Below are 72,089 nucleotides of genomic sequence, written 5' to 3' on the forward strand. Positions count from 1 at the left end.
AGAGTGAGATATGAAGTAAGATGGGAAGATGGAAGACGTGGACGGAGGGGAAGATTAGGCGAAGATAGGAAGGAGAGGATAAGGAGTAAATGAAGCGAAGGGAGGAAAGAAGACAAGGAACGAGGTGAGGAGGGAGGTGAAGGGGATTGGAGAGATGGAGGGGGAGAGAAAGAGAGATGGGAAGGGAGGGAATAAGGGAACTGAGAGGAGAAAGGGTGGGGGGAGGGCGAAAGAGTAACGAAAGGAGAGGGAAAAGTTGAAGGAAGATGGAGCAGGAAGGAGAGATGGTTGGCTGAGAGGAAGGAAGTAAGAGTAAGAGAGAGGAAAGGGGATGGGAAAGGATGGGGAGATGAGGAAGGACAGCATAGATATGGAAAGAGATAAGGGTGGGGGGAAAAGGAGAAAGGGAGGAAAAAATGAAAATTTTTGATAAGTGGTGGTGGAGAAGAGAGAGGGCAATGTGGAAACATGAATGGGGATGGTATAGGCATGAATGAGAAGGGGGAAAGGGGAGAGGAGGGGGACGGAAGGTAGGTGAGAGGAGGTAAAGTGAGGGGAAGGGGGAGGTTAGCGTGGAGACTGCTGGCCTGGTCTGACATTCATCCTATGGGTAAGAGAGAGGAAATGGGATGGGAAAGGAGGGGGAGATGGGGAAGGGGAGAACAGATGTGGAAAGAGATAAGGGTGGGGGGAAAAGGAGAAAGGGAGGGAGAAATGAAAATTTTTGATACAGTAAGTGGGGGTGGGAAGGGAGAGGGGAAGGTGGAAACATGAATGGGGGAGGTATAGGCATGAATGAGAAAGGGAAAGGGGAGAGAAGGGGGAAGGAAGGTAGGTGGGAAGAGGTAAAGTGAGGGGAAGTTGGGGGTCGGCGTGGGAGACAGCTGGCCTGGTTTGACATTCACCCTTTTAGAGCGCCGAGAAAACACCTCGTCTTCGACTCTCCCTCTCTTTCTTGACTCTTTTCCTTCTTCTTCTTCTTCTTCTTCTTCTTCTTCTTGACTCCTCTTCCTTCTCCTCCTCCTCCTCCTTCTTCTTCTTCCTCTTCTTCACTCGTCTTCCTTTTTTCTTCCTCTTCTTGACCCGCTTTCTTCCCCATCTTCTTCTTTACTCTTCCTCTGTTCATCCTTCTTTATTCATTCTGCCTCTTTTCTTTTCTTTTCTTCACTCCTCCCTTCATCCTCCCTTTTTCTTGACTCCTCCTGTCTTTCTCTTCCTCTTCTTGATCGTTCCTTCCTTCCTATTCCTCTACTTGAATTAGCGATCATCCTCTTATTATTTTACTCTTCTTCAGTTCCTCTTTATTTTCTCTCTCTCTCTCTCTCTCTCTCTCTCTCTCTCTCTCTCTCTCTCTCTCTCTCTTCTAAATAGACAAACAGGTTGACAGAGACAGAGACATACAGATACAGATATGCAGATAAAATGAGTTACACAGACAAATAGATACAGAAAGACAGAATGACAGACAGAAATACATACAGGTACATACAGACAGACAGAATCAATTTCCCCTTTCATCTTTCCTCTCTTCTCACTTTCCATCCCCTTTCTCTTTCTTCCTCCTCTGTTTCATCTCCGTCTCTGTGTCTTCATTCCCCCCCCCCCTTTCATTTTTCCCTCCCGATTATTTTTCTTGTCTGTTATTCGCCCCTCCCCATTTTCTTTCCTTCCTCATTTCATATTTTACCCCAAACTTTTTTATGCCGTCCCATTTAATTTCCTCTTTTTTTTTTTTTTTCTCAGTATTTCTCCCTCCTTCCCCTTGCTTCTTCCTCTTCCCTTAATTCTCTTTATTTCTCATTACTTATCTCTTCTTCACGGCCTCCTTTTCATCTTCCACCTCTCTCTCTCTCTCTCTCTCTCGATGACTTGCGCTTCCCTTATGTACTCTCAATTTTCAGTCTCTTCTCTCTTTTCAAGTCATTTTCCAAGACAATTAAAAAATCGAAAAAAGGAGAAAAAAAGGAGAAGGTGAAGAGATATGGTGGATGAGTGCGTGAGGAAGAGAGGTTTGGAAGTCGGTGAGGCTAGGAAACTGACAAGAGATCGAGCTGGCTGGATGAATGTTGTGAGGAGAAGTGCATGATCAGGGATTTGGCACCCTTTTTTACGTGGCAGCGTCCGTATTGGCTATATCGGATACGTTTATGTGAAGCTGCAGAGCGTGGTGAATGTTTGTGGCGTATCCGATAGAGCCAGGATTCCGGGGGCTTCAATAATGAGTGAATGGATGCATGGTCCATTGGATTGGGCAAATTTGGGCTGTCTGGACATTGCTACTCCTCACCCTGCCGTAGAGTGGGAAAGGAGGTCCGGATGATGATAAATGATGATGAATAAAATAGAATAAAAAAAGAATGTAAAGGAAAAAAGGAGACAGGAGACAATAAAGATAAGAGATAATGAGCGCGATAAGGGAGTTGGTGAGGAATATCTTGGAAGGAATGGAGAAGACAGGAAAGGAAAGAAGAAGATAGTAAGACAGGAAAGGAAAGAAGAAGATAGTAAGACAGGAAAGAAGATAATGAGAAATGAAGGAAGGATTACTGGTATCATTATCTTTATTATTATCACCGTTCATAATCATCACTGGCATCAGCAGTATCGTTATCTTTATCATTATCATTTTGTTATTACAATCATCACCATCGTTATTATCTACATTACTTATCATAGGGGCATTTGTCTTCTTAGTATAATAGGAAAAGTGTATGGTAGGATTCATATTGACAGAGTTAGAGAAAGAACAGAGAAATTAGTTGGAGAAGAACAGGGAGGCTTTAGGAAGGGAAGAGGTTGTGTAGATCAGATATTCATTCTTAGATCTTTAGTGGAAAAGTTTCTAAAGAAGGGAGAGAAGTTGTATGCGGCTTTCATGGATTTGGAGAAAGTATATGACAGGAAGGATAGACAAGGATTGTGGAAAGTGTTAAGAATATATGGAGTAGATGGGAAGTTGTTGAATGCTGTGAAGAGTATGTACGATGGTGCGAAGGCTGCAGTGCGTGTGGATGGTGAACTAAGTGAATTTTTCTCTTTGAAAGTTGGGTTGAAGAAGGGATGTATCATGTCTCCATGGTTGTTCAATCTGTACATGGATGGGGTAATAAAAGAGGTACAAGGTAGGATAGTGGATGTTGGAGTGGCCCTGGTGAGAGAGGATAGTGTTTGGAAACTCCCTGTACTGTTGTTTGTAGATGATACTGTGTTGTTGAGTGAAGACGAAGGGGATCTGCAAGGCTTCGTGGATGAGTTTGGGAGAGTGTGTAAGAAACGGAATCTATAGGTGAATGTAGGTAAGAGTAAAGTGATGGTCTTTGAGAGAGGTGAAGTCACTGAATGTATAGCGAGGTTGGATGGTGAGGAATTGGAAAATGTGAGTACGTTTAAATACTTGGGTAATGTGATGAGTAAGGATGGAGGTTTTGAGGGTGAAGTGCTTGAAAGGGTACAGCAGGGAAGAAAGGTTGCTGGTTCTTTGAAAGCAGTGATAAGAAACAGGGAAGTGAGCATGGAAGTGAAAAAGTTACTACATGACAGTATTGTGATACCAGCTCTAACGTACGGAAGTGAAGCTTGGACGTTGTTGGAAGGACACAAGTCAAGAGTGAGAGCAGTGGAAATGAGTTATTTAAGAGGAGCCTGTGGAGTCACATGGAGAGACAGGCTGACGAATGAGGATATAAAGGAGAGTTGTGGTGTGGATGTGGATGTGATAGGAAGCGTTATGAGGAACACACTGAGGTGGTTTGGCCATGTGGAGAGGATGGAGGGTGAAAGACTGACGAAGAGAGTGTATGTGAGTGAGGTGGAGGGGGGAAGAGGAAGGGGGAGGCCGAGGATGAGATGGAGGGATGGGGCAGAGAGGTATATGAGAGAGAGGGGTGTGAGTTGGGAGCAGGGCATTGAAATGACGGGGGACAGGGCGACTTGGAGGCGATTTGTTTGTGGCCACCCCAAACGGGATTGAGGCGTCTGGCAATAGATAGATAGATAGAGAGACTTATCATAATTTTTACTGTTACTGTCTTCGTTCTCGACATCATTCTTATAATCAGAGCTATCATCATTTATAGTTATTTATAATCTATATCATCATCATCATCGTCATCATCATCATAACTGTCATCATTATCACCATCATTATTGTCATCATCATCATCTTCACTATTGTCACCATCGTCATCACCGACAAGAACTACATTCATCACCATCATCAATCATTATCATCAATCACTGCCATAATACACTGTAGATAAGGTGATAAGAGCTAGTTCATTTCTTCCAAGGCAAGAATTTGAGGGGAAATGAAGTATCAGACACATCCCCCCCCCCCTCCACCAGCCCCGTCTCCACCTCAGTATAATGGCTACGACACTGTTTGCAAAGTTGAGCTACTTAGACGTCACACACACACACACACACACACACACACACACACACACACACACACACACACACACTGCGTTGACAAAATGTGTGGAAAAGAGAAAAGAAAGCAAAGATAAAGTCCGGAGAACAAAAGAGAAATAAAGAAAGAAAACGGTGAAACAAAGATGATCTCGGAAAAAAAAAAAAAAAAAAAAAGGTCGGAATTAGGCAAGGGGAAAAAAAAAGAAAAAGAAAAATAGAAAAAAATTAAGTCCGACTAATGCTGACTCACTGGTATCTCACCTTAGCCCCTGATCATTTCCTTACAATTACGTGTATCTTATTCATGCTACCGCTAGGAGAGAGAGAGAGAGAGTGAGAGAGAGAAGGAGGGGGAAGGAGACCCCATAACTATTTACTGAGCTAACAGTAGTCTAATAAACACACTGTACATTTTATTCTTGCTACTACTAGTCGACTTTCTTAACCTGGGACAACTCTTCGTACTTAAAAGACAAGTAATGTCAGTTTAGTTCTCTAAGATGACGTCTTCTAAATTACACTCTTGCTGCTGTCTGACAATTTTCTTAAGCTTGGGTGAGAGGTAGTGTATTGCAAGAGCTATAAATCTTGGGTGTTGTACTGTATCCCCCTTTCTTCCATTCCCCCTCTATAAATACCCTCACGTTTCCCCTCTTCAGCTCCCTCCCACCTTTAGAATCTCCATCTCCCTCCCTTACACATTCTACCCGACCCTCCCCCCCAGCCACTTCTTTCCCATCTTCGAACTACTCTTCACTCCCATCTTTTCGCATCCCCACTCCTCCCTCACCCTGTCACAACCTCACCCCATGCTCTCCTTTCATCTCTCTCATCACCATCCCACCTTATCCCTCATATTTCCTGGTCTCATAACCCTCTATCACCTCTCTCACATCCCCACCCTACATTCTTCTCTCACACCTCTCAAATCCTCACCTCAATTCCCATCACCTCTCAAGCTCCTACCCCCTCTTTCCCCGCTCTCATTACTCTCACTTTCTTACAACCTATGAAGTAGCCCCTTGATCCAAATAGCCCTGTAGCCTTCACGTCAGGCACAGTCACGTTCTTTGTACAGCCTCGAGCCTATTTACACCAACACTCAACCCGCCTTATTATCTGCACCATTGTAAAGCTGTCAAAACACCTGCAATTCGGGGTCTCGCTTCGCTGGTTTGGTGGTTACAAGGAGTGGTTCGTGGCTGAACAGATCTCCTTCTAAGTAATGCTCTCGTTTATTTTCCATATTATATAGATGTAAACTTTTTATTTACATTTAACCTAATACTGGCTTACAGGATGTTGCGCCACATACTTTCATCTACCAGGTTAGTATTAGTAGTGAGAGTTTTATATATTATTCCGGCAGATGTCAAACTGTTTCACTACAATGTTTAACGCCAACGGAGTTTATACAACTTTTCTTCTTCTTCTTCTTCTTCTTCTTCTCTCTCTCTCTCTCTCTCTCTCTCTCTCTCTCTCTCTCACACACACACACACACACACACACACACACACACACACACACACACACACACACACACTCCAACAATGAGGACAGATGTAGCAGTTATTTTATTTCATATCTGCTATGCAATGTGTATTATTTACCACATTACATTTCTTCACTACACATTATAAACCATTGTTACCATAAAACCGACGCTGCCTCTGCAATTATTCTGTCTTATGCTTTAAAACATAGTTTCAATTTTGTTTTCAACTCGATTTTCTTCACAGGTTACGTTTACTTTGGTCAGATAGATGAAACAGATTCCTACTTTATTTATTTTTTTTTTACGCGGTTTTGCTCCAGTCGTCCTTTCATGTGCCAACCCATCGACCAAGGCTACATTTTTTTTTCCTTTTCAGTGGTACTCGCTCTTTCTGTAATCCCGTCTCACCAAGTCTCATCGCCAGTGCATCATACTTTGGAAGAATTTTGAAGTGAGATTTTTTAGTGTCTGTTCAAACGCACCCACTTATTCTATATCCCCGTCTTACTATCATTTCAGTCAGTCGCATTCTAAGTCAGTATGAACTGAGAATAGACTTTGCTAGATTCATATTTAATCACTCTTTAAAGGTAGTCTCTTAAATTATGTCTCCGTCTCACTATCATTCCACAAAGTCGCATTGCAAGGCTGCTGAACTGCAAAGAGATTAACCAGAAGCATTCACTCCCATGAAACGCAATACCGAGATTCAGGATGGCTTCTAGGGAGAGCCAATAAGAGCCAAGACATTTGTGGGTTTTAATATATAGAGTGAAAATGATGCCGAGTTCATAGATTAATTTTTTCAACCACCAATCATTGGACATGTCTGCTTTACCATCCCATCACCCCAATTTACAGGGGGCATTATCGGTTCATATCTAATTGTCTGGTTATTAATTATCCTGCCAATCTCCAAATAGATGGCAAAAAAGTTGTGCAGATATCGGCGTTAAGGCTGATGGAGGTGACGGGTTATTGCTGTAATTTAGGCTAATTATTTACAGGTGGGATGACAGGAGGATGAGAAAACTGTGAAAGGAAGAAGAGGAAAGATGGGGAGAGGAAATGGAGCTCGAGAGGGGGAGATGGTGGTGGAGAAAGGGAGGGGTAAGAGGAGAATAGGGAGAGTAAGGAAATGAAGAGATGGGGACCGGGAAAGGGAGGAGAGAGAAGGAAAGAGGGAAGGAGGAGGGAGGAGAGAGGGAAGGGGATGGAGAAGAGGGAGGGAGGTAGAAAGAAGGGTGGGAGAGATAGAAGAGAAAGGAGTAATTGGGGTGAGGGAAGTGAAGAGAGATGGAGGGAAACTGACTGAATAAGGACGGAGTGGGTGGGAGGAGAGAAGGAGGGGCGAGAGACAGAGAAGAAGAGGGAGGGAAGGAGATGAAAGAAGCAGTAGGAAAGAGAAAGGGATGACTGGGTGTGAGGAAGAAGGAGAGGAGAGGAGAGGGAAAGGAAGTCTGTCGAAGGAGAGAGAGAGAGAGAGTAGTTCCCATATTTAGAACATCTGCAAGTCACACCTATTGCCACAACTAATGACCCGCCCATCACCCTGCCAGTCTACCTCATAACTCCCATAACAAGACCTGCCCTGGGATCCGCAAATTAACTTACGGTAATTATTTCACCCTCCTAAGTAACATTTGGTTTCGCATGAAGAGCAAACAGACATGGCGAGATCCTTGACTCTCATTTCCCCCTCGTTCTTCTAACAAATTCATCATAGTAAAGACAGGGAATTGCTGTATAATCTGAACATTTTCCTCTTGCAACATAAGATCTGGTTTTGCAATATGAGGAAGTGACATAGGACGATCTTGTATTCTTTCTCTTGTCCTTCCAGCTAAACACACTCTTAGTTACAAAGGACTACAAAGGAAAACAAGCATAAGCAGACCTGTTGACCCTCTTGATGTTTGTGCTATTTTTTTTTCTTTTTTAATGCTAGGAAGAAGGAACCAAAGGCTGGAAGCACACAAGACCGTTCCCTCCACGTAAAAATAAAACCAAGATAACAGAGAGCCAAATTCAAGATCTGTTCATTTCGAGATGCTTAGGCACACTGCGTTTTAAATCAATTAACTGCTCTACGGGCAAAACACAAGGGCAGTGCTGCAGGGAAATGCTATTACGTTTGTATGTGGCTAACTGGACTGCAAGAACGAAATATGGAAGTCTTCGGGCTGAAGGTGTTAAAACTAAAGATATATAATATCACGTCAAGTATTAACAGTAAAGAGTTTGATAAGCTATAAGGGATTTTTTTTTGTTACAATCATGTGTGTATAATTTAAAATCTATATCGAGGAATCTTAGCTCGAAATATCCGGTATGGTCTTCAAAAACCAATAGCCGTGTTTATAAACTCTCCTAAGCTTCAGTAGCGTATGAGATTGTTTGTGAATACGCTTGTCTTCACTCATACAGCAACCAAAACTTCACAGTCAGAACAGAGTGAATATTAGTGAAAAAAAAGAAAAGAAAAACAAAACGATGCATTTTAACAGCTTAACCCCATTAGTCCGGTGACGTGTTTCATTTATTATTTACTTATTTGACCGTTACACTAGAGGGGATAAATAAAAGGTGTATCCACTATCTTATGTCATAAATGTCTCTCCTTAACTGAATTAAATCGTCTGAAGGTAGCAAGATGTTGGTGAAAACGAGATCATCAGATTCAAGAGTAAGATGTAATGGAAACTCGTTTATCCTGCAAATAAAGCGACCCAAGATTTCATACACATGGAGTTAGTTATCAGTCAGAGTCCTTTCAGTGAACCGGCCTATCCAGTAATCACGTAATCGGTAGCGTGCAATTGGTACCTTTGCACATTCTAGGATATAAACTCAGTCGCGGGAAAAATATAAATAGCAAAAGATGACATCGTAGTAGTTTAAGGAAGACTATTGGTGATATTCTTAATTATTTCCTTCCCTTGTAGAAGCCTGGAAAGGAAATCATTAGCGAAATTGGTATTTTTAAAATATTCTTTTTCTGCGTGAACTCCAACTCTTTCCTTTGAGCAGCCGAAATTACTGCAACTTGAAGGAATTACTTGATTTATCTCATCTGCACTCCTAAGCCTCTCACCCTCCTCTCTCCTCACACTTCTTTCGGTACATCACGAGATATAAAGACATTTACAGATGTAGCGCTCTCATTTTCCCTGTCATGCCTTAAAGTTAGTCTTGTGGAATACCATGACATTTACTGTTTTATCGATCTTTTTCCTTTTCATACACTAGGGTTAATCTTATGTGTTGCTGCTGTTGGTGACGTTGATGCTGTAATAGGGGTGGTGGTGGTGGTGGTGGTTTTTGTTGTTGGCTGGCGGTAGATATGGTGGTGATGATGATATTGGTGATCGTGGTGGTGGTGGTGGTGGTTTTTGATGCAGGTTGGTGATGGTGGCTATGGTGATGATAGTGATAACGGTGACGTAGAAGTGCTTGTTGTTATTTTTGTGTTGTTGATGGTAATGGTGATGATGATCATGTTGGTGATGGTGGTGGTAGTGGTTTCTGTTGTAGGTTGGTAGTGGTGGTGGTGGTGGTGGTTATGGTGATGATTCTGGTGGTGGTGGTGGTGGTGGATTGGAGGCTGGTGGGGTGATGGTGTTGCTGGTGATTGTGCTGATGATGGTGGTGTTGGTGATCATGATGTTGATGGTAGTGGTGGTGGAAGTGATGGTGTCGGTAGTGATGATGGTGACAGTGGTGGTTGATACAGGTATGGCGTCCTCGTAGTGAAAGGGTTAACAAGACCGAGAGAGCCTAGATTTAAACGTAGAGAAAAGCAGAAGAAAAGGGCAAGATACAAGAGCTGATAATTCCCTGCTAGTCACCGGTGTAGCTGGTTTCAGTAACAAATTAACCTGTTTCATCAGGTGATTTGTTTGCCCTTGATGACGACACACAAACACACCCATGCAAGCTTATTCATACTTACATACATACATACATACCCACTCTCTCTCTCTCTCTCTCTCTCTCTCTCTCTCTCTCTCTCTCACACACACACACACACACACACACACACACACACACACACACACACACACCTCCGCCCCTGTGTATGTAAACAAATATGCCTTCATTAGCGTCTTTGGGACTATAATTATACAGAAGAAATTGGCTTGCTTTGGCCTTCTAATTTCCATCCACCATTTTTTGTCTGGCAATTGGGATGTCGGAAGCTCTAACTCCCTGTCGCTGCTATTCAGTTGCCTTGTTTATTTCCTTATTTATTTACTTATTTATTTCGTATTGCCACCAGACCGATTTTGTTCATCTGATCGAAATGCTAGCTAACATGAAGCGGTGCCGGGCACAGCAAACCCGTCCCCGGCAGCCATTTTAGTGCTGACGTAAACACACAACAGGATATCTAGTCAAAGATGCCACATATCAAATTTGAAGTAAATCTGGCGAAAATTGAAGATTTTATGCCCATTTGAAATTTTTGGCCCGACCCACCTGACATTGACCTCCCCTACAACTAGCTGGGGTTGACCCCCCTGATGTATTGAGGCATGTTATAGGATGCACATTTGATAGATGCACCTTTAGGCTTTGGTTCATGCCGGTATGACGAATTTGAAAGGAGTTATGGCGAAAAAACGATTTTTACATTTTACATTTTGGGGCCTACATCCTGGCCTTGGCCCAATTTGACCCAAAATTTAATCAGGTGATCAAAAGGTCATAGCCCATCATCCCTGTAATTTTGGTGAAAATCGCACCAGTAGTTTTTGTGTAAAGTTGTTAACAGACAGACAGACAAACAAACAAACAGACAAACAGTGTGAAAAGAACACCCGTCGCAGAGCCTCTCCGGGGCGGGGACGGGTAATAAAGGGATAAAAACTCTATTGAGTAATAATGAAGGCATTTGGTCCTTCACATACAAGTCGGCTACACAGCTGGTCGACTCTGGATCTGCTTTCGCCAGTCTGTCTTTCCTTCCGTTTAGTCTTTTCAGTGGTATGTGTCCAAGGACCTCAGTAGGTCAAAGGAGCTGACTGTAGCACCTGTCGAGCAGGGCGGTATTCCCAAGGTGGATGGAAAGCCGATGACAGGGAGAGCTGGAGCTCCCATTTCATCAGCCCCCGGGACTAGGTCTTGACCATACCCCATTGCTGAAGTTTTTCAGTGTTTCAGTAACACAAGAGTACGGCAGCATGCTCTCTAATACAGGTTCTCTAACTGTCAACACCAAATTAAATGCACTTTACACACTTCACTTCGTATTCAAAATCTTACAATAAATGATCTAGCACCAAGCCTTGGAGTCCCAGGAGGTGGGATAGGGTACCATCAGAGTCCCCAACATTGGTCCCTCTCCTGGTGATGACCAAGCGAGATGCCTGGAAAAACTTTCTGACTCACTTCATTTCTAACATTCGTGGCCTTTCTTCTAACTTTCTATCTGTTGGACACTACCTCTCCTTCTCTAAACCTCACTTTCCCTTCCTCACTGAGACTCAGTTGTCCAAGGTGACTGGTAGCAAACCTTTCTCTGTAGCCTTCTAGTTTCTCTATGCTCATTTTAAAGCTAAAGGATACTGTTGTATATATGTACACAACAACATTTTCTTGCTCTAGTGTTCCTAAACTTGAATCTTCAGAACTCTCTACTCTCATGCTTCAGCTATCCTGTCATTCTCTGACTAAATATATCTGTGCTGTGTACTTATCCCCTATTTTTACTGATTATGAAAAATTCTTCGACTATCTTACTTCCAAGATGGAACACATCCTATCAGTTTCTCCTTTCTATGAACTCTCCATTCTAAGTGATTTCAATGTTCACCACCATCTTTGGCTCTCCATTCCTTCCACTGATCCACCTGGTGAACAATCCTGTATCTTTTCTATCCTTAATGACCTAGAGCAGCTTGTAGAGCACCCTACCCATATCCCCGACCACCCTGGAAAGAGTTCCAACATTCTGATGTCTTCCTTTAGTCTAATCCTTCTGCTTGCGGCATCACTCTTTTCTCTCTGATGGGCTCCTCTGATCACAACCTTATCATCTTAACCTGTCCTATCACCCCAGTACGGACTGTGGACCCTTCCAGGAAGTAGCGGCTGCAGTACTTTGGTGCTGATGAGTGTGAGGCCCTCAGGCAGCTCTTCTTTGATTTTCCCTGAATAGGTTATTGCTTCCATGTCCGAAAGCAATCTGAGTGTGTCTTGTGCATTACCAAGGTTATTCTCTCAAGCATGGAAAGCATAAATTCCTTTCTCTTGTCCTGTGACTAATGCAAAATAACCAATCACGCTTGTTTTACTGCTGTCAAGAACAAGGAGAAGACCAACAAAACGTACCAGAGCCAGCCAACCCCTGAATCTCATCTCTGTCATGTTTCGGCCCCTAATCATGCTAAGTCTGTTCTTAGCTCTGCTGAAAACAATTTTATTCATACTAAATGCTCTGAGCTCACCATCTCAAATTCTTCCCGATCCTTCTGGCACCTTGTCAAAAATCTTTCTCAATTTTACCTCATCATCCTTCCCTTCTCTTCTCTACTTTGATGGCTCTGTAGCTATTTCTTCTACTGATAAAGCAGAACACTTCGCTCAAACTTTCTCTAATTCCACCTTATACGATTCCTGTGCTGTTCCTCCATCACTTCCCCTCTGTGACTTGCTCATCGCCAATATTATTACTTCTTCAATTGATGTTTTTTCTGCCATCACTGGCCTCATTACTAACAAGACTTATGGGCCTGATGGAGTCCCTCCTGTTGTCCACAAAGGTTGTGCTTCTGTACTTACATCCTGCCTAGGAAAACACTTTCGGCTGTCTTTCAACTTGGACCTTTTCACCTTGTTGGAAGTTTGCTCTCATTCAGCCTGTCCCAAAGAAGGATGACCAATTCTAGCCCTCGAACTATCACCCATTGCTTTAACATCCTGTATTTCAAAAGTTTTTGAGTCTATTCCTAACAAAAAAAATAAAGCACCTTTCCTATAACAACCTTCCTTCAGATCTTAAATATGAATTCTGCCAGGCACGCTCCACTGGGGATCTTCTAATCCAGCTCTCACCTACCTGTCAGACTCCTGGTCATCCTCTTCTCGGGACTCTGGTGAAAATTTTGGCATTGTGCTTGACATCTCAAAAGCTTGGAATCGAGTCTGGCATAAATCTTTAACTTTCAAACTGCCCCCTTACAGTTTCTATCCTTCTATCTGAGCCATCATTTCTAGCTTCCTTTCTGGTCGTTCTATAGTTGCTGTTGTAGACACCCACCGTTCTTCTCGTAGATCTATCAATAGTGGCGTTCCTCAGGGCTGTCCAATCACCAGCTCTCTTCCTTCTATTTATCAATGACCTTCTAACCTGTTCATCTAACCCTATCCACTTATCCGCTGATGACTCCACCCTTCACCTTTCCATTCGTTTCCTGGATTGTCCATCTCAGCAGTTACTTCAACAAACAAGGGATGAGGCTATGGCATACCTAATGACTGACTTGGCTTATATCTCTGATTTGGGGAAAAGTAATCTCGTTGTTGCATCAAAACCTCAGTTCTTATATCTTTCAAACCGACAAATCTTCCTCAGGAATATTCTTTAATATTTTTCAATATCCAACTCAATCCTGCATCATCTTTAAACATATTTCATTCTCTCGAGATTTATCTTGGATAGATAATATTACCTCTCTTATACAATCTGCTTTCAAGAGATTAGCTGTGCGTAGCAGAGTTCGTGCCTTCTGTACTCCTGCACAGTGGTTGATTTTATGCTGTACACGGGTTTTATTCTCCCCTGTGTAGAGTACAATCTCAGTGTGGGGAGGCTCCCCACATACAGCTCCTCTCAACAAGATGGAGTCCAAGGCTTTTCGTCTCATTAACTCTCCTCCTATTACTGGCACACTTCAACCTCTGTCTCTTGGCCGCAATGTTGTATCATTATCGCTTTTCTATTGCTACTTTATTGGTCATTGCTCTTCTGAACTGTTTGTTTAATCCCACCACCACTACGGCGGGCGCGTAGCACCTGTCTAGCAGCAGACTCTCATCCTTTTTCTGTCCAATCTCTAAGGCAAGAGTTAACCGTTACTCCTAGTCCTTCATGTATGCAACAGGTCAACTCTGGAATTGTTTTCCATTATCTCTATTTCCTACTGCTTTTGATCTCCAATAGTTCAAACGCAGTGTGTCCAGGCATCTCAAAATGACCAGATCTTGAATTTGACTTTCTGTTATCTTGCTTTTTTCATTTTGTTGGAGCGGACAGTCTTGTGGGCTCCTGGCCTTTGGTTTCTTCATTCTTGGATACAAACAAACAAACAAAAACAGGAACGAATATTAAAAACTTGGCTTTCATTTAATTTTATTTTATTTAGAAGAGACAAATTCTTCAGGTTCCAAAGCGTTGTTTTTTTTTTTCTATTTGCATTGTTTAAAAAATATATACTAGGCTTTTTCTTACAACCTGAATCAGACAAATTAAGTCGTCCTAATAATTCGCCATCTAACCATGTATCCATCATTCATCCAGGACAGCCTAATCAGATGCATAAGGACCTGAGGCTAGGTTATTCAAATATTCAAAGAAGGAGTGACTAAACTTTTATCCCTGAACAACATAACTTGCCTAACAAACCCAACCCCTTGGAGTAAAATCTTTTGGTTGCATCTAGTCAGGGGGCCTCACCCCACTGAACCAGAAGGCGTTCATCAAGAGGCAGAGGCACAAATACATCTCCATTAACCTCCTGCCAGTCTTGCACACACTTGCGTAGTTGACACAGGCCACTCCAGACTGGCTGTGTTTAGTGCCTGGCAGTCATGGGCTAAATAGTGTTTGGGTGGTGAGGAGCAACATTTGTCTGGTATGTGTGTGTGTGTGTGTGTGTGTGTGTGTGTGTGTGTGTGTGTGTGTGTGTGTGCTTATCCCTTACCTTCTCTCCATCTTATTCTCTTTCCTCTTCTCCCTCATCCAACTCAACCCTCTTCCCACCCCACACAACCTCCACCCTGCCACATCACCTCCGCGCCCCACCCCACAATCAATCTCCACTAAGACCAGAAGCATCCTTGACCAAATAGAAAGTACGTGTGTCTAAGAATATCTCACTAAGATATAACGATAATTAATAAGTTGATAATGGCCTCATATATTTCCCACACTACAAGATAACGATAATAAATAGCAAGATAATACCCCTCACATATTTCTTATGATACCTAGGGCTCTCAATATCCGTAGAATGAAAACCGTAATTTAAGTCTTAGGCGTAATAATGTTAGATTCTCGTGTGCTGTTTACATAACATCTTCGGACGCCGTATTGACTAAACTGTATGTAATATTCTTAGATACACAGAGGCTCAAAGCAGGGGACACACACACACACACACACACACACACACACACACACACACACACACACACACACACACACACACACACACACACACACACACACACACACACACACACACACACACACACACACACACACACACACACACACACACACACAGCCCCTCAGATACAGAAACGCCTCTAAACCAAAACCTTAAATGAAGTACAACTGTGTCGTGCCTTGTGTCGACCCCGTTGTCATTTTAAACATTCAATATAAAATAACTGCAACATGTAGACGTAAGCAAATGTGCGATTCAACAGCAGTGTCACTAATAGACAGCCTTGTATGATCTGCATTTGCTGAAGACTTAATGAGGCGGGATTAAAAGCTGAGATTATAATCGTCTAAGCAATTTATTTTTCTGTTTTTATTGCTGGAGTTTTCTCTTTTCTCTCACGTCAAATACTGTATTATTTGCCTTCGTTACCAGTGTCCTAACAATCAGTCTATCAATCTATCGATCTATCTATAAACCTGTATTATTTGCCTTCGTTACGAGTGTCCTAACAATCTATCTATATCTCTATATAAATCAGAGAGAGAGAGAGAGAGAGAGAGAGAGAGAGAGAGAGAGATTCATTTAAAAAAAAAAAAAAAACTTGTCGAAAAAAAAGGAATAAGTGTTAAAGTGGCTATTAGAGAGTGATAGTGGTGGTGACGTTGGCCGTGGTAGAGGTGTTGATGATGATGATGATCATGATGGTGATGGGGATGGCAATGGTGGTGGTGATGCAGTGCATGGAAGGGGGTGATGGTAATACTGATGGCGATGGTGATGATGGTGCAAGACTGAAGATGTTGGAGATGGTGGTGGTTATGGTGGCGGTGCACGGATTGGGAGGGGTGATGGTGTTGATAATGATAGTGATAGTAAGTTATTGGTGGTGATAGTGATGTTGATGTTGCTGCTAGTGAGGGTGTAAGTTGTGAAAGAGGTAGTCAGAGTGATGATTGTGATAGTAAAGGCGGCAGTGATCATTGCGACAGCGGTAGTGGTGTTTGTGGTGGTGACGATAAGTGATGCAAATGCTACTACTAGTAATTGTTGTGGAGGTGGCGATGATGGTACAAGAGGTGAAAGAGGAGGGCAAGAGTATTTGTGATGGTGCAAGATATGGAAGAGGGAAGCAAGCGTGGTGGTGATGATGGTGCAAGACGTGGAATAGGGAAGTAAGAGAAAAGGGAGGAATGAGCGGTGGTTATGGTACAAGACGTGGAAGAGGGAAACAAGAGTGATGGTGATGGTGCAAGGCGTGGACGAGGTTGGTATGAGTGAGTGATGGTTCAGACTCCAGATATGCGGCCAGCCAGCTACCAATTTGTTCCAATTATTCAGCAAACGGGTTATGAAAATCGTCCTGGGTACTTGATTTTTGACGTGATTGATGCCGGTGGGGGAGGGGGTGGGGAGAAGGAAGGAGAGAGGGAGGGAGAGGGGAGAGACTGAGGAGAGAAGGGGAGATGGTGATGTGGACTGGGTGAGAGATGGAGAGAGGGAAGGAGACGGGAGACTCAAAAGAGGGGAGGGGAGTGGGGAGATGTAGAGAGGGTAAAGGATGGAAAGAGATAGGGAGAGGGAGGGGGGAAAGGGATGGAGAAGGTGGGGGAAATTAGGGGGAGACTGGAAATGCTGGGGGAGGCGAAGAAAGAGAGGGTGTGAGCTTTGAGGAGGAGGAGGGGGGGGGTTGGAGATTCGGAAGAGGACGAAGGATTGTAGAGAGAAAGGGAGAATTGGGTGTAGAAGAGTGAATGTAAAATTCTCTCTCTCTCTCTCTCTCTCTCTCTCTCTCTCTCTCTCTCTCTCTCTCTCTCTCTCTCTCTCCCTATCTCTTTCTCTCTCTCTCTCTCTCTCTCTCTCCCTAACCATCATCTGCTTGTCCAAAACACTTCTTTCTTTAATGTATCTGAAGGGCCTTTTTATCTATGTGCCCGAAGTTTTTATCGCCTTACCAGCCGGTTCCAGTCATCACCTACTTTCCTTTCCCAGGTCTCTATCGATCGATGGAACAACCACTCCTTATCTATCACTTGGATCTACCCTTTACACCCTATCACCAGGATTTCGTTTATCTATTTAACTGTCTGGGAGTAGGTTTTCCTATCAGTTATCCGTCTCTCTGTATCTGCCTCTCTGTTTGTCTGTGTGTATGTTTTCTTATCAGTTATGTCTCTCTTTGTCTATCTCTGTGTCTAGTTATCTGTTCATCTCTCTCCCCATATATAATTCCTATTTATCTATGCATCTATCTATCCATCTGTGTCTATTTATCGATTTATCAAATTTAATATCTTACCATCTAGTTATCATACTTTTTTTATTTTAATTTATCGGTCATACATACCACCACTCAGTATGTCAATCGGATTTCTCGTGTGAAGGAGTAGGGATAGGAATAAAAAAAAAAATAATGAAATGATAATAATGATGATGATGATGATGATGATGGCGTGGAGGAGGATGATGATGAGGAGGAGAGATAGCCCAAGATCTAGATGTTGGCGTGTATGAGGGAGGGTGATATGTGGTGGCAGTTATCATCAGCCTATCTATTAACCAATCCTCTATTTTTATCCATCATCTTAAGTTCTTATCTCTTCATAGAATTGTCTGTCGGATCATCTCGTAATTCTGTCAATCGATCTTGTGTATACTTTTTAAGCATTTCATCAGAGCGAGAGAACTGGAGTAGATTTTAATTTGCAGTGCTTGTTGTTGATTTATTTATTGATTGCGGAAAGTATTCAGAATATATGGAGTAAATAGGGTGTTGCTGAATGCCGTGAGGAGTATCTATGAGGGTACTAAGCTGCAGTGCATGTGGATAGTGAACTGAGTGAATTTTTCTATTTGAAGGTTGGACTGAAACAGGGATGTGTCATGTCTCCATGGTTGTTCAGTCTGTATATGGATGGGGTTATAAAAGAGATACGAGGTAGGGCAGTGGATGTTGAAGCATCCCTAATGAGAGAGGGAAGTGTGTGGAGACACCCTGTACTCTTGTTTGCAGATGGTACTGTGTTGTTAAGTGAAGACGAGGGCGAGCTGCAAGGTTTGGTGAATGAGTTTCGGAGAGTGTGTAAGAAGTGGAATCTAAAGGTGATTATAGGGAAGAGTAAAGTTGTGGTTTTCGAGTGAAATGAAGTCAATGAATGTACAGTGAGGTTGGATAGGGAGGAAATGGAAAATGTGAGTACGTTTTAGTACTTGAGTAGTGTGATGAGTAAAGATGAAAGTTTAGAGGGTAAAGTGCTTGAAAGGGTAGAACAAGGAAGAAAGGTTGCTGGCTCTTTGAAAGCAGTGATAAGAAACAGGGAAGAGAGCATGGAAGTGAAAAAGTTACTGCATGACAGTATTGTAATACCAACGCTAACGTATGGAAGTGAAGCTTGGACATAGATGGAAGGACACAAGTCCAGAGTGAGGCCAGTGGAAATGAGTTATTTGAGAGGAGCATGTAGCGTCACATGGAGAGACAGACTGTCAAATGAGGAAGCGAAGGAGCGTTGTGGTGTGGATATGGATATGATAGGAAGCGTTAGGAGAATCACACTGGGGTGGTTTGGCCATGTGGAAAGGATGGAGAGTGAGAGACTGACGAGGAGAGTGTATGTGAGTGAAATGGGGGAGGGGAGAGAGAAGGGGAGGCCAAGGATGAGATGGAGGGATGGGGTGGAGAGGTATATGAGAGAAGGGGTGTGTGAGCTGGGAGCAGGGCAGTGAAATGGCTGGGGACAGGGCGACATGGAGGCGACTTGTTTGTGGCCACCCCTTGCGGGATTAAGGTCTCTGACAATAGATAGATATATGGATAGATTTATATAGATGTTACTTTACCGTTATCTCTCATCTCTCGAAGGAGCTATGAGTATGAGAGTTTGGGAAATATCAGTATTATGATTATTATTTTGGTTTCTTTTTTCTTCCAATTATCATTATTATTGTTAACATTATTATTATTATAATAATTATTATTATTATTATTATTATATGTGGTAGGTGGGGGCGCTCACCAGTCATTCACTCGACGTAGTGCTGCTTTGGGTGTCTGCCGTTCTTCTCTTCCTTCCTTCCTCTTCTGTCTTTTTTTTCCTTTATTCTTTCCTCCTCCATCGGCCCATGGATGACTGTGTACACTGAGTGACAAGCCAAATGGTTTCCTGTACACTAGGAACCATTCACTACGCTGGGTGGTAACCATATAACCAAATTATGGCACCTGGTGGTTTAATGGGTAATTAAGGCGTTCCAATCGGACTGAGCCTGTGGGGGTTTATATCCAAGGGATGGTTGTGTTTATTGCCCATGTAATGTCACTCAGGGATGAGTGAGGCTGGTCACTCTCATCTGAAATGTCGGGACCAACTTGCCTAGCCCTGGACTCCTACGCTCTTTATAGGGCAACATAGGATTGGATGATGAATGAATGAATGAAATTATTATTATTATTATTATTATTATTATTATTATTATTATTATCATCATCATCATCATCATCATCATCATCATTATCAATTTATTATTTCCTTCATTCTCATTACCATTCTCAATTCTTTCACCAATGGAAGTACACAGAAGCCTGCTTCATGTCAACACCAGCCTGTTTTCTCAGGCTCAGAGATACCCCAGCAGCACATATAACCATCTTCATTAAAAATGTAATATCTTGAATGTACTTGTCTTCTTCATTCTGGTCAATACCTGAGGGGTTTTTTCAGTGATGGCTGCCATGATCCCATGAACCTGACTTATGAGCTCGACCTGTGATTTCTATCTGCTAAGCAGTAAATAAATAAAAAAAGTAAATAAAAGGTTACCCAGCTTTGCTCCTTATTCACCGAAATATGCCGTAGATAACACATTATCTGAGACAGTGTTATCATTACCAAACTGAAAATTTCTGACAGTCACTTTTGAAACACTTTTGGCCTCTGGAACGACGTAGGGAAGCCAAATACACTTTTTGCTTTTGTGTTGGTGCTGGAGAGGGACGCCTACATCTGATGGCATTGACTAGTTATATAAACAACTGGTTATACAAACGTCCCTCAACTATTTCTCCATCCACAACAAATAGGATGGTAGACTGTAGAAGCGCAATTTAAGCCTGCAGTTAACTGGGTTCACATTTCAAATGAACCTGGCGCTACAACAACAACAGCTCCTCCTCCTCCTACTACTACTACTATTATTACTACTACTACTACTATTACTACTACTACTACTACTACTACTACAACTACTACTGCTACAACTACTACTACTGCTACTCTTATCTTGAATTTTACTAGTGACAAACTTGGGAGCATACCTAAACACTCACCACCAAAATTTTAATAATACGACCATTCATCCTTCCAAAAATGGAAATGAGGGAGATACCCCGATACTCAGAAACTTCCAAGACCTCTGCTATCCATCTTTGCCCCACTGAACCCACAGTTACCGCAAATTTTCCGCAATTTCGATGCAGTTTCAGAATTTATTTCCCATCACTTCTTGCGTAGATTTTCGAGGGTAATTTTCATAGGCGTGGGAGCATGAGAGGTGGTGGAGGAGGGAAGAGGAAGGCTTGGTGTCAGTGACTATCAACAGCACGTGGACTTTTAAGACGGATAATTTTGGGTAACTTAAAATTCTCCTCTAAAATACACCAGTCAATAATCTAATTTACACCCAGGTCCTCAAATGTATTGCTGGGCGAACAGGAATATAGGGGAAGCATATTGTACTTTGTCCAAGAGTCTGACCGGCCTGGGAATGGAACTTTTTTTTTCTTCCTCCAGTTGCGGGCTAGATGTGCTAATTGGGAATGGGGGAAGGGAGAAGGGGGATAGGGATGGGGGATGGGGGATGGGGGAGGGGAAGTAGGGGAAGGGGCAAGAGGATGAGAAAAGGGGGGAGAAGAAAGGGAGGTGGTAGGATGGGAGGAAAATTTTCGATTATAAACTGACAGCTGACGGGCAGAAGGAAAAGCAATAAATTTTAGGAGAATGTGATTAAATGCAAAAACAATATACAGAGATGGTTATGGATAGGCCTGTAATGTGGAGTCACGATTCCCGGGGCATGTAGTAGGAGTGACTGATTGCCTGGTCCATTTCACCGAGCCTTTTCACTAAGCATGCTTTTGATATAGCGAATTTATTTTAATCTGATGAAGGTCCCGATTCCTTTCAGCTCTGTTAGTGGCAAAGTGTAGTTAGACTGGAGGGTCGATCTGAAGAGTAAACCTGGAGACTAATTCCTATCCTATATACAGTACAACTAAGGCTCATAGAATTTCCACAACTTGGTATTTTACAAGTGGTTCCATTTCGTTACGTGGAAACTAACCAACTGTAGTTCTCTCATTTTGTTCCTTTTCTCCCTCCTCGATTCCTGAGCCTACCTTAAGTTGATGATGATGATGATGATGATGATGATAGCTTGGGACAGTGCACCAAGTCAATCCGATACTACAACTAATAGTCTGTATTACAAATGATATCAAGATTCCCTCGCAGATACGAGTACATATTAAATCTAACGTATTTCCTACAGTACTATAATTTAAGACAACTTTCCCTACAGTCAGAAATATAAGAAAAGAAAAAAAAGTGTTTCAATATTTTTAACTGAAGTTAGATATCAGAGAGAGAGAGAGAGAGAGAGAGAGAGAGAGAGAGAGAGAGAGAGAGAGACGAAGAATGCAGTTAGGAAGAGCACAACAGGTCTCATAGCTTATACATTTTAAGCCTACTCCAGTGACAAACTTACAGCTGACAGACAGACATAAATGAAAGAAATACCAAGAGAATGCCAATAGGGAGGGATCACACCAGGCTACTCTGACACCATCCTAACTCTTCGCTGAAGAGGATACCTTTCGTATTAATAATGGCTTTAGGACAGCAAGTGACCATTTAAAATAGTAGTAGCAAAATATTGACAGTAGTAGTAGTAGTAGTAGCAGTAGTTGTTGTGGTAATAATAATAATAATAATAATAATAATCATAATAATAATAATAATAATAATAATAATAATAATAATAATATGAACAAAATAATAATGTATCGGATAACAAGTCGACAACGATGTCGATGAAGAGGCTACTGAAGACTTGCCAACGAGGACTTGCATACACATTCATGACGTATAAGTTTTAATCAGTTCTATTGAAAACCGAGGAAAAGAACGACAAAAACGGACCGAAAAAATGAAAAAGAAAATTTTTTACAGTGAGCCTATTAATCACCTTCGATACGATCCTCATTCTTTGGCCAGGCTGACAATCGTATTAAGAATATTTCTTTTAACTATCACATTGAGAGTACTTTTTTAACCTTTCACAATAAGAGGGTTTCCTTTAGGCAAAAAAAAAAAAAAAAAAAGTATGTAAATGGGAAGAAAATTGAAAACATTTCACCGACGGAGTTGATAAGTGATTGTTTACAATGGTGACGTATACTAATTCATCCATTGTAATTCTATGTCAGTTACGTCTGTAATTTAAGAATAAGAATGCTGACAGACAGAAACGATAAAATATTATCAAACAGACATACATACATACAAAGAAATAAATGAATAAATGGGAGCCACTTCCAAATTCACTAACCAGATTGATTTATCGTACAAATATTGACTTTAATGGAGTATGTTTATACTCCCATTACTGAGCAACCTTCTGGCCGTAGCGTGAGAAAGTAAAAAGCAAACAATCGCCGGCCTGAAGAGGTTAATGGCGAATGGTTTTAGTGTGTGTGTGTGTGTGTGTGTGTGTGTGTGTTGTGCTATTCGTTAATTAAAAGGCTGTATTAGTTTTGTTAATAATCTAGAAAAGTTCAATGACACACACACACACACACACACACAGATGCATTTAACAGGAGTACAGCAATACCGTATCATCCTAATCATTCAGGCGGGCATTCTAATTACTTTATTTATTTCTCGGGTCAGGTGCACCTCATAAATACCACCGTAATTACTTATTCCATTAATTTGAACTGAACACCCCTCAGTCACTCCTTCGAACATCTGGGACTATATTCTCGTTGGATATGGAAGCTCCCTAACACCTCTTCCTTAGCGATTTATTTTTTGGATACGGTTGGTTAATAACCTTTTATGCATTACTGATGCAGATTACTGCGATAATAGAAGGATTTATATCACATGGCAATAAGGTGTAATAAGTTAAACAAATCGCTTAGGAAGATGTGTTAGGAAGCATCCTTACCTGGAGAGAATACGGGCCCTGGACACACGTATCAGTCAATATTAAGAGTGCAAATTGTGCGTTTAACCCCTTCACCCAGATGACGTATTTTATTATTATTGCAACCAGACGATTTTATACATTCTCAGAGACTTTTCTACCTAGAAGGGATAGATAAAGTCTTCATCAAGCCATTCAGTATAAGAGACCTATATCCTAATTTGACTAAAATCGCCTGGAAGTAGCAAGAGAAAGTCATCTGATTCAAGAGGCAACACCTGTCCGAATACATCTTTTTTTTCTTAATATTGCTCCAGACGATTTACTTAAAGTAAGGAGAGACACTGCTAACTAGAGGAGTTAAACACAGCCTTCATTAACCCATTTATTTTCAGAGGCTGTCATGTGCTAAATAGAACTGTATGAAATACGCAAGAAGAAATATCAGAAATACGTCATCACATTCAAGTAGTTAATATGATCATCATTTGTGGTTCTCAGACTACCAGTTCGAAAAAAAAAAAAAATCTAGTAAAAACAATCCCATTTAGACTCGGGCCATAAACCAACTCATGTGCATGATCACTAAAGCCACTTTCTTCATGATTGAATAATAACCAGTGTAAATTGTTTGCTTTACTATTATTCCTCCTTTACTTTTTTTTTTTTTTTATCTGCTGTATGTGCCTAGTTTTTCCTTCTCTCTGATTATGCTCATTCAGTTCGATTACATCCATCAATGAAAGTGGGAGAGTTCTTCTTATTATTATTATTCTTATTCTTCATCATCATCATCTTTTCGTTTTCTTCTTTTTCCTCTAATTCTTCTTCTTCTTCTTCTTCTTCATCATCATCATCTTTTCGTTTTCTTCTTTTTCCTCTAATTCTTCTTCTTCTTCTTCTTCTTCTTTTTCTTCTGCTTCTTCATCTTCTTTTTCCTCTTCTTCACAACCCCAACAGTATCACAAACTCCAATGAAGTCAACTTTTTACTTATATTTAGCTGCATATGGAAGACCAACGCACAAGTGTTTCTCTCTAGACAGTATTCTTGCGGGTGAAGGAGGTTCCAAAGATTTTTTCTCAGTTATTTATTTTGCATATCGAAAATTAATATTCTCTTGTAAGTTACTCAATTCTCATGGTTCGTTCAGCCAAAGGAGGTATTTGCTTTTGTTCAAGTTAGGAACGGTTTTAGTAGCGAAGGGATTATTAGGTCTATATCTATATCTAACCCTAACGATCGAAAAGTCTCCTCTAATTTAAGTAACACAGCATAGATAATGACATGAATAATAATAAAAAAAATAGCGTCCAGACGAACCTTAATTATGGACATAGCTTTCACAAAATAACACACAAGAGAATATAAATAAAGGACTCACATGCAGAAATAAACTGATAAACAGAGGTATTGCCGAGCCTCCTAAAATTACGATAGGCCCTACCATATTTTTTTAAAGTCCTGGTTTGAGTATGTATGCGATGACCAGTAGAATCCGCGTCTGGCACCTGCACTCCTATTGGCTCTCTTTAAATTTCATTATAGAAATTTATTCCGTGTGGACAAAAACACCAGGTATACAACCCTAGATAGATAATGTGGGGCCTGATGGACCCCAGAGGTTTTCTTTTGCGTGTGGTGTTTATGTTTTTTTAATCCAAAAAACTTGTCCTTCCCAATACCCTCCTGACTCTTCATGACCTTCATGGGAACAGTAGGGTCATTTCTGTATCTGGCTCTATTTTGGCCCTATTGGGCCATTGGGGTTTCTCAGACCCCAGATTACCTAACAGGTAACTTGTTTGGGTCTGAGAGACCCCAGATTACCATTCATGTAATATTGTTACCACTTCGTCATATGCATATTTTTTACATCCAGGGCTCCATTTTTAGTCTATATATACTGCAAACATCTGTTAACATAACAATCCATGAAAAAAACTTTTACCTGCAATAGTGTCTAAGTGCAGTCACTGCAGTTGGGAATGGAGTGCTCCTGCTGTCTCCACTGTCAGTGCCCGGTAAGTGCAATTAGATACTAGTGCAGGTAAAAGATTTTTTTTCATGAATTGTCATGTTAAAGGATGTTTGCAGTATATACAGATTAAAAATGGAGCCCTGGATGTAAAAAAATATGCATATGAGGAAGTGGTAATTGAAGGTAGCCAAAAATATGTAGAAATTTGTACATGATTTTGTACTTTCTCTATTTCCAGTGAAATATTCATTTGCTTTGTTTCTCCATTTCTCAGAAGGAGTTCTCACCATCAGTGATGTGTGGACCACCCACCGCTGGAAGAAGAAACCTTTCAGTTTTCACAGGGCAATTAAAAAAAAAAAAGTTTTAAAAAAATGGAAGTTTTTATTTAAAATTTAAGTTTTAAAAAAGCATAGTGAAAAATGGACTTTGTTTTTTTATTAGAATAAAGAAATATGATCTAGTTTCACATAGAAAGAGGGATTTCCAAATAAATGCAGTGGAAGTATTTTTTTTTTTTTTTTTTAATGTTGGGGTCTGTCAGACCCCACATTACCTAAATATGTTTAGTCAGAAACATTACCTATCTAGGGTTAAGTTTATTCCTGATGCTGCGCTGTGTGAGGGGTGATTTAGACAAAGATCTCCCAGGCAATTGTGTCCTTATTATTAACAAATCTTTCTCTCTAGACTCCTCTAACTTTCTTTCCCATATTCCCCATATCGTTCTCAGAGACTCGCTTATACTGCTATCTACAGTCTCGCACACCGTTCATCACATGCACTCTCACCACATCATTTCACCTCCCTCTGGACCTACTTCTTCTTTTTCTAACCTCAGACTCATACGCCCCTTCCCTCAACATTCCCCCACTATCTCGTTCTCGGTCCACCTGTTCTTCCTCTCCTAATACCCCTTCCCCCAAATACATCCCCCCCCAAAAAAAAAAAAAAAAAAAATCTACAATTTCACCTCACTAACAAACTGTCAGTCATTTACGTACACCCCACCCTCTCACTTATGTACACCTCAACCACTTAACATGCACAGCCAACAACAGTCAGACATCACACGTGCGCACCTTCAATGGATAAATACTCGTATGCCCTTGGTTGAGACTGAATATAAATGGTTCGACAATGACCGACAAGAAGGGAAAAATTAAGAGAGAGAGAGAGAGAGAGAGAGAGAGAGGGAGGTAATGGATTGTCTGTGGGACCAGCGACTTGAGGAGAAGGACAAGGCATTCAAAATGGAGATGGTTTTGCAATTCAGATAAGGGGAGAGAGAGAGAGAGAGAGAGAGAGAGAGAGAGAGTGTGTTTACCTGGCTATATTTTAGATTTTTGGAGGAAGATGAGGTAGGTGGAGAGCCAGGTGGAAAGGAAATTAGGGGAGAAAAAATACCTTTCTTCTCCAAGCACTGCGAGGTGGTTTTGCAATTCTGATATGGGAGGGAAGAAGGAAGGGAGAGCAGGAGGAGAAAGAAAGGGGAGAGGGATAGGGATGGTCAGGAGGGAAGGGGAAGGGAGGAGTGGTAGAGGGAGGAGTAGACGGAGTTGAGGATTTATGGAGGGAGGGGAAGAGATAGGGATGGGCAGGGAGGGGCAAAGTAGGATCAAAGGCCATATCCATTTACGACTCTAACCAGCTTTATTTTATCTACGGGATTCAGATTCTAGCCTGTAAAGTTGTGTTATTTATGGTTATCGAGGTTTTGCTAACAGTCGAGAGGAAATTCCTAAGTTGTATTAAATAATCCCGTGGTAACCAGAATCCGTCCGTCCGTCGTCATATCCTGTACTGCCCTATGAAGAAAGCTGAAATCTTGGACTAAGGTATTCAGTCTAAACATTTTAGGTGAGAGTGACCTGTTACTATCCCCTAAGTAGCATTATGTGAAGCAATAAACCTCAATGGTCCTTTAGACTCAACAGTAAGTCACATCCGATTGGAGGGAATAAATACTAGACCATAGGCATCCATTTACTGGCTTTGTGGATACCAGTCAATGTATCCAATGGTTTTCTGATTTCAGTTTAACTGTAGAGTACTCGCGTAACACTACATTGGATGCGTGGATGGTGCATCACAACGAAATATAAACAAAAACAATTCGTCTGTAGCAATATATCCTCAGAATACTGCGACTTGTACTAAACAGTCATCATCGTCATCATCACCATTATGAAAACACTATATCCCACCAAATCATGGGATAAATACACACTATAGCTAGATAGAAATTGATTTTCAGGCAAATGTTTTATTAATTAATTTATTTATTTACTAGCAGGGGTACCCTGCGTTTGCCAGGACAAAAAAGGCGAACACTCTCATCCTATTTGTTCTTGTTCAGTCTTTACTCCAAAAAGACCATGTACCTCTTTTCCTTTTGAAGAGGGATTATAAGGGGTCCAGGAGCTCTCTATTTCAGCTTCCGCAGACTAACGCACAGTATCTATGAGCACTTGTTTACTGTAACCGGTGACGTCAAATGACCTTCGACCGGTGACCTCACATGGCCTCGGAAGTCAACTTCACATAGCCTATGTATGAACTGGAGGTCATGTGAGTCTCCATGCCAAAAACTGGGCTGCTTAGTCCACTCACTCAAGGGTGACCTCAAATGACGTCCGACTAGTGACCTCAAATGACCTCGGAGGTCAACGTAACATAGCCTATGTTCGAACTGGAGGTCATGTGAGTCCCCATGCCAAAACTGAGCTGCAACGGTACCCGGCGTTGCCCGGGCCAAAAAGGCTAACACTCTACTGGTGACCTTAAATAACCCAGATCTGAATTTTGACCCCCCTAAAACCATCCTTGCGTCACCCTGACTCAGAATATATATATATGGATCTGGGGGTCCCTGGCCTTTGGTTTGAGCGTGATCGAAGGACAAACAAGCAAACAACACAGCTCTTTTATACATACATACATACATATACATAGATAGATAGATAGATATAGATATATATATATATATAGATAGATAGATATAGATAGATAGATAGATAGATATTGATGATTACGAGGAATATATCGAAGGCTTCAAGCAAGAGGGAGAGTTTTTAGGGAAGGTGTGTCTTTCAATTAAGGTTTAGAAGAGTTTTATCACCTTTTTTTGAGGGGAAGGAAGAGTTTTACAGGAAGGAGTAACTCTCAAATTTTTAGTTTAGAAGCGTTAAAGGATTCCGGAGGGAATTTCTTCGTGGATATTTTCGGTGGTGGTGGGTGTGAGAGCGGCAACATGAAGAAGACATTCTGGGACTGAGCACTGGCTGGCTTTATACCTACTGTTCGGGTTCTCGTAAAGGTAAGCTACTTGTCGCTGACAGCGATAGGTGGTGGTGTGGTGAGGGGTGGGGAACGGGGGAGGGGGTTGGTGGGAATGGGTGGAGGCACTGGGGATAGGGGTGGGGGGGGCCGAGTGAAGAGGGGGTTCGTTTTGTCGTGTTCTGGTGGTGATGATGGGTGTGGTAATGATGATAGGGTGGTTGTGATGCTTGGATTTGTGATGATGATGGGGGTGGTGGTCAAGATGACAGTGGTGGTGATGATGGGAGTGGTGGTGGTGATGATGGGAGTGATGGTGATGATGGGGGTGTGTCACGGAGTATTATAAATTAAATGCAATTATTAAATGATAATGTCCAATAATTCTGAAGAGCAGGGGCAATGATTTGTCTTGCTAAATCAAGCAATGATTACTTTATACTGGCCCGCTTCGCCGACTCTCTCAGAACGAGAATTTATAAACTTTCTCAACAGTACACAGCAGAGACTAATTACACACAATCGCTGTTTATTAGTACTGTTAGCCTCTGGAGAAAGTGACTTCACCCCTAACAATAAATAACTAATACTATTAATAATATCAGGTTCTTGCTGATGCGTAACTCCTAGATGGCACAACGGATTTTAAGCTTAATACAACAAGACTGGCCTAAGTACAGGTTATGAATAGCAAAACGTTTATGCAAGCTAGGAGCTATAAGGGAAATAAGCTTAATTGTGGAGAAATGAAACACGAGTTTACATTACATTAAGCTCAAAGAAAAAGAACTGTTAAATTTATTAATTACAAAGGAACAAATACAACGTTACATTTCAAAATGAATTCAAATAAAGAGATCGCACTCACTCACTCAAAAGCTAAATTCTTACGCCTAGGAAAACAACATGCGGCGCCGCCGGCCAGCATGTGAGGAAACAGCACACTTAACTAAACTCTTAAGTCTAGGAAAATGAAAAGAAAATACTGGTCAATGTAGCGTATCACCAAAGAAGGATGGGAGCCTGGAGAACTGTAGTCTAGTGGAGTCTGGGTGCTAGATGACCTCTCACTCTCTCACTGCTGGAGCACAGAACCTCACTCCATCGCGACAGACAAAAGACTGAATTCAAATGCGATGCGTGTGGTAGGAATATGCACAGGCCACCGGAAGAAAGCGTGGCCAACGGTCGAGGCAAGCAGGGGCGAACAATAAGAAACAATAATATCACTCAGTAGAGCAGTTAATGACGTGCATTAGATCGGTCACTTTTGAAACAGTGACGAATGTTTTGAAAAAAGTATACCACCGAAATGGAGAGAGAAACGGTTAACTGAACGATACACAGTGAGTTTTCCACTAATAGTTCGTGGTTTCTCTCAAAAGGAAAATGTCGCGATTTTGATTCGTGAAAGGATGGTGGTCATGATGGGAAGGGAAGTGATGCTCGGAGTGGTGTTGATGATGGGTCTGGTGGTGATGTAAAGGTGCATGAAATACGTCGGGTGGTGGTGACAGTGTGTGAAATGTGATGGCTGGTAGTGCAGATGATATGTAGCCTAAGGTGGTAATGCGGGTGAGAGAAGAGGGTGGGAGTTCTGTGGTGATGCAGTGGGAATGATGATGATGTGGACAGATCGTAAAGTGAAGCATGATGGATGGTGTCCGCAATGTGCCAAGCGGTGATGAGGTGTTTGGAGAATGCGTTTTGCTGAGTGGTGATGAGACATGTAAGAGATGTAAGTTGAGGTGGCGATGTTAATGATGGTGGTGGTACTGATGATGATGAGTGGTTCGCTGAGTGATGACGGTGTCTTCATTATAATGGCGAAAAAGTGATGACGAGTTTGGTTATGCATGAAGTTTGGTGGGTGATGATGGTGTTTGGCTGATGTCCTTCCACTGTATTTATCCGTTCAGTTCAGCAACATCATTTCTATCTCCAGACGATAAGTTAATGATGATATTGACACAGAAAATGGTGCTATATTGGTGCACTGATGGTGCTAAGACAGTCACTGCGCGTTAGTTTGCTAAACGTTAAAATTATAGTGACATCTTGATAAGTTGATGATTATAATAGGAGTTTTAATAAAGCCAGGATGATTGGAAGTACTGAATATGGAAAAATCTACCTACTGATGGGAGGTGAAGGAGGAGGAGAAGGACACCGCTGATGAAGATAGCCAGAGGAGCAACTGGACAAGAAGAGATTGAGTGAAGTGACAAAAATGCCACAGAAGGGGGAATGGATGGAGTGAAAGAGTGGGTGGGGGGACTGGGTGAAGTGAAAGAGTAGATGGGGTGAGGGTGGAGTGCAAGAGTGGATGGGGCAGTGGCTGGATTGAAAAAGCGGGTAGGGGTGTTGGTGGAGTGAAAGAGTGGGGAGGAAGTGGGTGGAGTGAGACTGGGGGGGAGTGGGTGGGGTGAGAACTGAGAGGGAGTGAATGGAATGAAAGAGTTGGGGAAGAAAGGGGAGATGATGGAAAAAATGAGAAGGTGAGAAGTTCGAGAGATGAAGAGGAGAGGGGAGGAAGAGGTGAGGGTGTGAGAAGAGGGACAGGGGAGAGTAATGATAGGGGAGAAAGAGTGGATGTAAAGAAGAGGAGAGGGCGGAAGGAGGGGGGACCGAAAGGGGGAGAGAAGAAGAGAAAAGTGTGTGTGTGTGTGTGTGTGTGTGTGTGTGTGTGTGTGTGTGTGTGTGTGTGTGTGTGTGTGTGTGTGTGTGTGCGCGTGTGTGTGTGTGTGTGTGTGTGTGTGTGTGTGTGTAAGAGAGAGAGAAAGAGAGAGAGAGATCGAACTGTGTGGCAATCTTAGCTTCAGAGAGAGGGAAAGAGAAGTGGATGCTGTGTTATTTACGAGCTAATGATGTGAACTGTTACGAGATGCTGAAGGGTTGGTACGTTGTAGTGATAATGGTGATGGATATGGTGAATGGTAGTGGTGATAGTGGTGAATGGTAGGGTGATAGTGATGGACGTGGCAATGGTGGTGGTGTTAATGGTGATGGGGAATGTGATACGTATTATGTTTATTGTTGGTGTGCAGTTGTGGTGATAAAGGGGAATGTGCAAATGTCGTGGTTGTGTTGGTGATTATGAATGATGATGTAAATGGATACTGTGATGATGGTAATGGTGCATAAGGTAGTGGTTGTAGTAGTGGTAGTAACAGCAATAAAAGTAACCCGGATTTGTTTTGCTGAACAGACCCATCAATAGGAGGCATGCAATCGCTCCTACAGGGTTCTCCAGTGCCGTGAACCGATGTTCCCTGGAGGCAAAAGTGTGGAGTTTTGGTTCTTGGATGGACGCCACATTTGCGTCTTTCCACCCAGTTGACAGGGGTGCCATACTGTACAAAGATCCAAATGACCCTGTTGTTTGGTTATATAGCTACCGCACAGCGTTGTATATGGTTTTGCTTAGATACGGGTTATAATGAATGTGGTAATGGCGATGGTGTGTGTGGTGATGGAAGTTGTGATGATAATGACGAGTGTGGTGGGGGCTATGGTGATGGATCAAGTAGTGTGATGGTATGGTGGTTGATGTGGTGGTGATGAATTTGAATCAAATGATGGTGATAATGATAAAGATGAATGTAATGATGCTGACAGTGGTGTGTATGAGCACTGTCTGGGATGGATGTTATGAGATGAGAGAGGGGGGTGGTGAGGTGGCTGGGGTGGATGTTAAATGGGATGTGAAATTAGGGAATGTTTTTTTTTTTTATAGTATTTTCTCTTTCTTATTTCTACATCCTACTTCACTCCCTCAATAATTAGGAAGAGGATCAAAAGAATAAAAATAATGATGATGATAAAAACTGGATATAAATAAACAGTTCTCAGTTGCCCTGTATTTGAAAGTATTGATAATAATGATAATAATAATAATAATATTTGTTGTGTGTGTCCGACTCTGGGCAAAGGTTTCAGGGCCTATTTCTCGGGAGTGGCCTATCCCAAGGCCCAGTAGTCCTCCTACACCTCCACATGTCACCACTTCTGCGTTAACACCCACCGTCCATACTGAATACATGTTAGGGCTGTCTCATACAGGGCTGGTGTACTCTTATGAGCGGAGGTATTTTTACGAAATGTCGGCGGGGTCTGGTAGCTAAGGAAAGTCTGCTTGTATTAAATTCAAATCCTTAAACTGCTCCTTACCCAGGCCGAGATTCGATCCTGGATCCATTAGGACTGCAGGCCGCCTCTCTACCGATTCAGCTATGCAATACAAAGTCCCCTACTGGATGATCCATACATTATGTACTGTGTATACAATGTGGGTATGATAGCAATATGTATGTACTGTGGCTGGTTGTTGCGTGCAACACACCGTCAAGGTATGGGGAACAATTGTGTGCAGTTATATCAAATTCTGTCCATGCATGTCGAAGTTACAGAGCGGACATGAAATTACGGACGGACTGACTGACGTACTGACGTACTAACGGAACCACGCAAGCCTAAAACCCTCATTAGGAATGCTCATTTCTCAACTGAATTAAATCGTCTGGTGGTACAAAAATATCAAGAGCTATCGTAACCAGACTCCTATACAGGCATGTAGTCCTATATAAAAATAAACGCAGTCTCTCCCTCACACACACACACACACACACACACACACACACACACACACACACACACACACACACACTCAAGTCACCTAACAACCTGGTCAGTCATTCCTACGAATATATTTGATGTCACCAACCTTCCCCCCCTTCTCTCTCTCTCTCTCTCTCTCTCTCTCTCTCTCTCTCTTCTTTCATTGTACTCTCCTTACACTTCCCTCACTTTTCCTCTGCACAACTCCTTCTCTTCTCCCCTCCCCATCACCCCCTCTTCACCCCTCACCCCCGATAATGATGAATGTAACCAGACCTGTGTTATCCTTGTCACAGCCCACTCTTACGCCATTACTCCTTAAGAGGTACAGTAGTGGTCATAAATAATCACCTATCATCAGGTACCCCGAGCCTCAGATTGGCTCCTTTATGCGCGGCAAGTCACAGTGGAGTAAGACGGGCTGAAAGGGAGGGACCAGAAAGAGAAGGGAAGATGGGTGGGGGGGGGGGGAGTGATGGTGAGAGGGTGGAGTGAGGAAGGAGGTAGGGTAGGTAGGGGAAGGAGAATGAAATGCGAAGTGGTGGTCACATTATTTGTCTATTTTCTTTCATTCAAGGCATGATATAAAGGAGTTAATATTCGGTTGATAATGCTGCTTTACGTCTTGTATAGCGGAGTCAGATAACAGGCTTTAGATAGTTGGTGATATCAGTTGCTGGCTCGTGAAAGAAATATAATGACGTGACAGATCAAACATTAGTGCAGAGCCATAAAGACTGTGTGAGCCCAGACTGTCAATGCGTGGGAGCCAGAGATCGAGAGGACACAGGTCCGCATCCTCCAGCACACCACAGACAAGCGGGAGCTGTTCAGACGAAACCAGCAAACCAACATTGTTTTCTCGCTGCTCCGAAGACTGTAAGAGGTTATTAAGAGGCAGGAGGACAGTGCACTACTTACTAAGGCTTTCCTCGTTGCTTTGGCTTTACCAATGTCGGTAAACATTGTCATAAATATACTTTGAGAGTTTGGGTAGGATTTTGTTTTATTTTCTAACATTTTATGAGATATATCGTAATTAAATCCATCCATGTGCACAAACATTAAATTTATTTATTTTTTATCCACAATTATCTTAAACAGCCTTTTCATAAAGAGATGCCATAAAATAGTTGACATGATTGTGACTGTATAGAGGGAGTGTATACCGAGAGGATGATGATATTTACTGTGGACATAGCCACGTCAAAAGTTGCATATGATATTAAGTTCCAAAATTAATTAAGTGTAAGGGTAAAGGACTTTTGTTAATTACACATTACGGAAGTCAAAGCCATTCAGATTCCATTCTGCGTCCGAAGTCAAAATATACCGATAAACACAAATATGTGGCACCACACAAATATTTGACCTGACACTTCAGTATAATTCTCTCAGGAGCCACCCCTTGATATCACCACAAACCCAAAGCTTGCTATCTAACGCCTGTATAAAAGATGTAATGCAACATTATCTAGTGAATATTAACTCCTTTATATCATACCCATGAAAGAAAATAAACAAATAATTAGACCACCACTTAGCATTCATTTTCCCTCCTCTACCTTCCCTCCTCTGTCCTCTCACTCCACTCCCACACCATCACTCGTCCCCCCCACCCACCTTCCCTGCTCTCTCTGTCCCCTCCCTCTCAGCCCATCTTGTTCCACTGTGACGTGCCGCGCATAAAGGAGGCGGCCTGAGACACGGGGTACTGGAGGATAGGTGATTATTTATGACCACGATTGTACAAGTCAGGGGCTAAAGCTAAGCGCATCCTGCCTTGTTCACCCGGAGAGGAGGACTCGTATTCTTGTGAATTTAGAAGGCTCCCTCGCAACTCTCATGTATTAATTCTGCGTATTGAAATTGGGTTTATGGTGTAGGTACAAAACACACACACACACACACACACACACACACACACACACACACACACACACACACACACACACACACACACACACACACACACACACACACACACACACACACACACACACACACACACACACACACACACACCGCTCGCTGGTGCAGTGGTAACGTTCCCACTTGCCAACTGGTGGACGGGAGTTCGCGCCTCGCTCAGGTTGCGAAAAGTTTCACTGACGAAGTGGGTGGTTACTGTCCCCCTTGAGCAAGGGGACGGGTGTGTGTGCGTGTGTGAAGGTCACAGCCTTGCCCTTAGATCGGACTATATGAGCTCTCAGCTCCCTTCCGGGAGGGTAAAAGCTGACGATCACGACCATCAAGTGATCCTGACCGACCCGGTGAATTACACACACACACACACACACACACACACACAAATTTTCATATAATTCCTAACATTTGAACTACTACCAGCATTGCAGATACTTGATCTAGTGCATGTGAAGGTAACGTTATCACATGAAAAAATAAACAAGTAAGGATGAAATGTTCGAAGTCTCCCTAACCGAAGGGAATGAGGACTAGTGCTCTTATTGACACATCTGTCTGTTGATATTGTTGTTGTTGCCCTTGATTCGTCAGAAACGCGGGCCCAACTAACTGTAGGCTGAAGTTGCCCTTCTTCAGCAGTCCACCGTCCTTTCGGGGGATGGTGAGGGAGATGAGGGACGCTTTTACGGCCAGGCAGTGGAGCCGCCCGACTAAACTGGTGCTACCACGTGAAAGCATCCCTCTCTAGCACCTCACAGCCTGTGTGAATAAATACAAATAAATATTTGCCTCCTCATTATAATGACGTATTTAGTTAATTTCTACTACCTGAAGTCAATATTATTCAACCAAGGAATGATGTCAAACTGAAGGCGTTAGTCTTCTGTCAGGAGCTGAGGGACGTTTGTGTAACCAGGCAATAACACCACCTGGATATATCGGTGCCATCATCAGAAGGCGGCCCTCTCCAGAATGGGGGGTTTACAACTATAATTAGGGAACCTCTTAAGCCGACGAGAACACAAATCGTTGTAATTATCAAGACCAGCATAAACAGTACATAAAAGAATAAAAACGTGCCACAATCAAAAGAAACTGGAGAAGAAAAGTAAAAAACTAAAAAAAAACAAAAGGTATAATATCTTCAAAATCCGAGGAGACCAGATGGCTGGGGCAACACGGGTTAGGGCACTTCTGGGTGCTGGGCGTGTCGGGGTACCTGTGTCGGGCCGTGTTCGTCATCTGTTACACTGTGTTCCATACTGCGCCGATACGGAACAAATTGTAGGCTCAAATTCCTGCACCTTAGCTTTAGTACGCAAGGTATAGCGCTTCAAAAAAAAGTACATCAACAACAACAATACTACTACTACTACTACTATTACTACTACTACTACTACTACATTACTACTACTACTACTACTACTACTACTAATAATAATAATAATAATAATGAAAATAATATATGGTATAAGCGGTATTGTTAGATGTGCCAGTGTCTCATAAGATGCTAGTACCTAAAATAATGATATAATGTAGGGTTGTGGAGGTGCTGAGAAATGTCACATATTATAGATTAACTCTGGATACCAACCACTATTTTAATCGCCCCAAAGAGACACTTGCCCTATGAAAAGATTTAAAAAAAAAAAAAAAATCTCTTGCTTACGAGTAATCCTGAATAAGCTTGGACATCACATAGGGACTTACCTATAGCTAAAGCCAGGCGATTTTTTTTTTTTTTTTTTGCTAAATGAAACCAGTCTGAGAGAGAGAGAGAGAGAGAGAATTATTGTCCAAGAGCGGCCTTGAATGAGCTATTACAAAAAGCTTTCATAATTCTTTATCTCACATAGAGTTATTCATAGAAAAACACTTTCGTCACGTCTCTGTACAGTGTACACCCACCCGACTCGTCAAGTGTGAGGTCAGCAAGAAGAATGTGGCAAACCTATATTCTCTTCTCTTCCAGTACCAGGCAACCTAATCCTGAAACTCATTCATGGCTGGCTGATATAGAATTTTAGACCTAGAAATGGGATTATATTATAAAGGACAATCTTACAAAATGTTGCCTTATAATTATGTAAATCAATTCTTTTTATTTTTAAGAGTAAATTATTATGTGTTCGAGTTTCACTCACTTCGCAACCCATTTATCTGTTCAAATGAGAAGTAATCATTGATACTAAATGAATAAAAAAAAAAAAAATCAATAAACGAACTTCATTTAACCCTTTCAGCATTAATGACCACTTAGGTATTTAACTGCTGCTGCTTCAAGATTATTATTATTATTATTATTATTATTATTATTATTATCATTATTATTATTTGTTTATTTATTTATTTATTCATTTATCTTTCTTTTTTTGCTAAGCGTCCAGTGATCATTCGGGGGGTTAAATCAAAATGGTTGCTGCTCTGTGTGACTGTGTGTGGAGTGGTGTCGGCGTGTGCTCTGGCTTTTTGCACCCGAGTAATGATCCCGTGAAGCCCTCGTTGGGCCGGGGCGAGCAAGTCATGGGTCTGAGGTGCTTTTGAGCCCTTATGTCTGGCCCGCTAATGCTTGCTAGGGAGGTGTGTGAGTGCTGGGGTATGTTTCACTTCCCTGACGGTGACTGTGTGCTCATGCGTTAGTGTGTGAAGGATGGAGAAGGCAAGAGAAAAGGTAAGAGAACCAGATGAAGCGGGATCGTGTGAAGCCTATAAAACAAACTAAATTATTACAGTAATAAAACTGTGAATCATTTTATCGTCTTTTCATGTATGTACTATCACGATCCAAAGTTTCTTTACCCCCCTGAGTGGAAGAAGGTCGAAGCCAAGGTTGTATCAAGACCAGATGATCGGACACTGCCAGTATACAAGACTAATAATGGTTCATGATACCGTGATTCATAAATAGGCTCGTGTGTTTCATCCGGGTGATTCTTATTATCCTAAGCTTCAGGTTAGTGAACCCCTCCATCATGAACTCGCCTGTGTTCGGTGGCCCGTCATTTCTTCAACCTTGGCTTCGACCTTCCTCCACTCAGGGGGGTAAAGAAACTTTGGATCGTGATAGTACGTGTGCGCGTGCGTAGAAAAGGGAAGGAAATATTGTGTGGGCATGCGTAGAAAAGTGAAGGAAACACTTTAAAATAGCAAGGGAAACGTATAAAAAATGTCTGAAGGAGTAACAAAAGACAAATAAACAGATATTATATAATTATAGTGCCATTTCTCTCCGATTACTTTGTGTTTGCGTGTGGAGGCGTCAAAAAGGAAAAGGAGGGACAGCACGACAATCTAACAAAAATAAAAGAGAGGAAACAACATGAAAGTGTGTGTGTGTGTGTGTGTGTGTGTGTGTGTGTGTGTGTGTGTGTGTGTGTGAGAGAGAGAGAGAGAGAGAGAGAGAGAGAGAGAGAGAGAGAGAGAGAGAGAGAGATTAACACACTCTTGTCAGTCTCTGCTCATGCGTGAGAAAGTGGGGAGGAAAAAAAGAATATGATGAATGAATAAATAAGAAGGGAGAGAGAACCTTCCTTGAATACGTAAAGATGCAATGAATATCTCTATGTCTGTTTTCACTGCGCCGGGCATAAATGTGTGAAGAAAGAAGATAAACATTAAGAGAATAATACTGGAATGTGTGAAGAGTAAACGAAGAAGAAGAAAAAAAGGCGTTATCAATTCTCTCTGTCTGTCTGTCTGTCTGTCTGTCTGTATCTCTCTCTCTCTCTCTCTCTCTCTCTCTCTCTCTCTCTCTCTCTCTACCGGTCTTTTACTTTTGTTGTGAGCTCGTATGCAGAGAATGAGAACTATCATCATCATAAATGGTAGAATCGGTCACAGGAAAATGAAAGTAGCCATTAGCCAGTCCTTCGAAATTCTTAGCTCTATTCCACTAAGGATAAGAAAAAAGTATGACTGAAAAGCAAAAAAAAAAAAAAAAAAAAATCTTGTGAGGGAAGAGGAAGATGCACGGCAGAGAAAGAAAAAATACGAGCAAGGAGTAAGGAAATAAACAAGAGGAAAGGAAATAAACAAAGAGGAAAGGAACAAAAGACGAGAAAAAAAGGCAAAGCAAAGAAAGGACAGAATGAAAGATTATAAGCAGAAGGTATAAAAACAGAGAAACAGAAAGAACAGGGAAAGGAAAAGGACACAAAATATTTAATTAACAAGGGGCGAGAAGAACGATGAATATGAGGAGGAAAGAAAGCAAATCATAACTGGGAGAGGAAGACGACTTATAAGAAATAAGTAAGAAATTAAAGACAGGGAAAAAAGCAAGACAGCTAATGGACGGAGAAATAGATTATGGACATGTAAGAGAGAGCGAGAGAGAGGAGAGAGAGAGAGAGAGAGAGAGAGAGACGAAATGCTGCACTCCGACTTATCAACAGTACTCTCTGTTTCGTCCTGGGCACATGCGTAAAGCAGAAAAGAAGAAGGGAGGAAATGAGAGAAAACAGAAAAATAAAGACGACGAAGCGTGGAATTGAGAGAAAACTGCAGAAAAATAGGAAGGGAAAGCAGATATGATGAAAAAATATATATTTAAATACTTGTGGTAGGTGGGGGCGCTCACCATCCACTCACTCGATGTAGTGCTGCTCTTGGGTGTCTGCCCTTTCCTCTTCTCCATCGTTCTTTCCTTCCATAATCTTCTGTCTTTCTTTCCTTCATTCCTTCCTTGTCCTTCTGCCTACGGGTGACTTGACACTCCCTCTTCTGTCTTTCCTTCATTCTCTCCTCTTCCTTCTGCCTGTGGGTGTCTCTACAATGAGTGACAAGCCAAATGGTTTCCTGAACACCAGGAAATCATTTACTACGCTGGGTGGTAACCATTTAACCAAATTTTGGCGCCTGGTGGTTTAGTGGGTAATTACGGAGCTCCAATAGGGTACTTGTTTGTTTTTTTGTTTTTTGTTTTTTATGTGTCCGACTCTGGGCATAGACTTCACAGCCTGCTCTCAAGGCCCAGTAGTCCTCCTACACACCATACACCTCTCTACATGTCACCACTTCGGCGCTAACACCCACCGTCCAGATTGAATAAATGCTAGGTCTGTCTCATACAGGACTGCTGTATTAGTATTAGCGGGGGTATTTTTACGACATGTCGGCGGGTCTTCTGGTAGATCAGTAAAGTCTGATTATATGAAATTCAAATCCTTAAACTGTTCCCTGCCCCAGCAGGGATTTGAACCTGGGTCCGGTAGGACTGCAGGCCACCTCTCTACCGATTGAGCCACTGTCTCAATGTAATGCCACTCAGGGATGAGTGAGGCTGGTCACTCATATTAAATCTCGGGACCAAATGCCTAGCCCCGGGCCCCTATGCTCCTCAAGGGGCAATGTAGGATTGAATGATGGATGGATGGATTAAATTCTGCTTAGTTGTAGATTCATGGGGAGAGACAAGAAGGAAGAGAATGAGAAAAATTGGAATAATAAGGAGCATAAGCAATATACAGGGTGTAACGCGACGTATGACAAAAACTTACACCAATGATCTATCATGTAATTCTGAGTATATTTTTTTTCTATAAACATAGTTCTGAGAGGGGAGGGTGGAGGTATGTCTGACCACTACTTGGTGGAGGGAAAGTTAAGAGTAGGTAAGAGATGGGTGAGAGCTAGGAGGGTTAGGTGTGGCAGGGAGGTTTTGAAAGTGAGTGAGTTGGATAAAAGAGAGAAAAAGATAGAGTATCAGGAGAAATTGAAAGATGAGTGGAACGCAGTGAAAGATCGGGAAAATGGCAGCGTGGAGGAGGAATGGCAGTTGTTTAAGAGTGCTGTGGTGGGGCATGCAGAAGAGGTGTGTGGTGTGAGACGTGTGGGTGGTGGTGTAAGAAAAGGAAGTGAATGGTGGTGCGAGGAAGTAAGTATGGCCGTGGCTGAGAAGAGACGTGCATATGAAGTGTGGCTGCAGAGGAAGGATGAGATGTCATATGAAAGGTATAAGGAAAAGAGGAATAGAGCGAGAAGGGCTGTGCGTGATGCTAAAGTGGCAGCAGATGAGAGGTGGAGTAGGCAGCTGACAGAGAATTTTCAACAGAATAAGAAAATGTTTTGGAAGGAGGTGAAAAGGGTGCGAAAGGGAGAGTCTGGGAAGGAAGAACGAGTAAAAGCAGAGGATGGAAGGATGTTAATTGAGATGGATGCAGTAAGGAAGAGATGGGCAGAGTATTTTGAAAGATTGTTAAATGCAGAGGAGGAAAGGGTGGCTGAGATTGTGGCAGATAGAAGGGTGCAAGGAATAAATGTGTTGGGAGAGTTGAATGATTCTTTGATCACGAAGGAGGAAGTGGAGAAGGCAGTAAAGGAGATGAAAACAGGGAAAGCTGCAGGTATGGATGGGTGTGCTGTGGAATGCCTGAAGGGTGGTGGAGTGACTATTGTTGACTGGTTAGTAAGATTATTGAATGTGTGCTTTGAGAAAGGTATGGTGCCAATTGACTGGGCAAGTGCTTGTGTGGTCCCGTTGTATAAAGGCAAGGGTGATAAGTATGAATGTACTAGCTTTAGGGGTATAAGTCTGTTGAGTGTTGTAGGTAAAGTGTATGGTAGAGTGTTAATTATGAGAGTTAGAGAGGGTACAGAGGGAGTGATTAGTGATGAGCAGTGTGGCTTCAGGAGAGGGAGGGGATGCGTTGATCAGGTGTTTGATGTGAGACAAGTGTGTGAAAAGTATTTAGCGAAAGGCAAGGATGTGTTTTGGGCATTTATGGATTTAGAGAAAGCGTATGATAGAATTGATAGGGAGGCTTTGTGGACTGTTTTAAGATTGTATGGACTTGATGGTAGGTTGCTAAAAGGGGTGAAAAGTTTTTATGTAAATAGTAAAGCGTGTGTAAGAGTGGGAAATTCTGTGAGTGATTGGTTTCCCGTGAGAGTGGGGCTGCAACAGGGATGTGTGATGTCGCCTTGGTTGTTTAATATTTACATGGATGGTGTTGTAAGGGAGGTGAATGCAAGAGTTTTAGGTGGTCTGAGTCTGGTAAATGTTGATGGAGGAGAGTGGAATCTGAAGCAGCTGCTGTTTGCAGATGATACTGCACTGGTGACTGATTCAGAGGAGAGATTGAGACAGTTGGTAGAGGAGTTTGGAAGGGTGTGTGAAAGGAGGAAATTGAAAGTAAATGAGAATAAGAGTAAAGTGATGAAGTGTACGAGGTTGATAGATGGTAGGGGGATGAATATAGTTTTGAATGGTGAGATGCTTGAGGAGGTAGATTGTTTTAAATATCTAGGGTCACATGTTGCTGTGGATGGAAGAATAGATGCAGAAGTGAAGTTTAGAATAAATGAAGTAGGAAAGGTGCTGGGAGGAATGAAAACAGTGTTTAAATGTCGTTCGCTTAGAATGGATGTAAAGAGAAGGCTGTATGAGGGTGTTGTGGTACCGACTGCGTTATATGGGGCTGAAACATGGAATATGGATGTAGCAGAGAGGAAAAGTTTGAATGTAATGGAGATGAGATGTCTGAGGAGTATGTGTGGAGTGACGCGTATGGATCGAGTGCGAAATGATGAAGTGCGAAGGAGAACTGGAGTTGTTTGGGAGATGGCTGGTAGAGTTGAGCAGAGGGTGTTGCAATGGTTTGGGCATATGGAGAGAATGGATAATGAGCGATTGGTGAAAAAGATAACTAGATCTGATGTGAGAGGTGTAAGACTGAGAGGAAGACCACGAATAGGATGGATGGACAGTGTGAAGAGAGCGCTGGATGCGAGAGGGATGTCCGTTGAGCAAGGAAGAGTGGCTGTGCGTGACAGAAATAAATGGAGAGAAATTGTGAATGAATAAGTGATGACGCAGCCCTGAGGGGATATTCTCCCGCATTTGGTCTGATCAGCTAGTCAGGTCAGGTGCGGGTAAGGGGATGGGTCTGTTATGATGTGGCAGGGGTAAACCAGTTCTGCTGTCGGGCCCTGCTGTGGATGTCACTGCTTGCATTGCGCAGTTGACCCTTGTGCGGTGTGATGCGGTGAGGATCTGTCCGTTCTCCCCTTTGGGGCTAAGATGCGAATGAATGTGTTTGAATGGATGAGTAAATGGAGAGTGAGTCGTCCTGTCTCGGCTACCTCCCTTTCCTTGGGGGAAGCAGCCTAGGTATATAGATAGATAGATAGATAGATAAACATATGCTCTCTGCGACCCCAGTTCAGTACCCAGCATTCGGCTGTTTTGTGTAAAAGCTCGTCTCTTGCATGTGCCATTGGGTGAGTGCATCGCAGGGCGACGGGAGACGAGTATTATTAGCTTATACTGTGCTATACATAAAAATCCCATATCCTATCAGTACACACGAGTTTTAAGAAGAAACTTTACGTAGGCTATTGATTCTTTAACATCAAGTCATGCATTCATGCAATTCTTTTGCACATATCGACTGTAATTAAGGATTAAATTCAAATTTTATGGCTTGCAAGGGAGTAGGGAGAGAGGGAGGACAGGCTGGTGTGTTGTTGCCAGTTATGTAATATTTGGTTTGTAGGATGTTGCTACCAGCATTATCATAACACCCACAGCTCATTTAGTGAAAGAACATTACTGTACTGAGTGACTAGCATCACTTTAAGTCAGGAGTAATATTATTATTCATAACAATTTTTTTTGCTGCAAGTAAACGTGGCACCTTTTTTTTTTTTTTTTTCATATGCTGACGTGAGAACAGTGATACAGGATTGCCAATGTAACGACTATGTTGCTAGACCTATTTTCTTGCTTCTACTTGCGGCACTAACATCTGGCAACATGATATCTAGCTACATTCTGGATATTTTTGCCATTTTTAGGTGATATTCTAGAGATTTTATCGTATTTTCTAGCGATGTTTTGCAGTGTTTATTATCTAGCGACATTCTAGCAAGTTTTGAGGACTAAACTAGCGAGACTGATGATAAGGACTTGGCAACCCTGCGTCCACTGTCATTTGAACGGGAACATTTGCAGGGGAGGCACATACTTTAAATACTGTTCTCTGCGTTCTGTTGTTCACAGGGTTCAGCTTCACATGTTCATGAAACAGCATGCCACGTACGTACAGCAATGAAGAATATGCAGATATCGTGTATTTTTTTACGGATTCTGCGATGATGTGCTGCAGAGAGGAACACAGGTGGAGATACCCAATGGCGCCACGTTTACTTGCAGCAGAAAAATTGTGATTAATAAAATTCTTCCTGACTTAAAGTGAGGCTAATCTCCCTTTAGAATAACGTTTTTTCACTAAATAAGCTGTGGGTGTTATGATACTGCTGGTAGCAACATCCTACAAACCAAATATTACATAACTGGCAACAACACACCAGCCTGTCCTCCCTTCCTCCCTACTCCCTTGCAAGCCATAAAATTTGAATTTAATCCTTAATTACAGTCGATATGTGAAAAAGAATTGCATGAATGCATGACGATGTTAAAGAATCAATAGACTACGTAAAGTTTCTTCTTAAAACTCGTGTGTACTGATAGGAAATGGGATTTTTATGTATAGTACAGTATAAGCTAATAATACTCGTCTCCCGTCGCCCTGCGATGCACTCACCCAATGGTAGGCCTACATGCAAGAGACGAACTTTTACACAAAACAGCCGAATGCTGGGTACTGAACTGGGGTCGCAGAGAGCATATGTTTATAGAACAAAATATACTCAGAATTACATGATAGATCATTGGTGTAAGTTTTTGTCATACGTCGCGTTACACCCTGTGTATATATATATATATATATATATATATATATATATATATATATATATATATATATATATATGAATAAAGAACTAGGATTGAAAGACAATGATTGCTAGGGAGGAAAGGAGGAGGAAAATGTGATGAACTGATAAAATGGAAGAAATACAACTGGAAAGGGATGATAGGTGGTGAATATAGGAAGAACTTAAAAACAATAAGGATAAAATATTTAATAGTCTGCAGGCGAGAGAGAGAGAGAGAGAGAGCACCTCCTCCCTTTTGACCCTGAACTCTGACCTTATTCATCCCAAATTTTACCACTTGTTCCTCTGATTGTTCTTAATTATTATATGATTATTTCAAATTCCGTACCATTTCACCCAATACTTTTCCATAATGTTATTAAAAGACAGATAGTCTGACAGACAAACCGAGCAACAACAAGAACAAAAAAAGGACAAGGCATAAAAAAAACAAAATAAAATGATTAAATAAATAAATAAAAGCATTTTGGCGGGGGTACTGAAAGAGGAGATAAGCGAAAGAGAAGCAGATTTTTTTTTTTTCTTATGCACATGTATGTAACTCAGTGAAAAAGAAAGGGAAGAGATTGCAGAATTGAAAAAGAAACAGTAGGAATGGAAGACAGACCAAGAACGTAAGGCCAAGGTACCGATTAAAAAATAAAATATTTACTTGTGTGTGTGCATACGTAAAGAAGGTATGAGGAAAATAGAAGGAAAAAAAAGAAAAAAAAGAAGTAGAGAGAAGGCAGATTCAATATGTGAGGAAGGGGCAAGAAAACAGATAACACAGATTTGTTTGTGCTACTTTCATTTTCTGCTCGTGAGAAAGACAATCCAGAGAGAAAAAAAGAACAAGGTAGACAATTAGTGTGTGAAAAAAAGGTAAAAAAAAAAAAAACAACAACAATGTATTCAAGGCTCGTTGACTGTACTTTTCTGTCTATATTATACTCTATGTCAAAAGGAAAAATTGAGAACACTAAGGAAGAAGAGAGACGACATATATGAGCGTGTGAAGGAGGGGCATGAAACCAAATACAGTAGGGTATTTTTTGTATTATTCTTTTTTTTACTGGTGTTCGTGGGCCTATGCACGAGAAGAGAAATATATATATATATATATATATATATATATATATATATATATATTTAAGGAGAATAAAGGATAAAAGGAAACCAGATAAGGAACTTGTGAAAAAAAAAAAAAAAATGCTACAGATCATATGCTTTGTGTTGTGCTGTTTGTTCATGTAAATAAAAATTGAATAAGAAAAAATACTGGGAAAAAAAAAGTACAAACAAAGAAGAGACCACGGAAGCGTGAAGAAATGCAAGAAACCAAAAAATATACAATGGTAAGCGTTTCTTCATTTTTATTCCTCTCATTCCTCCGCCAAAGCTGAACAATACTCCATTTGTGTCTTGTAAGATTTCTCCATGCATTGTAGGCATTATTTTTATCGAGTTCGAAGCAAAAATTTTGAAATTGCCACTATCCCGCAATGGTAAATAATTCTTATAAACTTCCTGGATCTGAATGGTGATCCGATCACCACCATAATCTAATGGATTGTTCCTTGGGCCATACCATACACCCTCCCAAAATTTTCAGCAAAATCCGTTCATATTCTTTTGTAGTAATCCTGCTAACAGAAAACCAAACAATCCAACGCCGGCAAAATTAGGAAAAGAGAAAGGAAGCCATACCATGAACACAAGAAGAGGGAGTAATATTATTTAATATCTGTATAATTTTCAGTTTTGTTTGTTTTCAGAACCAGTAAAATGTGCTTTGTGAGTGCATGATGAGCAAGCGAGCGTTTGTTCAGTCGGCCTAAGAAGTGACGGAGCGTATCCAGAAGATTTCGGTCAGCGATAATGCACACACTCTTCCCTAAATCTTTGCAAAGTGAAACCTATTATGTAAAATGGTTACAGAAAGCAATAAGTAAATGCTATAGTGCCGGTATATTTCAAAATTATATGATTCAGCTCGTTAGTTACGATAATAGGAAATCCTAAACGGAACTAATTGAAATTTCAGAACTATCGCTCTGGGACAGCCAGGAATAATTTGCGGAGTTCAGATCTAGTGATGGTTGTTGTTGTTGTTGCTGATTCTCTCCTCATTAGAGGAGACCGGGTCTTGATGTAGCCCAGTTGGTAGTGGTTGGCTTGAGTGGGGTAAGGGGGAAGACAGGGCCTGGGGATTGCCCAGCACACACGCCCTGTCTCCTGGCTGAGTTTGTGGTGTGTGTGTAGTGGTCGTAACAAGCAATAATTTTTTTGTAACTTAAGACTGAAAAGAAAAGGGCTTCAATAAACAGTTATAATCAGTCATTACTATTGTTTAAATTGATTTCCATTTCAACACCAAGGGATAATTTGAAGTCACTTATTTCCGTTTCTGTTTTCTCTGTGGACGACGACAGAAAGCGGGAAACTGGCATAAGTTAGTTGGCTATTTGAAATAGCTCGATCAACAGACACGAAAGGAGACAACTTCTACTCAATGACATGCTGTTATTACATTGCATTTGGACAGTTTTCCACTAAGAAAAATCTCTGGAAGATTTAACATAAGCCAGAAGATTATCAGTGAATGAAATATAAAGAGAGAACCTCGAAAAATTGCTTTGAGTCGGAGCTCTTTGAAGAAAGCCAGGTCGTCATTGCATAGTATCCTCAGAGCATCAACGATTGGCAAGAGTAATATAATGTGGAGCCTCATAAACAAATCACTGAGTTCAAAACTTCCAAATCAGCATTTTCAGTTCAGTAGGACATAGTGGTTTATTTAAGAAGAAAGATATCACAGATTAAGAGGCAGAGCAAAAAGTATGGGTTTTTGCACTGCAAGAGTTTATGAACTTATGTTTTGTTCCTCTTTATTGCCTAGTGTAAGAGAAAAAGTAAAATTTACCATACCTTCTTACAACTGAAAATAATTTAGCATCATCTGGGGACAAGGTAGCTAATTATAATTATTGTAAGCAAGAGGAAGACAAGGATTAAAATGCAGAATGGTCTTGCTGCTACCGCAGGTAGGATATCATTACTAAGAATAATCTCATTATTGTGGCATCCATGTTGCTATATCATCACCATAGCATTTGAAAACAGGGTAGTGCATTGCAGTCACAAGAGTTTTCCTTAATTGGTCTTCGAAACTGCAGCATCTGGACTGGGAAGCAAATACAGTACATCCCAAACACTGAGTTACGCGCGCCTCGCGCTGAGTAATACATTACACATTCATTCAATCGGGAAACGTATCTGTGTTAACTTCTAGTATATCATTGCCCAATGTTATTCATTTTACATAATTTTTAGAGTAATATATATCTTATTTAATGTGACGTGATAAAGGCACATATTCTTTACTTTACATTCACTAAGCTTTCATTGAACGAATGACATTGCAGAGTGACCGAAGCAATCTGAAACACTGCCATCACTTCTTGGGGCGACTGTACATACGCCAATCATCATAATTTCATCTTGGTGGAGGCTCTTACCATCCACTCATTCGATGTAGTTCTGCTCTCGGGTGACTGTCCTTTCCTCTCCTCTTTCCTTCTTTCCTTCCGTCCTCTTCTGTCTTTCCTTCATTTTTTCCTCTTCCTTATGCCTAAGGGTGACTCTACATTCCTTCTTCTTTTTTCCTTCATTCTTTCCTCTTCTGCCTATGGGTGGTTTTACACTGAGTTACAACCTAAATGGTTTCTTGTACACCAGGAAATCATTTACTACACTGGGTGGTAACCATATAAACAAATTATGGCTCCTGGTGATTTAGTGGGCAATAAAGGCGCTACAATCGGATTGAGCCTGTACAGGTGTACAGTATACCCAAGGGGTCGTTGGAGTTTATTGCTCACGTAATGCCACTCAGGGATGAGTGAGAATGGTCACTCATGTAGATGTCAGGACCAAATTACCTAGCCCCGGACTCCTACGCTCCTCATGGGGCAACACAGGATTAGATGATGATGATGATGATGATGTAAACTTTCAGCATTTATGGTGAGGTAGTTGAACAATAACAGAATAATAATTGAGCTAAAATATTAGCTTTCTCACGGTTCTCTTTCTCTCTCTCTCTCTCTCTCTCACACACACACACACACACACACACACAAGCGCGCGGGCGCAACCAACAGATGGAAGAGAAAAACAGCTCAGACCTCGCATGTTTCACTTTCATAGTGCCTAAGTCGATTTCGTTGTGGAGCATGTCAGTTGATGGCCTAGGTACAGTACATGCCCTTGGAAAGCTGGGATTCCAAGGGGTTTCTTTGATTTCATAAGCAAATATATAACTAAAAACAAAATTTACTGAATGTACCTATTACTTCCTGAAAGAATTTCTTCTCTATCTCACACAGTAGATAAGTTATTAGCCTTCGAATACCATAGCGACCGTGCCCGTGCCCGCTCGCTCGTAATAAGGTGAAAAGCAAATTAGATTATATATATATATATATATATATATATATATATATATTAAAGGTAGACAAGACAGGAAGACATAGCATGAATGCGTGAACACAATAATTTACATACAACTTTATCTTTTATCCATTTATTTTGGCTATGTTTGTGTGCCACGTTTGAATAATGTTAAAAAAATAATTTAAAAATAAAAGTAAGAAGAGGAGAAGTGAGAATAGTCTATGAACTCGTGAAGACTCTAAAAGAAATGTCATGAAATGTAAAGAAAAAAAATAAAAAGGAGACAAGAAAGTATACACGAAAATATAAGAACAGGAAGACAGCAAAAGGGTGTGAAGCAGGCGCAAGAAGCCAAATAATGTACAGGTGTAATCAGCCCCGGGCACCCTCCAAAAGTCTATTAACTTTTAGGGTGCGACCACAAAAAAAAAAAAAAAAAAAAAAAAAGTTTCCCCTGGTAAAGAAATTCCGGAGTTGCCCCTGGAGCGACCTGAGAAGACCAATTTTCCTCGGTTAATATGTTGCTTGCCAGTATGATCGGGGGCATTAACACTTGATGAGGAGGAGGAGGAAGATTATGATGATAGTAAGGAGAATTATGATGATGATGATGAAAAGGAGGAGGAAGAGGAGGAGGATTATGATGAAGCTGCTGAGTAGTAGCAACAGTAGCAGTGCCAGGAGTTGTAGTAACAGTGATAGCAGCAGTAGTTGTAACGGCATTAGTGTAGCAGTACCAATGCTAGTAGCAGTAGAAGCATTAATAATAGTATTAACAGTAACAATACCATTACAGTTACCTTATACATTATCACCATCATCACCAATACCATTAACACCATAACCACCTACACCCCCTCCTCTGGAACCCATATCATGTGACCCTTATTTAACATTTGATGACCATCCCATAATAATTACATCAAATTTAACGGTTAATTATAGAGAATAAGGCAGTGTTTTATCAGCTCATATTCCTAATGGCCCCTCGTTCGTTAGCAAGGGTGGTTGGGAGTGATTGAGTTGGCGTAACAAAAATGGGGGATTCTGATAATGGTTAATGGACTTGTATAAAACGATAATGACTATTTAAGTATCTGATTATTTGTGAGAGAGAGAGAGAGAGAGAGAGAGAGAGTGTTAATGTATGGAAAGTAATGGTTAACGTAACCATAGCATCTTCATCATCATCATCATCATCATCCTCGCCATCATCATCGCCAATCACTACTTCCATCACCACATAGGCACCACATCTACAACACATCAACCAAGCCCTCAACACTTCCAACACCACACCATATCACACCAAACCACACACACACACACACGCACACACACACACACACACACACACACACACACACACACACACACACCAGCAGTCCATACCTTACAAACACATCAACACCATCACACCACGCTAATATAACCACACCAAGTCGTCACCACATCAAACCATAATCAGTAGTCTGCACCACAGCAAAATACCCCACCTCACCACACCACACCAAACCACTAACACTAACTTCACACCTCACAACACCACACCAGCATCACACCACATCACACCACACCAATCCAGCCAATGAAACGTTTGTAGGAACTGATGCACCTGAGCACCCGAAAAAACACACCTCCCAGCGTAACCTGAAACTGCGAGGAAAAAAAAAAAATCAATTCGCCGAAGTGAACTAACGATGGAGATGTTACAATTAGGAGGCAGGGGAGGGGAGGGGAAGGAAGAGAGGAAAGGAGGAGGAAGGAGACGATGGGGTTGCCGGGAAAGGGTGGGGAGGATGACAAGAGGGTAGAAGAACGGGAGAGGAAGAAGAACAACAATTACACTGAGATGATAAAAGAAAAGGAAAGTAAGAGAGAGAGAGGGGGGGGGGAGCCAGCAGAAGCCTCTTAAGAACGCCTCCGCCATCGAACAACGGACGGAGGTGCTTATTTACGTTATTATTCGTCTCGCTAAATTTAAAGAAAAGAAAAAAAAGGGGGGGAGGGGGGTATTCGTCCTCTATGAACTCCACACCTCTTCATTCATTCTCTCAGGGCAACATTTTCTGTTTTCTTAGTCCTTTTCCTGATGATTTTGTTCAGTTTAGGATTTAAGTTTTAGCATTTCCGTTTAACCCGGAGACATTATTCTGTTTTTTAGAGCAAACACCTCACGGCTTTTTTCCCCTCTAGATTAGGCCTGTGCTTTCAAACTGGATAGGTTCGACATAGACTTAATAAGCATAATAAATAAAAAAAATTAAAGACCTATTACGAATAAAAAAAAAATCCGATCCAGCAAGATTAAATTAAAAAAACAAAAAGTGTCACCTGGATTCGAAGGATTAATTCATTCAACTCTAGGACTCTTTTTTTCCTACTTGATTCTTGCTTTCTCCTAACTGGCTATTTTTATTTCGGTGAGGATGGACTTTGCAAACTGGAGGATTAAACACGGTTTTTGCTTTGACTGAGTAAAATCGCCTTACAAGAATAAAACGAAGATGATGTTGATCATGATGATGATGAAGATAAAGGGGAAGGAGAAGAATTCGTCCCCAGTGAACTCTTAAGGTTTTAATCTAGGTAACACGTGCGCCTGGTGGAAGGAGGGGTAATCGAGTACTAGCTATAGTCGTTCTATTTTATGAAGGCAGTTTGGGTGGGGCGCTCTGGGACCTCACTCTGTTAGCTCTGTTGCCACATCGTCGCTGCACACGTGCTCTCTCTCTCTCTCTCTCTCTCTCTCTCTCTCTCTCATATTTATATTAACTACTACTAATTTTATTTTCTTTATTTTTTCTCTTGTTTTCAACTTTTTTCCACCACCCCTGAGGTAAAAGTCTATAGGTGCGTTTTTTTTTTTTTTTTTTTTTTTTAATAGCTTCCATGGAGGAAGACTGACCGAGTATGACCCGCTCACGCAGGGCTGTCCCTCGTGTCACCACCTGACAACGTCGCAAAAGCAACTCTGACAAGTCCTATGAGATTTATACTATACTATAGCTTTTTTACTGAATTACATCTATACAGAGTGTTTAAAATTCATTTATAAGTAGTTACTAGCTTAAGATAGGAGAGTGAGAGAGAGAGAGAGAGAGAGAGAGAGAGAGAGGTGAGCACAAATAATTACACGTGTGTCGGCGGCGATGTGGCAACAGAGCTAATAGTGTGAGGTCCCAGATCACTCCACCCAAACTGCCTTCATAAAATAGAACGACTGTAGCAGGTATCCAGGCACTTTCTCCTATACAGTAATTTATCTCTTATTATTTTTGGCATGAGGCCTCTTCTGTTCTTCCTTACAATTACAAAGAATTATTTTTGCTTTAAGCCTTTCATCAGGGAAGTGTCTAATATATTAGCTTAACAAAACTGTTCTGTCCTAAACAGAGCAGAATAATTTTAAAAAAGACGTTAAGAAAGAATGGAATTGTAAAAAAGAATGAAAAGAAAAAAGACGTCATCACACTGAACCAATTACTGTACTGCCTCCTTTAAAAGCATCACGCTGCTCGAAAGAAAAGCAGGAGAGAGGACTATCATTGACAACTTCGGCAGGAGAGCTAGTGCCAGCAGGTGATGTTGTCAGGACTACATATTATAATTACAAATCATAATAGATAGATAGATAAATAGATAGATAGACAGCCCTCTGCGAGCCTGGGAAAAGGAAATGAGTTTGCAAGTTACATTGAGGAAAGCTGACGACAGCGGCCAGTAAGGAGATGATGCAGTTAGCTGTCAGCAGTCCTCTCGTGAACAAAGACCTAGTAACCATACACACACATATACACACATACTCACACACAGGCTTCTTAAACTTTCCATCCACGAGGAACACACGTGATACGTCTCCTGTTTCACCAGAATTTAGGACAGAAAGCTCAGAAGGAGATAGGCCTCAGAAGAGACAGGTCACAGTGAGAAGGGCTTGGCAATTTGAGAGAGAGAGAGAGACAGAGAGATAGGTAGCGGAACGGGACTCTATACTTACGCTCTGTGTGAGAGACTTGTTAATATTTCCAAGACAAATAAAAATAGTCCCATACTATTCTTTACCTCTCCTGTCACTACATGACAAATGGGAAGCTACTCCAAGATATAAAAACCGCTCGTCCACAAATCTAAAATATATATATAACTCAACCACAAAGGAACCTACACAGTCTTTTATGACACAAAGTCATTTATGACATTTGGTAGCAGCGAACGTATACGAACCTCGTCTACGAATCAACATTGAATTCCTACAAAATATCAAGATTGAAAACAAAAAGAATACCTCTCACAACCAACAACACAACCAGCTCCTGACAGTATTCTCTCCAACCAGCCCTCTCCGTCTCCCAGATCATCATGCTGATGCAGAGGTGAAGGGATCACACGATGCCTTGCAAGTAGTTTAACAAAATATTGATACGATCTTGCAACTTCTACGACGAACCAGCGAATCTACGGACATCGTCTCCGAATTAAAAGCAAATTTCTACAAAAGCAGGCGAGACTCTACAAGATTAGCTTCAGTTCTACAGTGAATCCCGACAAAATACAGCCTACAATGCAAATAGTCTACAAGTCTACAAAACAACTCTATAATCTTCACGTAACTTCAAGCAGCAACAAGAAGAATATAAAACAAAGCAAGTAAAGAAGAGGAAACACCGAAGCAACAAGCACACAAGCCCCCACCACTCCCTCCCGCCTATGCTGACCCAGAGGTCAAGACACGCAGCAAAACACCAAGTCCATATTCACAACTCGTCTTACTCACCCGTCTTCACTCAAGTTACTCATCGCTACTCATTCACGCACCACAGCTACCAGTGTGGGAAGCCGACGTCACCATGTGCTGAGATGGCATCACAACGCGAGTCTGCCATGCCAAGCAACGTGTGACTGACACCAGGCACTTCTCACCCACTACTCATTACTCATTATTCACATAGTTCCTACTCATACTCATTTATTTTCACAGTTAAGTTGGAAATTCGACGTTCTATGCTGAGGTTTGCCTGGGACAGCCGTTAACCACCATGGAATTTCCTGAGTAATATCGTCCATCAACACACCTCGAGAATTATCAAGAAATCTTCAATCAAACCTGTATTTTTCTTCCGAGATTGACTTTTGTATCGACACACCTGTATCGACACAGACGATCTGTATCAAGTGGGTAAAATTATACTTGCTCATTTCTTCTCAGTGCTAAAATTAGCTATATTCAACTTATTTACTCATCTATTTTGCTAGGACATAAATAAACAAGAGGCGTATTTCATAACACCATATCTTAACGACAGGAATATTTTCACCACCACCCACGTTAATACCAGATGACACACAAATTGCCACAACATCAGACTCACAATTAAGAGGCAGCCCACCCCTTGTACAAACCTCACCACACACAAAAGATAAAGAAACAAATAGGGCAGTTTCAGATGATGAGTCGGAAACCCCCTCAGACATAGAGAGTGTGGACTTTGCCGCTGCTTTGCACACGTATGCCAAAATACTTAACAGGGTTCACCGGTCCGGTCATACATATTCCACCATTCCCTCACACAATGATAAACACGTACAAGTTGAATTAACAGGGCAATCATTAAAAATGGATCAAGAAACAAATACCGCTGATCTAACAACCACACCTCACGTGTTTGTGTATCACGAGGATAAAACTGCCCCAAAATTCTCTGGCACAGACAAAGATCGCATTGATGTCATTTCATTAGTCAGTCAGTGCGAACAAATGTTCATCAAGCGCCACATACTAGATGAACAAGAGAAAATTGCTATTTTTTCATCTTGCATAAGCCAGGAAAGATGTCCAGCAAGCAATTTATTGCGCTCAGATAAGCTCAATCGTGCTAGGACATATGATGAATTTAAAACTGAATTTCTGAAGAAATTTTCTGGAGGTATGAACTTCTTGCCAGGTATAAGTCCAGAATTACATAAAATTGTAGATCTTGTAAGGGAGCACACTACAAACCACGTGCTCAGTGAAATAACTGCTGATGTCTCCACAATCAAGAGAACTTTGTTAGCTACTCTGGAGAATTCTAATTGGATAACAGATGATGGAAAGATGTCCCCAGACCTCGTCGTGGACATCATTGGTTATGTAGCTGCCTTGTGTAAATTACCTGATAGGACCCTTAAGATCGCCAAGACGATCGCGTACACCCCAGGAATGTGCTTGCTAGACTTAATGAACGAGGTAGAGATGCAGTGCAGTAAAGCAGGTGTGGTCGACACACATGCACATTCTGGTATAATCAGGGTACCTGAGACAGTATCAGCTGTGAAAACATCTACACCGACCCCAAACAGAGAACAAAATCGATCGCGACCAGAAATGAGGCAGCCAAAACAAACAAAGACGCCTAGAAATCGTTCCCAGACGCCTTCCTACAGGCAGTTTCATAAGTTTTCGCGCAGCCCGAGCAGGTCTCGCGCCATAAACAACACTTCTTATGGGAAATCACCTCGTAGGTCACAGTCAAGGGATAGGTCCATTCTATGTCATTATTGTGCAAAACCAGGACACACAAGGTATGAATGCTTTATCAAGGCAAAAGAGGACAAACAAAAGACACAAGGATTTGGTCCTTACTGTAGGTATCATAGATACCAAGGGCACTGGACTAGTGATTGCAAAACAGTAGAAAAAATTGTGTCTATGTTCAAATCGGGGGAAGAACAAGTCATGACAAAAAACGAACAAACGTAAAGAAGAACAAGGCTAAACTTCACATAGGAGGCATGTTGGGAAATGAGTGTATCTTGATACCAGCTGTATGTGAGGATCAAAACGTTTCCTTATTTTTAGATACAGGCTCTCCAGTGAACTTAATAACACATGAAGAACTAAATAGAATTCTTAAAAATAAAAAGAAAGTAACTTTTCTGGATGAAGCTGATTTAGATTTATACACAGTAGATGGAGAAGAGATTACAGTGAAAGGTATGATAAGATTAAATCTCAGTTTCACAGAAACTACAAGACCATTCTCTGCATTTTTCTATATCGTTGAAAACTTAGCAATTAAAGCTCATATGTTACTGGGCTTAAGATCCATGAGAGCTGAGAACATAACTATACTCCCACAAATGAATGGAATAGACTTTGATAATGAATTCATAGAGGAAATAACTTCAGAGCCCTCACCGATTGGTAGAAGAGAGCCAAAACGAATTGGTAATATTAAAGGCTTAAACAAACATACACAAACAGATGAGTGTATAGATCCACTCGCACCACCAACCCCATCCTCCAGAAGTAGTGACCCAGATAACAGTACTGATTTATCAATTTTTCCAGCCCATCTCACTAATGATTTAGTTATACCATCTAATTCATACATGAAGGTTACCATAAAGAGCAAATTACGGAATAGTACTGTTCTTGTCTTAGAAGAATTATGTAAAGTAAAGGGATTGTCAGTAGAAAACGCATTATGTCATACGAACGACAAAGGGCAAACTCAGATATTCATAATTAATCACATGAATGGGGAAGTTCAGTTAAAAAAGGGAACTTGCATAGTTAATATTGAAAAATGTTCCGCCCCTGTGAAGGAAATAGTTATAGCTGGAGTAACAAGTGAGATAAAATCTACGGATAGAGAAAGAATAAAAGAGAATTTAATTCACTCAGGTGAATTTGATGAAGAAAATGATTTGTTAACCCTGCTGGAAACACACAGGGACACCGTAGCATTGCCCGGAGAACAATTAAGGTGTACTAAATTGATTAATCACAAGATTAATGTGCACCCAGAAACACCACCAATTTTCGTACCAGCTTACCGCATACCACACTCCCAACGTACACTTGCAAATCAGTATGTCGATGAAATGTTAAAACTTGGAATTATTGAGCCTTCAGTTTCCCCGTGGAACGCCCCCCTATTCTTCGTGCCCAAACGAAATGGAGAAATGCGTGCGGTAGTAGATTACCGTAAACTAAATAATCACACAATCCCAGACAGATTTCCCATGCCATTGCTAAGCGATGTTCTACAGAATATTGGTCCTGAGAATAATATATTCTCGACCATCGATCTCCTAAACGGCTACTATCAGATTCCGGTATCGAAGGAGTCACGTAAATACACTGCCTTTTCAACAAACAGAGGCCATTATCAATATACAAGAATGCCAATGGGACTGAGGACAGCCCCAGGCACATTCCAGCGTCTTATGAATTACGTATTGTCCGGCATTTTAGGACAAGGAATATTTGTTTATCTTGACGATATTATTATCGCAACGAAGAATATTAAGGATCATCTCAGGAAATTAGACTTACTCCTACAAAAGCTTAGTGATGCTGGATTAAAAATTAAACTTTCTAAATGCAAATTTTGCTTTAAGGAAATAAATTTCTTAGGCCACAAATTAAGTTCTGATGGTATTCACACCACTGATGACAAAATACAGGCAGTGAGAGATTTTCCTGAACCCACTACGACTGACGAAGTTAGACAATTTTTAGATCTGGCTGGGTACTATAGGTCATTCGTACCACAGTTCTCTCATATAGCCTTCCCTCTGTTCCAACTACTCAAAAAAGATGCTGTATTCCAATGGGAAGAAGAACAAAAAAGGGCATTTAACAATCTAAAAATTAAACTAACAAATGCACCTTGTTTAACATATCCGGATTACACAAAATCATTTCTTATTTGTACAGACGCATCAGTTAAAGGATTAGGGGCTGTACTGATGCAGGAAGATAAAAGAGGAAAGAATCAACCGATTGCATTTGCCAGCAGACAAACAAGAGGTGCGGAGAAAAATTATTGCACTACAGACTTAAGGCACTTGCAGTGGTTTTTGCATTACAAAAGTTTCGAGATTTGGTATATGGTTACGAAATCCACTTGTTCACCGACCATAAACCACTGGTGGGTATGTTTAAAGAAAAACTCCTTTCTGGGAGAAGAGGAAGATGAAAATGTACAGTTGAAAACTACAATGTACAAATTCATTATATACAAGGTAAAATGAACATAGTAGCTGACGCATTATCTAGGAACCCGAACACAATTCAGGTGGCGGCGTTAGATCTCAAAGGAAATATCCCAAACCACGAGGATATCGCAAAGGCACAAAGACTTGACCCAATATGGTCTAAAGTAATATACAAGTTAGAAAGTGGAGATGACATACAATTACCCAAACTGCATGTCCCACTTGAACAATTCACAATGGTCAGTAATACATTAAACAAAATTAACTCTAAACAACCAAAACGCCAAAGAAATACTAACCAGTTGGTAGTACCTAATGACATGATACCCCAAGTATTACGATTGATACACGACAGCCCACATGCATGACATCCTGGAAAGGATAAGACATTCAACCAAGCCCAGCTATTATATTACTGGCCTTCATTACGAAAAGATATAAACAATCATATAGACAGATGCGAATCATGTGCGAAACACAAAGGATACCCAATCACACCTGCACCGATGGGTAATTACCCTGTACCACATCAACCATGGGACGTTGTCGCTGTTGATTTACTCAAGATGCCATTATCATACAATAATAACCTATACTTATTCGTAGCAACGGATCATTTTTCCCGTTATGTCATTTTAGCTCCAATTAAAGATAAGACAGCAGAGACAGTAGCAAAGGCAATAACAGATAATGTAATATGTCGCTTTACTACCCCAAAGGTATTAATAAGTGATAATGGAGGAGAATTTAATTCTGAGATCTTACAAGAAATATGTAAACAATACAACATCAAAAAGGTTAACGTTTTGGCCTATCACCCAGCATCGAATGGGTTGGTAGAGAGACAAAATAAAAAGGTATTAGATGTGCTACGACACATTCTCAGTGAAAATTATGCAAGATGGGATGATTGGATTCCCAGAGTAAAGGCCTCAATTAATGGGTCTATAAATAAATCCATCGGTGACACATCACATTTCATTATATATGGCACAGATAAAAAATTACCATATGAGCTCCTAGAAGGTGACAGCATGCCTATATACAATTACGATGATTACTCTAAACTCCGTTTACGTGAATTCCAGGACATTCACAAAAGAGTCAAAAAACAATTAACGATGTCCAAGGAAGAAATGACGGAGGCATTTAACAAGAAGGCAAAAGATTCACCTATCAGCTTAGGAGACATTGTTTACGGAGTCATTCATTCGAGAGAATAAATTATCCCCAAAATTTGAGGGCCCATACAGAGTAATTAACATAAAAGCAAACAAAGTTTTAATTAAGTCACTTTCAAGTGGCGAGGAGAAACAAGTTCATATTGACCATTTAAAACGAGTTTCAAGGGAATTATCACATAATTATTCAGCCTCGGATACAACCGAACAGGTGAACGTACCTCAAGAAACCAAGCAAGAACACAACAATGATTACAAAAAGAAATTAAGGTCATATACCAAACAATCGAACATAGGTGCAACTATTCCAATAAAATCTACAGTATATCATTTACGAGAATTAAATATCGATTTAAACTCCTTCTATAAATGAAATAACAATCACCCGTAACGCATATCATCACTATCATCGACCACAGCATTATAGGAAATTAATAGATTTTTTTTTTTTCGGTAGGTTACGATGAAGGGACTTATGCTATGGATTCTCCTCTACATAGTAAGAGGATATGCGCACCTAGACCCCAAACATATAGTACGACAAGGATGCCTCATAGCTCCAACGGACACGACTACAATCGTTAAGGACGTCATGAGTACTGAAATAAGTCTAGATTACTTGTATGACTTACCTACTTATCTAGAAAGACTTGCGACGCCGATGCGAACTCTGGACTTCATGATAGGAAATCATGTTTCACAAGCACATAACACCAAGGAAGTGAATGAAATGATGAAGTTAGCGAAATGGAAACTAGAACAGGCGAAGTCAACTATGCTCGTCATGATCCAAGATCTCCCATCTTATGGAACGGAGGTACTCAGTGACAGGAACAACATCACACGTACTCGCCAAAAGCGCGGTTTGTTCGACCTGGGCGGCGCAGTTCTTGGGAACATCTTTGGATTGGCTACAGAGGATGACCTTAAAGAAATAAACAACAAATTTAATAAGATAGCTCAGGTACTAACATACCAAGATAAATTCATCACAGGACAGAACTCAGCAATGAAGACAATTGTGAAAAATCTGAAACAAGCAGAAAACGTAGCTCTCGAGAGTGTAGATAAAATAAATGAATTAGAGGGAAACGTTACTCTTTTCCAGCACTTCTCCATCATCACAGAACATATTGACACGATTCTACTACAATTCGAGAACACTAGAGATCGTTTCAGGGCACTTATGCAAGGAATTTCGAATGCTGGTGATGGCAAGATCACAAATGACTTACTCCCAGTTCATGAGCTACGTCAGATAGTTAGTCAAGGCATACATAAACATAAATTGAAGCCGTTGTTCCGCAGTAGGGAATTTATGCAATATTACCCGTATTTAGAAGCAACACTAACACCAACATCAGTGATAGTTCATGTACCATTCATCACTGAAGACCTGTTCACAGTATACCAAATACACCCCTTCCCCTATAAAAATAACAACACTTTGGTCATCATCAACATCAACACAGACACCGAACACATCATGGTCTCCAAGAGACGGGACACTGTCACTTTCGCAAGTGAGTCAACGATTGAACGAAAGTGCCGCACATCCTTACATGCTGTTCATCTTTGTCCTGCGTACATTTTCACGTTTCAGCCTACTGATACAGTCTCTTGTGAAATGGCTATCATCAGAAATGACAATATTCATCATCATTGCAACTTCACTTTTGCTCCAGATAAACTTGTACACCACCAACGCATTGGACACTCACAGTTTTTTTATTTTCCTCATAACACATCAGTTTACATAGTCTGTCCAGATATACCACCATCTCATACATCAGCATCAGGATTATACATAGCACCAGACTACTGTGCGGTATTTACACAAGCCATGTCTACTTTATCCACCATCAATCACTATGCCATTCTCAATCATACACACAAACATTTCCACCCACTGCCTGATATGAACTTAAACATGAGCACAAGTATTAAGCTGACTTCACCTAAGTTTGAAACTATGCAGCTGATCAATGAAACAATGAAGCCCTGGGAAGATTTGAGTTTGAGTATGTTCAACCCATATTATGTGTATAGCCCAGCACCTACTGTCTTTATAATCGTCTGCATTGTAGTTGCAGTACTGCTGTTCGCAATGCACAGAATGCATGCAAGAATTGCTAATTTGGAGTCATTATTTAGTGGGGGGAGAGTTAACATCACAGTTAACCGCCCTGAATGAAGTGTATATATTTTGTATATAGTATTAATTATATATATATATATAAAAAAGAAAACAAAGAAAAATGACCCATATATGTCAGACCAGTACCATTATCTTTAAATGAAATATTAATAACTCTTACCATAATCTTAATTTTAAACTATTTTTTATTCTTGCATGTATGCATTTCACTATAATAACCCAAGTACATACTGTATTACAGTTAAATAATTTACTTTAATGCATTTATTCAAATATGTATACAACTTGTTTAAAATGTAATATTACTGAATAATCACTATTTACTATGAATAATATATGTATACAATATTCATACAATTATGTTACTTTTACAATATTATGTATTTCACTTAATTAGCTTATAAGTTCATTATAATGTGTATATAGTATGTATTAATATATTAGGACTATTAACTGTCGATGGTACGCCATTTTCGCGCGGCCGAGCAGATGTCAGGACTACATATTATAATTACAAATCATAATAGATAGATAGATAAATAGATAGATAGACAGCCCTCTGCGAGCCTGGGAAAAGGAAATGAGTTTGCAAGTTACACTGAGGAAAGCTGACGACAGCAGCCAGTAAGGAGATGATGCAGTTAGCTGTCAGCAGTCCTCTCGTGAACAAAGACCTAGTAACCATACACACACATACTCACACACAGGCTTCTTAAACTTTCCATCCACGAGGAACACACGTGATACGTCTCCTGTTTCACCAGAATTTAGGAAAGAAAGCTCAGAAGGAGACAGGCCTCAGAAGAGACAGGTCACAGTGAGAAGGGCTTGGCAATTTGAGAGAGAGAGAGACAGAGAGATAGATAGCGGAACGGGACTCTATACTTACGCTCTGTGTGAGAGACTTGTTAATATTTCCAAGACAAATAAAAATAGTCCCATACTATTCTTTACCTCTCCTGTCACTACATGACAAATGGGAAGCTACTCCAAGATATAAAAACCACTCGTCCACAAATCTAAAATATATATATAACTCAACCACAAAGGAACCTACACAGTCTTTTATGACACAAAGTCATTTATGACAATGTGACAGGCTGCTCCTGTGGTAGGGGGCTGAATCAGTGATTCAATGGAGTAGACGGAAGGCCTTGGTTGTGAACAGGAGGCCCGATTCATTATGCCTGTCATAGTTCCTCCCCACCTTATAAAGAGGCCATAGTCGAGAGACGCAATTCATGGTGACACTTTTTGTACACCTGGCGGTTTTTCTCTATCAAATAAATTAGTGTTATGATGAGAAGGGGTAGACAGTGATGGTTTGGGCATGTGGAGAGGATGAAAGACAACTGGGTGCAGAGGTGAGAGGTGTGAATGTTGAGGATATACAGTAATCCACGTATTATCCGGACGCCCAATTTCCAGAGATCCCCAATAACCAGACATTTTCGTCCTGGGATCCAATATTCCCAAAATTGGCCAAAAACTGCAAAAAATTCGAAAAAAATCCGACTTTTTCCTGCCCGTAATTTAAAGTTGGCACGCGTGGCATGGACCAGCTGTGTTTTGGTGCGTTGTTCTGCCAACGTCCGCTAGAGTGCCCCTTCATCCTCCCCACTTACCGCCCATCTCTTGTTGTGTGTGCACGCTCGTCGTCATGGCCGCCCACGTGCTCGCTTTTGTGGTGGTGCCTTTCCTGCTGCTCTCATGCCTCTCCATCATGTATGTGATGATGGCCCCACCACCTGAGAAGAGGAAGAGAGTGGTTTTGACTCTGGAGAAGAAGAGAGAGATATTGGACAAGGTGGATGTGGGATGGTCTTCCTCACGCATCCTTTGTGAATTCAACCTGGCCCGATCTACTTTGTTTGATATCAAGAGATCCCGCGACAAACTCATGCAGTACACGGCTGACTTCTCATCGAAAAGCAAACGCAACATGGAGAAGAAAGTGATGTATACTCCCAAGTATGCAGAAGTCGACTGCTCCACGTTGATTTGGCATTGACACCAACGTGCTGCTGGTGTGATGGTGAATGGCATGGAGCTGAAGGTTGCTGCTGAGAAGTTCGCAAGGCTTCATGACGCCCTAGACTTCAAGGCATCTGAAGGTTGGCTCTTCGCGTTCAATTTACGACATGGCCTTACCAATCGTAAGTCTCATGGAGAAGATTTGGACGCCAGCGAGGATGGAGTAGACGAGTTTCGGCACAAGATGAAGCACTTGATCAACAGGGAGGGCCTCACTCTCGGTCAAGTTTACAACGCTGAAGAAACTGGCTTATTCTATCGCTCTTTGCCTACAAACACTCTAGCTTAGGAGACAGAGAAGTGTGTACCTGGCCGCAAGCTCTGCAAGCAACGGATATCTGCTTTGTGTTGTGCCAATGCTAACGGCATGCAACGGCTCAAGCCCATTATTTTTGGCTGCGCAAAGCAGCCTCGGTGTCTTTGTGGCGTGATGGATGTCCTTCCTGCCATCTGGTACCATTCCTTGAAGGCATGGTTCACAGCCCAGATCTTCAAAGACTGGTTCCATCGCCATTTCGTCAAGGAGGTCATCCATTGCCAGACGGAGAAACTGGGAATCCCACCGACCAGGTAAAGGCTCTCCTTCTCGACAATGCACCTGCCCACCCGTGCGACAAGGAGTTGGTGGCTGAGAATGGGCACATTAGGTGCATGTTTCTACCACCTAATACTACTGCTCTCATCCAACCAATGGACCAAGGAGTGATCGTCGCAATGAAGAGGCTGTACCAACGGAAGTTCCTGGACGAGGTGATGGTTGTTCTCAAGGACGAGGACGAGCGCAGGGAGGGATGGGACATGCGAGGCCAGCGGACTTTGGAAAACCTTCAACGCTACAGCATCAAGTCTGCCATCTACAACTGGGCCAGTGAATGGAAGGGAATCCCTGTCAAGACTCTAGAAAATGGTTGGTCTCGTCTGCTGCTCGGAATGGATGTGGAGCACGATTTCCTAGGTTTTGACTTGGATGACATCCATGCACGTCTACATGTGCATGGGGACGATGTTGATGTGGACGAAGTGCGTTAGTGGTTGGATGATGACGAGGGCGATCCTGGGTATCAGACATTGTCTGATATCGAGATGCATCTTCAGTTGCAGGTGTCAGTACCCAGCTTGAAGATTCTGACGAGGATGACGATGATGATGTGGACTCCTTTCAGCGTGACAGTACTCCAGCCATCCCAAAACTGAGTGCACTCCAGGAACACCTAGGGTTCGTTCTGGACTACCTGGAGTACCCGGACTGCAACAGGGAGATGGGGCCCTTGGGATTTGTGGAGGAAGTGCGCGCTTTCAGGCAGCGCATCATTAATCGTCAAAATTATCATTCCTTAAGTCAATCAATGATTGACAGCTTTTTCAGGCCCGTGACCCCCGCTGTGCCCAGCCCTGGCTCCACTCCATTGCCTTCCCAAGACAGGCCCTCATGCTCCAAGCCACAGCCCAGCACATCAGGCACGGTGGAGACACCACTCGACGTGAGTTTGTGCCTCTCTTCAGAGTCGTCTGCAGTGGATACGCCATCAACACGACCCAGCGACGCACCCCTAGGTCACCTGCATGAACTACTCTCAGACTCTGACAGTGATTAGACGCCTAGAACTTCTCCACTAGACCACATGGGAATTTATAGTGTTGTGCAGTGAAAAAAAAAAAAAAAAGTTCATAATATTAAGGAATTTTAGTTCTGAGTGAAAAGACAAATATTTAATTGACTTTCAATGTAACGGAAATTAACTAGAGTGTGTTATGTTTAGAAAATGGTTTTATGAGTGGAAAGACTTTAAATGCAGAGTGCAACACTTATTTCATAAAGGTACAATGGAGCGCAAGTAAGACAAGATGCACAGTGTTAAGAGAATGGAATTCTGAGTGCAAATGACTATGTTCAGTGCAAGACTTCATGAACAGTGTACTGCAAGTGCTTCAGGAACTCCTTCTTACTGTCAGAGTCTGAGAGGAGGCGGGTTATTCATCGAGATGGCCAGGGACTTGCTGTAAGTACCCAGAATGTTTCATATTGTACTGTATTTTCCATACTTACCTCTAACACCTCATTCCACTCTTTTATGTCCCTTATCGGTGTGAATATGCTGTGTCTTAGGTGCTATGCATGTGCAGTAGGGAGGTGTTTTTCTGAGTTAGACTAGGTTAGGGTCCATAACTACCAGTCCAGAAGCCAGGGACTTGTTGTAAGTACCCAGAATGTTTAATATTGTATAAACTCACCTCTAAAACTTCATCTTATGGTTCTTTTGCATTTATTTCAGTCTTTTATGTCCCTTATTGGAGTGATTTGGGTCTTAAATAGGTGCAACGCATGTCCAGAGGGAGTTGTATAGGTGTTTTTCTGAGTCAGGGTCCATAATACAAGTCCAGGAGGCTGGGGCCCAATATCCGGACAGGACCACTATCTAGACATGCCTTTGGCTCTGTTACATCGGATATTGGAGGGATTACTGTAGTTGCGAGTAACAGACCGAAAAAGTCTTGAGACAAGGTCAAGCAGTGTGAGCCCAGGGATAAGGAACAGAACAGAGAGGTACCTAGAGATCGAGCAGCGTGGACAGCCGATTAGATTTCCAAAGCTGAACCATGCAAACATGTTAGAACGTTTATAAGTAAATGACACGAAACTAAAAGACACCAGTTTAGGGCAAGTATTCCAAAGTCTGGGGTTGTCCATCTTGGAAGTTTACCTTCCAATCTTCCTTTAGTGGTTCAGCATGATACATTGTACAGCAATGAAGTGACAAGTGAGGCTACCTGCAGAGAAACAGCACCTTATATCTCATCCGCCACTAGAGTTTTTTTTTTTTTTTTTTCCATATACCAGAGGATTTTTTCTTGCTACCGCCAGACGATGTCTCAGTCCAAGCTGGTTTGAAGGTAAGTGCTCCGCCTCTGGGATTTGACATCAAAATCGCTCCACCTACAGTCCACTATGATTGGCTGGTGGGGTGACAGGCACGTTCGCGCGCACACACACACACACACACACACACACACACACACACTGAATCAGATCGTGTCTTGCCCTGACTCAATTCTCTCACCCTCTTATTTATACTCTGTACAATATCCACGGTATAATATTTTTTTTTTCTCTCTCTCTCTCTCTCTCTCTCGAGCTAAAAAAGGAAACATAAGAGGGGTATTGATAAAGGATTTGATGTAGAGATAAGTTTCATAATACATAAGGAAGAAGAAAGTTAAAATGAAAGGCAGCCAAGAGTGTGTGTGACCTGAGGAGGGAGGCTAATTCTCAAGGGACAATATATTCAGTAGTCTGGTGTGTGTGTGTGTGTGTGTGTGTGTGTGTGTGTGTGTGGGTGGGTGCCCCTCTCTATCATACTCCAGGACTCGTACACTTTGTTCCACGTCAATAAAGTCATTATCGGTATATGCAATCCCTCCACTTCCACTGTTCGATCATCCTATTTTTATTTTCCCTCAGCTTTTCTCCCCTTTCATCGTCTCTTAAACTTAGCGTACCAGCGTACAGTGTCTCATTCCTTTCGTCCCGTCCTCTTCCAACACTCCTTTCTCTCTCTCTGTCTTTATATATATATATATATATATATATATATATATATATATATATATATATATATATATATATATATATGAATGTATGTACACTTTTCCTTACATTTTGTTGTGGTGTGTTTTGAGAGAGAGCAACGGAAGGAAGAAGGGGGTTTAAGAGTGGCAAGTATGGACAGGTGGATCTAGCGACCTGAGATTCCCCTCAGCCCTCCATGAAAATCCCCTGGGACGTGACTGCAGTGTGAGCCTCTTGGCTGCCTTTCATTTTAACTTCCCACTTCCTTATGTATAATGAAACTTATCTCTACATCAAATCCTTTATCAGTACCCCTCTTATGTTTCCTTTTTTCGCTCTAGAGCTTTGTGTGATGCTTATATATTTTTTTCTCCTGTATTGAGTTGTTTTCCAATTTTCCCACTGAAGACAGACACAGCCGATACAGTTTCATTTAGAAAATTATTCTTAGTTCCAGTGAAGAATTTATTGAGGATATTTACAGTTAATATATGAAGAAAAGAAAGGATACGGCAGCAGCAGATGATGCAGGGCGTGTTTTTGTGACCTCAGTTGACTCGAATGAGAGAGAGAGTGACAGAGAGAGGGAGAAAATAAATGCGATTTTTTAATGTATGATTTTTGTTATATTTATTAATGCAATTATTTTATTATGTAGGAGTCTTACTGCAAAATGAGACAAAGCCCTCGTGCCGGCCTTTATACGCTGACCCGACACAGGCAGGGAGGGAGGGAAGGTCAGGGGAGGCGAGGCATGGCCACCCCGTGACCTTGGGTGAGGTTTGGTGAGAGAGAGAGAGAGAGAGAGAGAGAGAGAGAATGGTGGAGAGAAAAGACAATGAAAATGATTATCGAGGTCCATGCTGCGAATCAAAATCTTACCTACTTCATAGAGCTGATAACCCTATCGAGAGAGAGAGAGAGAGAGAGAGAGAGAGAGAGAGAGAGAGAGAGAGAGAGAATGATGGAGAGAAAGGACAATGAAAATGATTATCGAGGTCCATGCTACTTCATAGAGTTGATAACCCTATCGAGAGAGAGAGAGAGAGAGAGAGAAAGAGAGAGAGAGAGAAAGAGAGAGAGAGAGATTATATTGTTTATCGTGGATATTGTACAGAGTATAAATGAGAGGTGTGAAAGCATTGAGTCAGGGCAAGACACGATTTGATTCAGTCTGAAATGCGTGTGTGTGTGTGACCCCACCAGTCAATCATAGTGGACTGTAGGTGAAGCGATTTTGACGTCAAATCCCAGAGGCGAAGCACTTACCTTCAAACCAGCTTGGCGTAAACTATTTTATTTTTGTTTTATTTTTACCTTTTTTTTGCTACTAACAAACGTTTTCTTTTTTTCTGACTACCCTTAAAAGGCTCTCTGCTCCTATTAGACATATTTTTTCTACTTTTTTTTTTTTTTTTTCACGTCTAGACCATACTACCCAGATATCTTCTTTAACTGAAAGGACTAACAGATTATTTTTTCCTCGTTCACTTAGCCCATAAAGTATTTTCTCTTGTATAAAAATATACACCATGAGCTTAAGAGTCGGAGTATATCGTATTCCAGTAAGACACCAAGCAATCTATCATTAACTAAGAGTTCATCTAAATAATGCAAGGATTTATACAACAGAACATATGAGAGATTTTTACACTATTTGGGAAGTGATCAAACACTCCAAATGCTTCGTTTGTGGTATATACATTTTTTTTTTCCTTGAACGTTGTGGCACTCTATTGTAGTGTACATAAAGCGATATATGTGTTTAATTCACGTTAAATGCAGATCTGTTTATTCACAGTCTGAATTTATGATCACGATATGCAAGGAATTAATATGAATTTATAACAAAATAAAGCCATTGTACCTTCGAGTATAGTGATCTTCCGCTTTAACTGACAGATATCAAAAGTAATAATGAACATCACTACAATCATAGAACATGTAACTAAAATCGAATACATCCGAATTTTTTAAGTACTCGTATTTATAATCGTATCCAAGAAATTATCATGTGATCGTAATAAGAAAAAAAGAATATTTTGCGTGAAGTAGTAGCTGTATCGCTTGTTTTACTTCTATATTCGCCCAGTGTCTTAAAAATCTAGAACTTCTTCTTCATTTTTCTTTTTCTTTCTTTCATATTCCTCCTTCTCCTTCGTCTTTTTCATTTTTTTAATTTTATCTAATATACTTTGTAGTATAGCAGTAGTCGTGTGTGTGTGTGTGTGTGTGTGTGTGTGTGTGTGTTTTGGGCAGCCGAAACGACACATTCAAATTGCACCAAAATTGGCACAAAAATTGCAAAAAAATTGCAGATGTAAAAAACTTGGTCTCATCACAGTTAAAAAGGTTTTACCATATTTAATGAGTGATCACATTTTGACCAAAAAAACGCTGCTCCCGGAGCCCGGCATAGGATCTCTGTAGAATTTTTTGCCCAGAGGTAGAACTAAAATAAACTGTAGCAGTAGCCGTGAGTCTGTGTGTGTACTTCGGACTTGCGTTCGGACAACTTGGGTTCCATTCCCGAAGTTGCAGATAACACGATCAATTGGTTAGCTGCAAAAAATCCAAGTGACAACGTTACACTAGAACAGAACATAAACGCGAGAGCCCCCCGCAGGAGCAAGTGCGAAGGGCCCGAAGGGCCCAAGAGAACTTGTTTCTTTTCTATTCCTCCTTCTCCTCCTCAGCCTCCTTCAAAGAATAATGTATTTTTTATCACTTAATACACTGTTGCTCCCTGAACCATGTGGTCACTGCTACAATCAGTCTGTTTTCACCAGACAGAACTGGATCACTATCACAAAGTGAACACTAAGGCTGGTATTCTCGTCGGTCAAGGAAGTTCCCTAACGTCTTTTCCTTGCCAAAGCATTTTTGGATATGGCTGGTTAATATACCTTTGCACGTTATTTATGCAGAGTATGGTGACATTAGGATTTATGTAACACAGAGGAAGACTATAAGGAGTAATAAACAAAATAAATCGCTTAGGTATTGGAATAGGTGTCCTGGAGACTATGGGCCTCAGTCGTGGTTGCATGAAATTCGACGAGCCTATATTATGAGGTAGGAATGAGTCTTCTTGTAGCCATATGGACGCCCTAATTTGACTCCACTTGGCCATTAACTGAGCAGAACGTGGCTATCGATCTTTATCAGGTTGAGGGAAAAGCGCTCTATAGATTTTCTTCTTTTCCTTGTGCGTGTGTGTGTGTGTGTGTGTGTGTGTGTGTGTGTGTGTGTGACACCAAGAGATACATTTGCTTTTACCTATTATCATTCTTTTCTTTTGCATCGATTTTTATTCGTTCCCGCTAGATACCTTTTTTTTTACTTTTCTTTTTTTCATACTTCTTTTTGCTATTTTTGGCGCTTTCCCTGCCATCACTTGAGGGTTAATTTCACCTGACGTTTTGCTACTACCACGGGTTGATTATTTTTATTTTTACAGTATTATTATTATTATTATTATTATTATTATTATTATTATTGTTATTATTATTATTATTAGTAGTAGTAGTAGTATGGTGGTACCATTCTCAAGTGGCGGTTTGGGTGGGGCACGAACCTCTGTACAGTGTTGCCACGTTTTCCATGCCTGCGATGCCTCTCTCTCTCTCTCTCTCTCTCTCTCTCTCTCTCTCTCTCTCCTTGGGGGAGATGTGCGTCACCCTTGGGAATTTTGTTTCTTTTATGAGTGACATAAACTTGTGCTTTCATTTCTTTATTTTGTTTTTATTATATCTAATTATATTTAAAAATATTTATTGTTTTACATATGGCGGCAGATGACCTCACTATTGTGGCGCCATGATTTGTTTTCATTCAGTCACTCTCTCCCTCCTTCGTTCCCTCCCTTCCTCCATCTCTCACTCAGCTGCACTCAACATTGCCCCTGGTCTGCCTCCCCTCCCCCCCCCTCTCTCTCTCTCTCTCTCTCTGCTCTCTCTCTCGTCTGTGGTATTTTAGGATACATTTTGGTTATTTTCTTTTACGTTATAATGTACATATTGTAAATTTGACTTTTTTTCCACACCACCCAGGAGGTAAAAGTCTTGGGGCATTTTTTTTAAGTGTCCCCAAACAGGCCTAGGATAGAGGAAGCTCTGGCCAGGTGGGACTGGGTGTGTGTGAGTGTTGCCGCTCACGAGAGTTTAATGTATTATTATTTTTTTTTTACTAAGAAATTGACATTTTTACTTATATTCCTGCACATTATCTTATAATCATAATTGTGACATTATTACCAACCCCAGAAATACGGTAACAGCCAATAAAAGTGACTACTTTTTTTTAAGCAACACTGTAAAATATTTATGCCACAGTTCTGTATTGCCGTATAAATATTTTACGCATAATAAGTTTACTGTTCTTTCATATATTATAATACACATGTTACCAATATATTCTTATGTGTTTATCTTATTGTGATGCCTATTACATATATCAGAGCCGTTCACATAGCGGGTATGGAACACGTGGCAACACGTGCCCCACCCAAACCGACACTTGAGAATGGTACCACCATAATAGTAGTAGTAGTTGTAGTAGTAGTAGTAGTAGTAGTTGTAGTAGTAGCAGTAATAGTAGTAGTATTTAATTTCCATTATCATTACAGAAACCTTTCTCTACCATCAGAGGTTTTTGATTCAGCTACTACAATATTT

This window comes from Coenobita brevimanus, chromosome 24 (assembly GCF_032717465.1).
Source record: "Coenobita brevimanus isolate Jiangsu-jjx chromosome 24, ASM3271746v2, whole genome shotgun sequence".
In the NCBI taxonomy this organism is placed as follows: Eukaryota; Metazoa; Arthropoda; class Malacostraca; order Decapoda; family Coenobitidae; genus Coenobita; species Coenobita brevimanus.